The 72,089-nt window shown below is 37.2% G+C and overlaps 3 protein-coding genes and 1 pseudogene across 4 annotated transcripts in view; 3 read left to right on the forward strand and 1 right to left on the reverse strand.

The window, feature by feature from the left end:
* PIK3C2G (phosphatidylinositol-4-phosphate 3-kinase catalytic subunit type 2 gamma) overlaps positions 1-6,031 on the forward strand; it is a 335,075-nt gene extending 329,044 nt beyond the window's left edge. For both annotated transcript variants that reach the window (XM_024733232.1, XM_024733233.1), the window contains one exon: positions 5,715-6,031. In XM_024733232.1, coding sequence (XP_024589000.1) covers positions 5,715-5,867 — 153 coding nt within the window. In that variant the 3' untranslated portion in view covers positions 5,868-6,031. The remainder of the gene's footprint in view (positions 1-5,714) is intronic.
* Positions 6,032-19,074: 13,043 nt separating this feature from the next.
* PLCZ1 (phospholipase C zeta 1) lies at positions 19,075-49,056 on the reverse strand. Its single transcript, XM_024733358.1, has 11 exons — positions 48,872-49,056; positions 46,162-46,306; positions 42,093-42,242; positions 38,744-38,983; positions 37,375-37,522; positions 32,680-32,796; positions 31,409-31,581; positions 28,157-28,289; positions 23,032-23,181; positions 22,228-22,260; positions 19,075-19,109 (listed from the first exon to the last, which is right to left on the reverse strand). The coding sequence occupies exons 1-11, from the start codon at positions 49,054-49,056 to the stop codon at positions 19,075-19,077; spliced, it is 1,509 nt and encodes a 502-aa protein (XP_024589126.1).
* On the forward strand, positions 19,314-20,773 carry LOC112391679 (ADP-sugar pyrophosphatase pseudogene; annotated as a pseudogene).
* Positions 49,057-65,376: 16,320 nt separating the features above from the next.
* Positions 65,377-66,456, forward strand: CAPZA3 (capping actin protein of muscle Z-line subunit alpha 3). The gene has a single exon (XM_024733465.1). It carries the CDS (start codon positions 65,540-65,542, stop codon positions 66,437-66,439), a length of 900 nt encoding a protein of 299 aa, XP_024589233.1. The 5' UTR covers positions 65,377-65,539; the 3' UTR covers positions 66,440-66,456.
* The last annotated feature ends 5,633 nt before the right edge of the window (positions 66,457-72,089 follow it).

Genomic DNA, 72,089 nt, shown 5'->3' on the forward strand with positions numbered 1-72,089 from the left:
ACATCACGGTGATTCCTGGTGCTACCCTATTATAGCCGCAGACACTCTTCTCCCTCTAACGCCCCATCCCCAAACCCTGGCAACTATTAATCTATTCTCTATAACTTTGTCATTTCAAATGTTATGTAAATGGAATCATACAGTTTGTTACATTTTCACTTACCATAGTTCCCTAGAGATCCATCCAGGTAGCTGCATGTATCAATAGTTTGTTCATTTTCACTGCTAAGTAGTAGTCATGGCATGGAGGTATGACAGTTTAACTGTTTACCAATTAAAGGACATCTGGGTTATTTCTGGCTTGGGGCTATTGCACACAAAGCTGGTGTGCGGGCTTCCCTGGTGGCGCAGTGGTTGGGAGTCCGCCTGCCGATGCAGGGGACACGGGTTCGTGCCCCGGTCCGGGAAGATCCCACAGCCGCGGAGCGATCTGGGCCCGTGAGCCAGGGCCGCTGAGCCTGTGCGTCCGGAGCCTGTGCTCTGTGACGGGAGAGGCCACAGCAGTGAGAGGCCCACGTACCGCAAAAAAAAAAAAAAAAAGCTGCTGTGCACATTGATATATAGGTTTTTGTGTAAACATAAGTTGTAATTTCTCTAAGCAAATGCTCAAGATATAATTACTAGGGTATATGGTAATGCTGTACATAGTTTTTCAAGAGACTGTCAAACTGCTTTTCTATACCATTTTACACTCCCACCAGCAATGTTTGTGCCAATTTCTCTACATCTTTGCCAGCATTTAGTGTTATCACTATATTTAATTTTAGTTCTTTTGAAAGGTATAGAGTGATAGCTCATTGTGGTTTTAATTTGCATTTATCTAGTAGCTAATGATGCTGAATTTTTTTCATGTGCTTTTTTACCATCTGCATACCCTCTTTCATGAAATGTCTCTTCATGCCTTTGTTCATTTTCTAATTAGATAGTTTGCATTTTTCTCATTTTTACTGTTGACTTTTGAGATTCTTTATATACAATGGATAATGATCCTCTGTCAGATGTGTGGTTTGCAAATATTTTCTCCCAGTCTGTAGTTTGACTTTTCCTGCTTTTCTCACGGTTTTTCACAGAGTAAAAATTTTCAATTTTGATGAAACCCAGTTTATCAATTTTTTTTTTCTTTTGTAGACTGCATATTTGGTGGCAAGTCTAAGAACTCTTCACCTAGCACTAAGTTCTAAAGATTTTCTCCTATATTTTTTCTAAATGTTTTATAGTTTTACATTTTACATCTAAGTCCATTATTCATTTTTAGTTGATTTTTGAAAAAAGTGTGAGGTTTAGGTTGAGGTTCACTTTTTTTGCCTATGAATGCCAGTTATTTCAGCACCATTTATTGAAAAAGCAATTCTTCCTATGTTAAATGTCTTTTGCACCTTTGACAAAAATAATAAGGAACGTTTGTTTGCTCATGCCCTTCCATTGCCCCATACTTAGTCATATTCTCAAGTCACATCAGACAGCTTGTCATTCCCTGAATAATCCCTATGACCTCTGTGATAGAGCTCATGTAGCTGTTCACTCTCCTGCCCTTCTCTGCCAACTTTGAGGTTTACCTCAAATATGTACTCTGTGAACCAGTCTCTCTTCCCTGTCTCTTAGGCCACATTTACCATCTCTTATTTATTCCTACACAGACTTTTTTCTTCTAGTACATTGAAAACTTCTTGAGGACAAGGAAAATGTCTTAGCTTTCTTAGTATCTTTGAAACTTAGCTACTTCTAAAAAGATCTGTGGAATTAAATATTTGGGATAGTTTTATAAATGACACTTTATGTGTACATGTATAAAATGTATCAAACTAAAAAACTATCAAACATTTATACATATTCAAATAATAGATACTTTAGTAAGGAAATATATTTTGACATTTTATATTTGTCATGATGTCAACAACTAGAGGTATATACCTCCCAACTATATATCCCTAGTTTCCATACGTTCTGGGTATAAGACCCCCCCTACATCAATATAAAGAAACTTCTCAGACTGCATGCTGTACTTCAGCATTTGTATCTAAGGAAACACATAATGATGAAAAGCCACTAACAATCCAGGAGTTTAAATAAATTTGTGTTTTATTTATCTCAAGCTATATGTACTATAAATGCACATGTGTGGAGATTATTTTATGATGCTTGCTGTGTCCATAAATTGTCTCACGGCTTGCAATAATTCTGAGTCCTCACACATTCATGGCCCATTGATTAGAAATCAATGCAATACTTTTCTCCATCAGCACATACTTGTAGCTTGGACACACAGTGCTTATACACTGAACACATTTAAAATTGTTTCAAAAACAATAGTTCAGGGCTTCCCTGGTGGCGCAGTGGTTGAGAGTCCACCTTCCGTTGCAGGGGACACGGGTTCGTGCCCCGGTCCAGGAAGACCCCACATGCCGCACCACCAGGGAAGCCCGAACCATTATTTTTTTAATGATTCATTAGAAATACAGATTCTATTTTAAAACAGAATTATATTGTTATAGTCAATGTATGTTGTACATTGTATTCCTTTCTTTTTTTCTATTGAAGTATAGCCAGTTTACAATGTTCTGCGAATCTCTGCTGTACAGCAAAGTGACTCAGTTATACACATGTAGACATTCTTTTTTTCATATTCTTTTCCATTATGGTTTATCACATGATATTGAATATAGTTCCCTGTACTATACAGTAGGACCTTATTGTTTATCCATTCTATATATAATAGTTTACATTGTATTCCTTTCTTAGATATTATCCTACTTAATTAAATTACCCTAAACAGTGTTTTTCTACTTGATGTGACAGTTTCAGACCTACAAATTCAATGTTTGTCAGAAGGCAATGAAGACTTGACACATGCCTATGGGTAAAAAGTATTATAAAGTGAAATTAAAAGAGCTGTGCATTTTTGGTTCTGTTTATATTAAGGCAGAATACATATTAAATCATTTGGTGAAAAGACTCAAAGAATATAATCATCTGTGTACTTCTCTAGCATTACCCACTAATTATTCATTGCATTGGAAGAAAAAAGCACTTATTTTTTTTAAACATTATGGATGCAGTAAAGCAATTAGAACAGATATATATATACCTTCTATAATGTACAATGATTACATGTTTATAAAACCTCAGTCACTTTCAGGAAAATAGCTTCTGCATAATGAAGCACAGGGAAAAAAATCCATAAAGCAATATAAGCTTAGGAGTTCAAATGTTTGTATTTTAACCAGGAAGGCAATTAATTCCTGTCATTTATTAAAGAATTTCAGCTTGTTAAATACCTGGGAGACTCAATATTGTGTACAACTGTTATCTCCAGTCAGGGAAGGCAAAATACCAAGAAACAGCTGTTCTTTTTTTGTGTATTTGATGGATCTTTTTCAGCTGTAATTCATTAGTGTTTACTATGTATCAGGCTTTGTAATAAGGCTTATATTCATTATCTCATTTATTCCTTCTCACAATGCCAGAAGGTAAATATTATCACCATATTCGAATGAGAAAACACATTCAGATGGCCCCCAACTTAGGAGGGCTCAACCTGAAACTTTTTTTACTTTACGATGGTGCAAAAGAGATATACATTCAGTAGAAACCATACTACAAGTTTTGAATTTTGCTCTTTTCCCAGGTAGGATACTCTTTCTCCTGATGCTGAGCCACAGCTCCCAGTCAGCCACGCAATCACGAGAGTAAACAGCCAATACGCTTACAACCACTTGGTACCCAGACAACCATTCTGTTTTTCACTTTCAGTACAGTATTCAATAAATTACATGAGACATTCTGAGCACGTTTAAGGTAGTTAGGCTAAGCTATGATGTTTGGTGGGTTAGGTATATTAAATGCATTTTTGGCTACAGTATTTTCAATTTACCATAGGTTTATCAGGATGTAACCCCATTGTAAATGGAGGAAGAACTGGAGTTGACAACAGATTTATATAAATATGAATCATTGATACTGATATGTTTCTTAGAAAGTTACATCTTTAGCACTAATTTATATGATTCACAGAGTTCTTAAACCAGACTTTTCCAAAGGCCTAATGCTTAGAATTATTCCATTTTTCTTCACACACACTAACACTTTGAGGGCCCTTTCGTCTACTTTCTCTGTAAAATAGGAGATAAGTTCATCTGCCGAACGTGTTGTGGGGAGGAAAATGGAGGATAATTTAGACAGTTCAAAATTACCACTGTAGAGAAAAGGAAAGGAGCTTACTCTGAAGTCCTGGGAAGATAAGCGTTCAGGAGACAAGAGTGGTTCACGGAGTCCACGTTGAGCATCCCTTTGCGATGAAAGATGAATTACATTGGTAGGCTTTTGAAATTTTTAAGGCAGCCCTTAAAATCCTTTACTATCCAGGGGAACTCAATAAATTAAATGGAATAATTTGAATAAGCTTTCCTAGAAATTTAAAAGGTAATCTCCTGTCTGGAATGGGAGCAGCATTCTGGAAGAGTCGGTAGCCAGGAGATGTCACAGGAAGCAGGGTAGACTGGATTAGCGTATTATATTGTATCTCATTCCCTTGATTGAATTATTATTTACTTTATAAGTAAATCATTGTTCTGAGCAGCTAACAGATTGATATTGCATGGAATTTCACTGATAAATTGATGGGTTCGTAAATGGTAGGCAAATGCAGTACGATGGGCTAGAAATTGCATCCATACACACTGAGCAGGCCTCACAGTGGATTCCAAGGCCTTTCAATTTGTTTCCTCTGATTCTTTTTTGCATATATAGAGAACGCTTCTGTCTATCTTGTAGTTTAGCTGTAAAAAGCAGGCATGTTTGTATCATCATATGAAACTCCTCCAAATGTGTTATAAGGAGTTTCCTTGGCAACCATGTTGGATCTATACACAGCTCTCCCCTCCTTTGATTGATGTATAACTAATTTCTTGATAGTACTACACTTTTAAAGCTTCTTTACCACTGCAGGCACCCAGTGGTAATGCCTGTGACTTATTTCTTGGATATTATAAAACACAGCTGAACACCTCTCTTTTTTAAAAATAGTTACATGACTAGTAAGTGAAAAAGAGAAAAATACAAAACTATACACACAACATAATTACAGCTCAGATTCTTAAAAAGTAATTATATATAGAAAACAAAAAACACATCAAAATGATTATCTCCTAATGGTAGAAATAGAAATTTTTCCTTTCTTTTTTTGTTTCATCCCCATATTTTATTTAATGAGCATATATTTTCATAACTAAAAATTAAACAATTTTAAATAAAGTAACCATAGAGCGACTGCTTCACATGTAGAAGGAAATACTGTACTACATTAAATTAACACACGGACATCATGGAGATTGGTCTGCTTTCCTCATTAGCCTTCAACAAAGACAGACAGTGTTCAAGGTCCCATGTTGCACAATAAATCCAAGGACAGTTGAAAGGTGACAGGTATTTAAATTTATTCCTAGAGAATGATTTACAGTCTTATTAAATTTGGGATAGACAATTTTTAATGGAATCAGAGTAAATTCTAAGCTTCTTAGAGAAATATTCTGTCGTTAAACTCCTTTATGTTAGCAGAACCTTTCGCTCTTCAGAATTGGAGTTAGAAATGAAAGATTCTAACATTAACCTATCCATTCCAAGGTACAAGATATCAGTGTGCAAATATTTTTGTTAAAAGCAGTATTTTTTAAAAGATGCATTTAAGCGTATCTGACTTTTATTCTCTCCCTTTTTAGGTAGTATATGATGAAGTCACAGAGCTCCAAGGACATGTCTTAATGCTTATTGTAAAGAGCAAAACCACCTTTGTAGGAGCAATTAATATCCAACTCTGTAGTGTCCCACTCAAGGAAGAAAAATGGTATCCACTAGGAAACAGTATAATTTAAGCATTGCTATGAACATATGCATTCATTACTCGTATTTCTTTCACTTTGGGGCCTCTCTATCACAAGATCAGGACATTTTTGTTATCAAAGATAGCATGGTGGGGACTTCCCTGGCGGCGCAGTGGTTAAGAATCCACCTGCCAATGCAGGGGACACGGGTTTGATCCGTGGTCCGGGAAGTTCCCACAGGCCGCGGAGCAACTAAACCCACGCGCCACAGTTACTGAAGCCTGCGCGTCTGGAGCCTGTGCTCCGCAAAGAGAAGCCACCGCAATGAGAAACCCACACACCGCGACGAAGAGTAGCCCCCGCTTGCAGCAACTAGAGAAGGCCCTCTCGCAGCAACGAAGACCCAGCGCAGCCAAAAATAAATAAATTAAAAAAAAAAAGAAGTAGCATGATGGTGTACTAAGGACACAAAGAAAATAAATCAGAATCAGTCTTTTATAGTTAGTTATTCTCTACCTGTGTTTCATTGTTTTCTTAGAACCTTTTTTCCAATTGATTGTGTAAAATTCAATGTATAAAATAAAAAAAGGACATTTAATGGGTCTCTCAAATCAAACATGCGTTCACGTTTTATGTGCCTACAGTTAAAAGCAATACTTTAAATGTATTTTCCAAAAAAAGACAAGCGATAAATAAATCTTATCAATTACTTCAAGACCTAAGTATATCTGTTAACAAATTTTTAAAATTTGAATTAAATATACATACCTACATATCCACTTATAATCTTATTTATTAAGGGGATTAGTAAGCTCTAGAAGAATGCTGTATTAATTTCTGTCAGACATACAATTTCAGGCATACAAACATAAATGCCTGAAATTCTTAAATCCAATTTTTGGAAGAAACTTTGTAGTTTTTCACCCTCTTCAGCACCAATCAATTCATCATCACTGGATTTCACCCAAACAGAGGCATTATCACATTTTAAACTTCATTATCGCTAATTCAAAGATCTCAAACTCTGCAACTCTCCCCTCTGATCAAAACCTATTCTCTGCACAACAAAAAGTTTTCTTACTTCTGAACCTACTTTCATATTCATCATGACCAGAGTAAACAATCCTGCAGATTTCCACCTGCAAAGTAGGTATAACTCAAGGCACTATGCCACATTCTTTAAGAGAATCAAATTGTTTTTTAAAAATTTCTTCCAATTAAATTACTAAAACCCTTGCTTTACTCAGTGTTTTCCTGTGTGTCGATAAAAAAGTAATTTAACTCTTTTTATATGGTCATCTGCATAACCATGTAAACATATAAAAGACTGTACACTTACTCATTGAAAATATTTGAGTACCTGGTATGGGTTGATGTAGTCTCGTTTCAAACACATGATCATGTGAGTCAAGTAAGCCATAATGCTCTGGGCAATGGTTCTATGTTTCAGGTCCACTCACTCTCCCTCTTCTAACAGATAGCGATTCCACACCCTTCTTTCTGCTGAAACCTCATCACCCTCTACTGTAATCCTCACTCTCAGCTGATGACTTTGTTTCCTACTTCACTTGGAAATTGGAATCAGTCAAAAGAAAACCTCTACATATTCCACTAGCACATCTACCTGCCCAGCAGATTCTATGTTCCTCCTTCCTGCTTATTATCGTGGAAAAATGACCAAGCTTCTACCCAAAACCAATCTCTCAACTTGTACATTTGATCCCAGCCCCTCTCACCTACTCACAAACATTACTGAAACCCTCCTCTATTCAAAAGCATCATTTCTTTATTCTCTACTGGATAATTCACTTTGGCATACAACCATGATGTTACATGGTTACATGATGGTACAACCATCATAAAAAACTTCTTGGCACCTCCATCTCCCTTCCAAATACTCATCCAATTGGCCTGATCTTCTTTATAGCAAAACTCTTCAAAATTGTTGTCTCTAAAAAAAAAAAAAAAAAAAAAAAAAAAAAATTGTTGTCTCTAATCTCTGCCTCCAGTTTCTCTCCTCTCATTTTCTCTCAGACCATTCCAAGCAGGTGTTTGTCCCAAACACTTCAACAAAACTGCTTTTGTCAAGGTCCCTTCTGACCTCCACATAGCTAAATCCAAAGGTCAATTTCCAGCCCTGATCTGGGCTTACCTATCAGCAGTATTTGACACAATCAATAACTCTCTTTCTCAACACTCTTCATTTGGCTTCCAGAACACAACACCCTTTTGTGCTTTCCTTCTATATAACATCAGTCCCTCCCTCTCAGTCTTCTGTGAAGGAGGATCCCCTTTTCCACAGTCTCCAGTGTTGGAGTATCCAGGACTTACTCCTTGGTCCTCTTCTCCATCAGCTTTCACTCCTTAGTGACCTCATCTATTTTGATGGCTTTAAATATCATCTGTATGCTGAGTATTCCCAGTTTCCCAGTTTTATAACTTCAGCCCAAGGAGTGGCCAAAATAGTGAAGTAGGTAGACTCTGAACTCAACTCCTCTCACAGGCACACCAAAATTATAACCACATACAGAGCAACTATTAATGAGAACAATCTGAAGACTCGCAGAAAATATCTACAACTAGAAATATAAAGAAGGAATCACAATGAGATGAATAGGAGGAATGGACACACAGTATAGTCAACACCCACACCCATGGGTAGGTGACCCACAAGTGGGAGGATAATCACAGTTGTAGACATTCCCTCCAAAGATCAAAGAGTCTGAGCCCCACATCAAGCTCCCCAGACCAGGGGCCCTGCACTGGGAAGATGAGTCCCCCAAAACATCTGACTTTGAAGGCCAGCAGGACTTGTATTCAGGAGAATTGGAGGGCTGTAGGAAACAGACTTTGCTCTTAAAGGGCCCACACAAACTCTCACATGCCCTGAGACCTAGAGCTGAAGCAGTGATTTGAAAGGATCCCAGGTCAGACCTACCAGTTGATCTTGGAGAGCCTCCTGGAAAGGCAAGCTATAACTGGAACTCATCCTGGGGACATAGATGCTGGTGGCAGCCTTTGAGAGTTTGTACTATCACAAGGACACTGGTGCTGGCAAGAGCCATTTTGGAATACTTGCCTCTAGCTTATTAGCACCAGGACCTGGGCCCACCCACCAGCAGCTGGCAGCCACTGCACTAGGCAGAGCTGGCACCAACCAGGCTGGGGGCCAGTCATGCCCACAAAAACTCTCACAGTAGGTGGCCCCACAACAACAGAAGGGCCTTAGCCCTCACAGGGGGCACTCCTAGAGTATATAGCTCTGGTGATAGAGGGGAGTGTGCTTCTGGACCCAATAGGATGTCTCCTACATAAGGCCACTTTTCCAAGACCAGGAAATATATATGACTTACCGAATCTGTAGAAATAAAACAGAGAGTCAGACAAAGTGAGGTGGCAGAGGAATATTTTTGAAATGAGGGAACAAGATAAAACCTTAGAAGAAGAGCCAAGTGAAGTAGAGATAAGCAATCAACCCAATAAAGAGTTCAAGGTAATGATTATAAACAACTCAAGTGAAGAATGGATGAACACAGTAAGAATTTCAACAAAGAGTTAGAAAATGTAAAAAACTAAACAGAACTGAAGAATACAATAATTGAAACAAAAAATACACTAGGAGGAATCAACAGTAGATTACATGATACAGAGGCACGAATCAATGAACTGGAAGACAGAGTAGTGGAACTCAATCAATGTGGTACACCACATTAACAAACTGAGGAATAAAAATATATGATCATCTCAGTAGATGTGGAAAAAGCTTTTGACACAATTCAACATCCATTTATGATAAAAAACGTTCAACAAAGTGGGTATAGAGGAAACATACCTCAACATAATAAAGACCGTATATGACAAGCCCACAGCCAACATTACAGTAAAAGCCGAAAGCATTTTTTCTAAGATCAGGAACAAGACAAGGATGCCCATTCTCACCATTTTATTCAACATAATATTGGAAGTCCTAGCCACAACTAATTAGAAAAGAAAGGAATCCAAATTGGAAAGAAAGAAGTAAAACTGTGACGGTTTGCAGTTAAGATGATACTGTATATTGAAAATCCTAAAGATACCATCAAAAAACTATTAGATGGATTCTCTAAAGTTGCAGGATACAAAATTAACATAGAGATCTGTTGCATTTCTATACACTAACAATGATCTATCAGAAAGAGAAATTAAGAAGACAATCCCATTTACAATTGCATCAAAATAATAAAATACCAAGGAATAAATCTTACCAAGGATGTAAAAGACCTGTACTCAGAAAACAATATGATATTGATGAAAGAAAGTGAAGATGACACAAACAAATGGAAAAATATACTGTGCTCATGGATTGGAAGATTTAATATTGTTAAAATAACCATATTACCCAAAGCAATCTACAGATTCAATGCAATTCCTATCAAAATACCAATGGCATTTTTCACAGAAGTAGAATAAATAATTTGAAAACTTGTTTGGAAACATAAAAGACCTTGAGTAGCCAAAATAATCTTGAGAAAAAAGAACAAAGCTGGAGGTATCGTGCTCTACAAAGCTACAGTAATCAAAATAGTATGGTAGTAGTGACTCAAAAAAACAAACAAAAAAACCCCCCACATCAATCAATGGAACAGAATAGACAGCCCTGAAATGAACCCACACTTATACGGGCAATTAATCTACAATGAAGGAGGCAAGAACATACCATGGGGAAAAGACAGCCTCTTCAATAAGTGGTGTTGGGAAAACTGGATAGCCACATGCAAAAGAATCAAGCTGGACTACTTTCTCATACCATGTACAAGGATAAACTCAAAATTAAAGACTTAGTGTAAGGCCTAAAACCATAAATATCCTAGAAGAAAACATAGGTGGTATGCTCTTTGACATTGGTCTTAGGCTTATTGTTTTGAATCTGTCTCCTGAGGCAAGGGAAACAAAAGCAAAAGTAAACAAATGGGACTACATCAAATTAAAAAGTTTTTCACAGTGAAGGAACTATCAACAGAACAAAAAGGCCACCTACTGAATGGGAGAAGATATTTGCAAATGATATGTCTGATAAGGGGTTAAAATCCAAAATATACAAAGAACACATACAATTCAACATCAAAAAAACAAAAAACCCATTTAAAAAATGGTCAGAAGAACTTTTTTAAAGACGTTTTCCCCAAGAAGACAGATAGGCAAAAGACACATGAAAAGATGCTCAACATCACTAATCATCAGGGAAATTCAAAGTAAAACCACAAAGGGGTATCACCTCACACGTGTCAGAATAGTTACTATCAAAAAGACAACGAATAATAAGTGTGGGCAAGGATGTGGAAAAAGGGAACCTTCGTAGACTGTTGGTGGGAATGTAAATTGGTGCAGTCACTATGGAAAACAGTATGGAGGTTCCTCAAAAAATTAAAAATAGAACTACACAATCCATCGATTCCACTTCTGGGTATTTTCTAGAGAAAACAAAAACACTAATTAGAAAAGATATATGCACCCCATGTTTATTTCAGCATTATTTACAATAATCAAGATACGGAAATAACCTAGGTGCCCACTCAGAGAATGAATAAAGAAGATGTGGTGTATACCTACAACGGAATATGACTCAGTCTAAAAAAATAACGAAATCTTGCCATTTGCAACAACATGGATGGACCTGGAGGGTATTATACTAAGTGAAATAAGTCAGACAGAGAAAGACAAATACCATACCGTGTGATTTTCACTTACATGTGGAATCTAACAAAGAAAATGAACAAACAAACGTAACAAAACAGAACAAACTCATAAAAACAGAGCAAATAGGCAGTTACCAGAGGGGAGGAAGTTGTGAGAAGAATGAGAGAGGTGAGGGAGATTAAAAGGTACAAACTTCCAGTCACAAAACAGATGAGTCACGGGTATGAAATGTACAGCACGAGGAATATAGTCAATTATAATACCTCTGTATAGTGACAGATGATAACTAAACATATCATGGTGATCATTTTGTAATGTACAGAAATATCGATCGAATCACTATGTTGTGCACCTGGAACTAACGTAGAGATCTAGGTCAATTACACCTCAATTTGAAAAAAGTATGTAGACACTAAAAGGAAATACATCAAAATGTTAACAATGGTTATCTCTGTGGGTTGGGGATTACGGGTGATTGTTAATTTTCATACTTCTATGTACTTCTAGTTGTCTACAATGAACATGTTTTGCTTGTAAAATTAGAAAGAAAACAATACCATTAAAATAAATATCATTTAAAAATAATAACTCCAGCCCAGAACCCCTCCCAAATTCTAGAGTTCCATATCCAACTACCTACACAGCATTCCCCTCGAATATCTATTATCTCAAACTCAGCATGTTTAAAACTAGACTCCTGATCAGTTTTAAATAGCAAAAAACTTGAAGTCATTCTTGATACCCACTTCCTTGCTCTTTCTCTGAGTATAATTCAGCCCATAAGAAACTCCTGTAGCTCTGCCTTCAAAACTTTTACCAAATCCAACCACTTACCACTCTCCATCTGCTTCCTCTCTGGTTCAAGGTACTCCTATTAAATTTGTCCCAAATTACTACAATTGCCTTCTCCTTGTTTCTGTTTACCCTGCCCCCCATACTGTCTATTCTCAACACAGAAATTGGAGTGATCTTGTCTCTCTTCTGCTCAAAACGCTGCAGGGGCTTCTACTCTCAAAGTAAAAGTGCAAACCTTTAAAATAACCTAAAAAGCCCGATATGATCTGGCCTCCCATCAGCCATCTCTCTGATTTTAACTCCCATTATATCCTCCTATACTCAAAACACTCAAGAAACAGTGGTCTCCTTTCCATTCCATGAACATTCATTCCAGGCATGCTTCTTCCCTGAAATATTTATCAGACAGCTCCTTCTTTCCAAAATGTGCTTTTGTCCCATACATCCACTTGCCTATTCTCTCACCTCTTTCACGTCTTGGTCAAATGTTTCCATCTCTGACAGGCCTGCCTGGACCACTCTGTGTCATATTGTAGACTGCCCTGTCCCCAGACACATGCCAGATCCTTCCCACTCTGCTCTACTTTTTTTTCTTATATACTTATCACCTTTGAACATTCTATATGGTTTACTGATTTCTTTTGCTTATTATTTATGTTTAGTATTCTTTCACTAAAACACAAGGCTCTAAAGAAGTTTTGTTCACTGACAGTACAGCATTGGATCCAGGCAAGAGGAGTCCTTGCCCCGGTGCCCTCTCCTTGGAGAATCCTACTTCCTCCAGCTGTGACTCAGCCACACCCAAAAGCCTCATTCTAGACCACATTCTAGGTACACATGACCCCTGAATTCCCTGCCTGAACAGCGTTTGCAGGCCTTCTAAGGGTTCGCTGACCTGAAGTCAGACACCACCACCGGGAAGAACAATGCCTAGGCTCCAGTGGTGGCCGAGGGCAGGCTGCTTGCAGTGTATATGCATGCAGCTCAAATGTGTCAGCTGGCATGTCCACAAGCGTGCAGGAGGCCACTGACAGTGCAGGAAGGGGCCAGGGGTGGGAAGAAAAAGCAGGGCATATAGAGCGCTCCAGGAGAGGAGACAGCCCTCTTTAGGTCACCATAATCCAACGTGGATCTCCAAGACATCCAAGAATTCTCAATTAAAAGCTGTCCTTCGAGGTGTTTATGAAGGAGAACAAATCATATTGTATTTAATGGCTTCTTAGCTTTATTTATAGCTTTTAAATTTAGGCAGATGGTATGTAGGTGTTATGGACTGAACTGTGTCCTCCAAATTTATAAGTCCTAACCACCTGTAACCTCAAAATGTGACTTTATTTGGAAATAGGGTCACTGTAGATGTAGTTAGTTAAGATGAGGTCATACTAGAGTGGGCTCCTAATCCAATATGACTGGTGTCCTTATGAAAGGAGGAAATTTGGACACAGACCCGAACCTAGAGGGAACACCATATGAAAACATGACATAGAGATTGAAGTGATACATCTATAAGCCAAGGAACACCAGCAAACTACCCAAAGCTAGGAGAGATGAATGGAACAGATTGTCAGAAGGAACTAACCCCTTAATTTCAGACTTTTAGCCTCCAGAACTGTGAGACAAAAAAATTTCTGTTGTTTAAGTCACCCAGTTTGTGGTACTTTGTTTCGGTAGCCCTACCAAACTAATTTAACACTGAATCTTCATTTGTTTTGTTGTTCCAGCCCTGACAAATATCTGGTATGTAGTAGATGCTCAATAAGCCTTTATAAATTAATACCTGAACAAATGATTGAATGACACACCGGTGAACAAGAAAAACAAGGCTCCTAGTCTTAACTCTCGTTCATATCATGTTTTACAGCTCTTTTAGCCTTTTTATATCTATACTTTAGTTGCTTTTTATAAGAAGTCTAATAAGATGGGGAAAGGGGAGATTATTACAGTTTTACAGAGTAGTAACATTCAAATGTCTCCTAGCAGCATAAACTTTCCACTCAGATGAGTTCTTGAATGGAATGTATACACACACATCCGGGGAGGGGGGGAGATTTTTAAGTTAAGCAGATGTGAGAGACTGGAAGCATTGGACAGTTGGTCACCCCGTCAATCCCCGCCCCTCCATTCTCATCTTCAAAATCCCTGAGAAACTTCCACAGAAAATTAAGACATCTCAAAAAGCACAGGCTAAAAGAAACTGAGGATCACAGATATGATGTGGCTACTGCTATCAAACAAGGGGCTGTGGTGACAGACTCATTTCTAGCAAATACGGTTGAAGGTCAGGACTTGATTCCCAGAGGAAATGGATTATTGAAGAGCTACCACTATTGACACATTATCAAGGCCCAAAGTGAAGATTAATAGCACATGGGAGAAATTCTAGTGATTAAAGCAATTGCCCAGCCACTTTAACTCTCATATTGTAAAACGTGTCACAAAAAAGATATATTTTATTTCTTAGCATAGGATCCTGTATGCTGTCAATATATTTTAGATAAACCAATTAAACCTAACTAATGCTTCTTCTTCTAAAAAAATGTTGGGGCAAGCACAGCATTAACACAGAAGTTTCAGCAGACCAAGAGACACTGCTTAGACCTTAGGCTTTGGTAAGAACGGGCCAGGTGGATTTAACCCTGGTTATAATGACTTAGATTGCACCAACTGACTGTTTTTTATCACTTAAAGGGATGTAACATTAAACCTTAGGCATTAATGAGTACAGACCTCGTAAGGTTTCGTCCTTAGAACAAATTAGACTATAAGAAAAAGATAACCCTTTTAAAATTTTCTTAAATAAGCTTTTTAAGCATTAGGTGATAAAAAAAAATCGGCTGCTTTTTTTAATGGATTTCTCAGCTACATCTCAAAACAACTAGGCCAGAAATCTGGAACAGTGGCTGAATTCAAAGTGTGCTACAAGCTGTAGTAAAGTTAAAGCTTAAACTTCTTAACTCCAGAGACACGTATGCTTGCCTGCTATCAACTTTCTCAAACTGTGTGCATGTGTGTGCGTGTGTGTGTGTGTGTGTGTGTTATTTTGAAGTGACCTTAGGGTTAACAGCAGTGGAGGAAACCAGACCAAACTTGAATTCGTGTGTCATGTCCACAGCCTTCAGTTACAGAAACAACACAGTCTCAAGGAGGCTCTGCATTTGAAAATTAAAGAAACTAATTATTAGGGTTTGGAGGTTTGAACCATACCCTCACTCATAGAAGGGATGTGGATTTTATTAATATTTAAATCAAAAAGAATGGGGATTCTTTTTATAAAGAGAATATGCCCTCTTCCTAGGCTGAGGTCAAAATATAACTGACTGAGATTATTAAATGCCCCAAAACTGGGAAAGTAATTTAAAGGTCTGTGCCCATCAGCCTCTGGCTCTGAAATTCTGATTTACCCCAGGAATCAAGAAGGAACTGGAATTTCTTACCATCAGAACAAAAGTAGTAGAAGAAGGAAAATAAAATTAAAGACGTCAAACAGAGTAGTAATGAGAATGATATTTCCTTGAAAGAAATGTTGGGATCTTACAACATAAGCAGGGCAGATATGAAGGGGAAATGAGATGTTAAGAGCCAGGAGAAAGAACTACAAAGTTAAAAAGGTGATGGACTTAAATCCAGTTTCTCTTGAAAAAGGTAACAGAAAAGGGCAATACATTTCAGTTGTTACTAGTTCAGAAGGGAGGACGGGTACCTAAAAAAATCAATCAGATAAAAAGAGTAAAGGCCTTGGAGAGCAGATATAATGACATCCTGGAGAGAACTAAAATTAGAAAAAATTTAAAAGATCCCTCATAAAGCAGCAGCATTTTGTAAGAACAACTGGGAAACCATCCCTTAAAAACTGAGACAGAGTGATTAAGAAAATCTGGTCATATTTGAGAGGGAAACCCAGGAAAACAGGTGAAAAAGACTCCAAAAATTATTATGTAACTTTCAAAGGAACAGAAGTATGGCCAAGGGGGTCCAGGGAAACATATTTCGAAAATCTCTGGAACTGGTACTCTAAGGGAAAATGAAACAAAGAGAGGACTTACTAAAGGGAAATCAGACAGGATGGTTACAGGTCAAGACTTGGTATGGAGCAAACGGTGGTCTGAAAGGAATATTATCTTTGAGGTGGGACTAACCTACTCGAGAGGATCAAGATGGTCAAGGCTTGTTTGAACAAGGGATGTGGAACAAACATAGAATTCACTGACTTCATCTTTCTCAAGACAAAACTTTGAGAGCAGAAAGAAAAACAAATGCCTGGGCCAGAGATCAAAGGGAAAGGAAAAGTAAAAAAGGCACTCAGGTCCAGGAAACAATGTTATCCTCTGTGAGCTATGGAAGTAAAGAGACCAAAAGATGAAGCTGAATAAAAAGTCAGAAACACAGCTCAAACGACCTGAAAAGAATATGGAAACAATGAGAGGGAAAAAAACACCAAAGCCTAACTCCATGTCATCAGAAAAAAAGACTTTAACTGAAGAAAATACTATTCAAGACTTGGGAAGTTTTAAAAGTGAGATATGAAAGTGTTTTGAAGATCAGATGGCAAAAATATTAATTATCGCTAGACTCTAACTGTTCACATATGTCAACTGCAACTTCAGGTAAGGAATATGCTGCCAGTGATCCTTCAAGTAAAACAAATGAAGGGATGGGGGCGAAAAATATTCCCTAGGACACAGGTGACAACTGGAAGAGCTCTCACTGATCAAGGCTGGACCAAGTTGGGAAAGGAGCATTAGATTATAATTCAAAGTATAAAATAGTTATCCATAAACCCATACTGATATAAATGACTGATTAAATAAATAAATGGGGGGGCTGAGGTTTGAATCTACCATGTAGAAGAATTCCACACAATTTATATAGACACTCTGCCTTCTAGAAGGTAAAACGTAACAATCAACTCTTTAAGTGTGGGCTGCACACAGTGACTCTTCCTCCCAAAGAATATGGCATGAAAAGCAGGGAAAACAGAACTTTACAGAGGAGAAACTTGATAAACTCTACTTCAATCAGGTAATAAACGTCCATAGCAACAGTGAAAAGTCATGTTGATAGAATGCACCTTTGATAAGACTTATGAACGTGGCACTTCACCTCTGAGGTCTTCCTTCCAAAAACTTGTAGCCTCGGTCTAATCATGAGAAAAGCATTATTCAAACCCAACTGACAGACATTCTACCAAATACATGACTAGTAGTTCTCAAAACCATCAAGTTCATCACAAACAAAGAATGTGTGAGAAACTGTCACAACCTAGAGCAGCCTCGGGAAATATGACTAGTAAGTGTAACGTGAATCGTAGATGGGACCCAGGAACAGAAAAGTGACATTAGGTAAAAGGTAAGGAAATGTGAATAAAGTATGGACTTCAGTTAATAATAATGGAGCAATATTGGTTCATTCATTGTAATAAAAGTATTATACTAATTGAATATGTTAATAATATTGGTGGAAAATGACATCAGCAAAAATGATGGAGTAGGAAACTCCAAAGGTCGATCCCTACACAATAAACAGCAAATAAACTGGTAAACACTATCATTCAACATTTAAGTCTAATATCCATTTGAGCTAATTTCTGTATATTGTGTAACTTAATCAACTTTTTTTTTTCCTGATTGCCTTGGGTCAATAACTGTTTTTCTGTCATTTACTATAGACCTTAGGCAACACAATGTTTCTGAGCCTGTTACATTCACAATAAAATGTAAGATTGCTGCAAGGATTTAGGTTATTTTCTATTTGTTTATTTATTTGTTTATTTATTTAGGCTCTGCCGTGCAGCTTGCTGGATCTTAGCGCCTCGACCCGGTCGGGCCCTCAGCAGTGAAAGTGGGGAGTCCTAACCACTGGACTTCCAGGGAATTCCCTAATTTCTGTTTAATATCAGGCACATGTTAGGCACTGCTAATATTGCAGAGATGGAACTCTCATGTTAGAAAAGGGACTGTTCTGGGAGAAGAATAGGAATAGTGACTGAAAGTGTGAAAGTTAAATTGTATACAGATGGGAAGCAGAACGAGGGCACTAGTCCCTGAAACTGTGTAGATTTTTAAGGAATTTAACACCGACTCCCACCACTACCACCATCACCACCACGTGCCCAGCTGGTGTGTAAGAATGCAAGACATGGAGAAGACCAATCTCATAAGCTCAAATTCCACTTTAATCTACCCCTTGGGTGTTTTAAATGAAAATTTCTAGTGGCTGGTAAAAAAAGCTTAACTCTGAATACTACAGAGGGCTCAAACTTCATGGCCTAAGAATCCAGAATGCATCATAAGAATGTTTTCTTTGCTGGTACAAATATTTCCAGAGGGTTATTACTTTGAAAGAAATGTAATTCAACAAAGGCTTATGCACTATCCAAAGATATGGACTTTTAATAACTCCTGAAAAACGGAATCCAGGTCATATATTCTCCCAATAAAATGTTCATTGTTCAAGCCCATAAGGGCTTCACTAAATGTAAGCGATTCCATTTTCTGGATCCTAATCCACAACATGAGCTTTTTGCCATTGTGGCTCCCAAATAACCCCTGAAATTTGCATAAAGGTTTTGAGTGGAACCCCTCGAGGCACTATCTAGGGTGCATGTGTCTGCATCCCTCAGAAACACCATACACGCTCCCCTACCCAAAATTAAAACAAATACCTCCTTTATACAGCTACAGGGAGTTTCTCCACTCTTCTTTCCAAAAATAGGGCAACTTTATGTCTCAGCAATCAGCATCAGTGGCCTCCCGTGGTCACCATCCCCCAAACAAAAGTCAGGGTAAGTCTAGATTGTACTCTGCATGTTTTCTATTTGAGGCTCTAAACAACCAGAAGCAGAAAAAAAGTAAAGGTCAAAATTAACAACATAACAAAACTTTCCTGTCACTAATCACTACAAGGTAATGAGAGTAACAAAAGGAAGAGTCCAGGTTTATGTTAATGCCTTCCAGCCAAAGACCACCAGAAACACACACAGGAGGTCGATTCTTCATTGCAATGAGGGAGACACACAAATGAAGAACCATGGGGTGTCTCAGTGAAGGGGTGTTGGAAAGGACTTACTGTTGGATTCAGGCTTGTGTCAGATGATTTGGGAGAGGGTTCAAGGTACTAAGTAGGTGAAGAATCCGACAGTCATTCATGTTTCCTGGGGACTGTCTGGCACTTTTGTGTTTGGACAATATTCGTGCTTTTGTCAGATGCTCTGTCATGATTACAGACTGGTTCTGTTTTTCTCCTTATCCATTGTGGTCACAGAGTGGCCTTGTCGGGTGCTGATGTGAAACTGTTCAGGTTTGGCAGGCGAACACCACGGCCTGACTGTGAGTGTCAGGCCAGCTCTTAGCAACACCGAGGCCTCCCTGAGAGCACAAAGTCACCTCCTAGCTGTCACTTTAATCAGTTGTATGGAAACATAAACCAAGGAATGTAACCTAATCTAGGAGATCATGGATGGCTTCCCTGAGGCACTGACGTTGTTGAAAGATCTTCTGTTACCACAGCCCAGGGTTCACTGTAGCTGTCTCTCATGTTTTCTTCTGCTCCTCAACACTATTATTTTTCTACAAGTGAATTAGGAATATTTAAAAAAAAGATAGATTTTGTCTTCACAGTTAGCTGAGTTTGAGTGGTACCTGAAGAAAAATGAGAAAAGGAAATACAACCTTTTTCCTTCCTTATTTCAAATCTTATTAGTATAAATGAGAAATAAGTTTTTCCTGCTGTAAGAATTAATGAACTCTTTTGCAAAATTCATGTGATCAAAGTCTTTAAACCTCATGAAATTCCAGATCTTCAAAAGGCTTTAGGGGTTTAGAGAAGGTTAAATCCTTGGGTTAATGGGTTGAACATCCCACCTGCTATTAGGTTGAACATAGATATTATAAATAAAATCCTTCTGAAATGGGTCACACTTAAAAAAAAAGCTTATAGGGATCCTACTGATCTAACAAGAACTTGGGCAACTGGTAAGCATACGACCATGTAAGGACAGTCGGCTGATGGGGTGGTGGTTGCTTCAGTGCTGCAAACAACCCTTCGTTTACCAGTGCATCGTTCTGGTGAAGCAGTTCCAACCACCAAGGGCAGGCTGCTGCCTTGAATTCCCCAGGGGTCTCATCGATGACAACAAAAGCCCAGAAGCAGCTGCTCTTTGGGAGCTTGAGGAAGAAACTGGCTATAAGGGTGATGCTGCTGAATGTTCTCCACCTGTACGTATGGATCCAGGTTTGTCAAATTGTACCACACACATCGTGACAGTAACTATCAATGGAGATGATTCTGAACACGTAAGGCCTAAGCCAAAGCCAGGAGATGGGGATTTTGCAGAAGTAATTTCCTTACCAAAGAATGACCTGCTGAAGAGACGTGATGCTCTGGTAGCTGGTGAACATCTGACAGTGGACACCAGAGTCTATTCCTACCTTCTGGTACTGAAACATGCAAACATGAAGCCGTCTGAAGGGCCCTTCCTGAAGTTTTAAGGGCAAAGGACAGTGGCCACGTTTTTGTAAACAGAACCACCAGGCCTCCTTCACTAAGAGTTTGTATTCAGCTTAGTTTTAATGTAGATTTGAAATTAGCTTTTTCATAAAATAAAAGCAATATAAGTAAATTAATAAGTAAAGATCCTCCTGTAATCTGGCAAAATAGAAGCAGGCCTCTGAGAACTGGCTGTGTGTCCCTCCCGGGGAGACCGTGCCCTAATCTTAAATCCAGAGAGCCCGTGAGTGAGGATCTGAATGACTATGCACTGAGTAATCTGGGACATCTGACTCTTTATGGGTTGGATATTTGAATTCCCAGTGGCATTTTTATTTTAAATATTTAGTTCTGAGGCTAAACCATGATAATAGTAAAACATAGTAGATGTGATTTTTTTGTATATTTTTTCGGCCATCAACTGGTAATGCATTAGTAAACATCTCAAACAAAGAATCATTTTTGTTATTTTAGTTATAAATTCAGATTTAATTTCAACAAATACCTATGAGGCCCCCCTAATTTGTCAAAAATTGTACTGGTGATTTCATCTCACTACCATGCAACAATGTGGTAGAACAAGTATTAGTATGCCTGGATTTTTGAAAAACAGTTAATAATGAACCATATTCTTCTACATATGACATTTAGTAAAGCAAAGTCCTGCTGATGGTGAGAAGCCCAGCATATGAAACAGCACAGGAATCTCATCTCTGACCAAGAGGCAACCTTCAATGTGCATTTGGTGCAGATTCAGAAACACGGAAAATTCATTCAGAGATCCAAGCATGTAAGTCCCCATAGTAGATCTTTTTTATAGATACGGAGTCTGGAGGCAGTTTGAATGCAAATCAAAATCGTATGCACTCATAAGAATGTCTGTATAATTACAGGGTACCCAATCCAGTGCACAGCATCTGAGAACTAGTCTGAGAATGCAGGGGCTAATTGCTCTCCAGGATTCAAAAGGGCACCAAGCGCCTGGGAATCTAATTCCTTCCTACTACAGTATGCAGTAGTGGGTGTCTAGAAATTAAAACACTCCTAGATTTCATATTTCTTTTATACTGCCAAATACTTGCCAACCTATCTTATACAATCAGACATATTTTAGCATCTTGTAAATTCTACTAATTAAACATGATACAAGCAAGTTGAAAGAGCAGCCTCAGCAACAGAGGGGCAGGAGAACTTGGCTGACGAGAATGCCATACTGTCGGGACCCACTGAAGTTTCTGTTTTGTTTCCACTGTTCTATTTTGCATATTTAAAAGTGCACTGGCTCAACATCTCAAAATAATTAATTTGCTTTATGTTAGAAAAAAAAGGGGAAAGATATGGACACCCATTCTGGCTGTTTTATTGCGATGTACAGCTAACACCGTGTCCGGCACCATTAGTTGCTACCTGACATACCAAACATAGATAAACAGGGAAGCAGGCTCAAGACTCTCACCCGTTTTGGAAAACAGAGGAACACGACGGTAACCTGCAAAAAGAATCACATTTGATGAGAACGATAAAAATAAATTCATCGACAGTGGCCCCAGTAGTGCTCCTGAGAAATAATACAGTAAGCACGTATAAAAGCTAGGACTACGTAGTTATATTCCATCCCATATATTAATTTTCCCCCAAAGTAAAATATCTGACGTTTCTATCCCGACTTCCTACTAAACACCACACAGCTCACACTTCTCCTCCCTCAAAGTGCAGCGTCTCCAAAATTAGCCACCACCCTTCTGCTTCAGAAAGACTGTTTCCTAGGTATATCTCAGATGGTGGTAGAAAAGTAAAAATAAGGATAGAATTGGGAGCACAGTGTAAGTCACCCCTGAAAGGTAACTGCAAGGCAGCCCTGGAAAGACTCAAGAAAAGAGAGCCTTGGGCTCCCAGTACCTCCTCAGGTGGGAAGAAGGACTCACTGCTTCTCCCTTCTGTGCAGTTCCCATCCTTCATTCCTTCACGGTAGTCATGCCTACTCTTAACTGAAACAAGAGAGCTATGTCCATGTAGAGAAATTCTCATACAAGCCAAGTTTGTCTAATTAGTCTTCCTAGAAATCCCACTCCCCAACCCCACCTTCTGTATCAGAACACATTTCTGTAATTCCACTGGGAGAAAATATGTGTCAATACATAAATTTTCCTTTACATCTGACTGTCATGGAGAGAGCTATTTGGTATATAAAAGCGTGTCTTTGGTAAACTCCAATTATATATAAACATTAGCACAATCATCTTACTTTTAGGAATATTACCTTTGTTCATGCATAGAACTGGTAGAGTATATTGCCCAAGAAATTCATTTCCAGCTATTAAACCTTGATTTTCAACAACAAAACGTATCAATGCCAATTCTGGCACCTGAATAATAAATGTGAATGTTTCATTCCATCTTGGACTAAAAGCTGAAATATAAAGAAAGAGATACAACCAAAAACAATCAAACACCATCCCTAGAGAAAAATGCATAATATCTGTTCTCTAAAATTCTTATTTTCAACACTTTTAATAGTAATAATAAAAGCTTGGGGTGTAAAGCACTCAGATTTTTAATGCACCCAATGACAGAGGAATAATAATGACAATAATAACACTTACTAGGTGTCTACAATTTCTGGCCAATATTCTAAAAACTCTAAGCAGATAATCTCACTTAATCCTCACAAAAACCCTATCAGGGTTATTTCTATGCACATTTACAGATGAGAAAACTGAGCCACAAAGATGTTACATACGCTCTGAAGGGTTTCACATAAATAGCCATTAAGTGCTCGGGCAGGGAGTCAAACAAATGCAGTCTGGTTTCAGAATGGAAACGTTTCACTATTATACAATATGACTGTTGTGTTCCAGCATTTTATTAACAAAGAAACTGAGACATGAGGAAGTTAAATAACATCATTTTTCTATATCAGGTCCTATTATGAGAAGAGCTCTATAGACAGTTGTTGGAATGAGAGCTCACTAATGTTTGCTCTCAAGTCAGCTCCTGATCCTTCTTTTGACTAACTGCTCATTTTAAAATCCAAAGTCAAGGAGGAGCTTCAAGATGGCAGAAGAGTAAGACTAGAGATCCCCTTCCTCCCCACAAATATATCAGAAATACATCTACATGTGGAAACAACCCATACAGAACACCTACTGAACGCTGGCAGAAGAACTCAGACCTCCCAAAAGGGAACAGACACCCTCAGGCAACCTACATGTAAAGGCAGGGCCAAATCCAAAGCTGAACCCCAGGAGCTGTGAGAACAAAGAAGAGAAAGGGAAATCTCTCCCAGCAGCCTCAGGAGCAGCGGATTAAAGCTCCACAATCAATTTGATCTGTGGAATACATGAACAGACAACAAATCATCCCAAATTGAGGAGGTGGACTTTGGGAGCAATGACACATTTTTTTTTTTCTTTTTCTCTGTTTGTGAGTGCGTATGTGTGTGCGTCTGTGTGTGACTTTGTCTGTATAGCTTTGCTTTTACCATTTGTCCTAGGGTTCTGTCTGTCCTTTTTCTTTTTTTCTTTTTTTTTTTAGTATAGTTTTTAGCACTTGTTATCACTGGGGGATTTGTTTTTTGTTTGGTGGCTCTCTTTTTTCTTTCTTTTTTTTATTTACTTTTTAAATTTTTTTAATAATTATTTTTTATTGTAATAACCTTATTTTATTTTATTTTTCTTTCTTTCTTTCTTTCTTTTTCCCTTTTATTCTGAGCCGTGTGGTGGACAGGTTGGTGCTCTGGCAGGGTGTCAGGCCTGTGCCTCTGAGGTGTGAGAGCCAGGGTCAGGACACTGTCCACCAGAGACCTCCCAGCTCCACATTAATATTAAGCGGCAAAATCTCCCAGGGATCTCCATCTCAACGTCAAGACTCAGCTGAATGTGGATTTCTAACCTCTAGAACTGTGAGAAAATAAATTCCTATGTTTTAAGCCAACCAGTCTGTTTTTGTTGCTGCTGAAGCAGCCTGAACTAAGACACTGAGTAAGCATGAGTTAGAACTAAATTTGTATTATCTTTGTATGGGTTGTTTGATCTAACCCAACCTGTCTGATATAATCTCCCCATAAACATGAACTACTTCTATTTAATTTCAACTCATTGAGCTTCATCAAAACAAGATGATGAGGACACGGGGAGGGTGAAGGGTAAGCTGGGACGAAGTGAGAGAGAGGCATGGACATATATACACTACCAAATGTAAAGTAGATAGCTAGTGGGAAGGCACATAGCACAGGGAGATCAGCTCGGTGCTTTATGACCACCTAGAGGGGCAGGATAGGGAGGGTGTGAGGGAGGGAGACCCAAGAGCAAAGAGATATGGGGATATATGTATACATACAGCTGATTCACTTTGTTATAAAGCAGAAACTAACACACCATTGTAAAGCAATTATACTCCAATAAAGATGTTAAAAAAAATACAAAGTCGATGAGTAATTTATGTCCTTAGCAAAACAGATTATCCCAAACACTCTCTTGCCAAACAAGAAATCCAAATTGTATCACAATGTGACCCAAATCAGATAAAAATTAAGCATAATTGAATGGAATCAAGAAATTCACATCCAGATCAAATATACACTCTTATTTAATAAAAACTCAAAAGTTCAGAGAAAAATAATGTATTATTTTTCATTGTACAAAGGCAATGCTACACCTACTACTTCAATAGATCTGTCCTTTGAGTTACATTTCAAGAAGTATTGAAGTATTTATGACTAATTGTACCATACCTATGTTTTCTATGGTGCATCTGTAGTCACAAGTGCACATTTACTAGGAAGCAATCCAGAATGCAGTCTATGCCCGTAAAAATATTAAACAAACTGACTCACACTGAAATAATAACCATCCTACCTTGCCCTAAGAAAAGAAATAATTCAACAGAGTGTAGGGGCAGGTTTAAGAGTCAGTTCTTTACAGACACTGAAAAATGTCTGCACGAAATTCTTATACTAATTTATTCTTCCTCCTCCAACCCTCCTTCACCATACTCTCTTTCACTCTTTCATACACACACACACACACACACACACACAATCATATATAGACATATATGAAAGTCCTTTTAGTGTCAAAATAAAATAAATAAATAAAAAATAAACCAGAATACCAAATTTGCTTAGTTACAAATAGAGTTAAAAATCACTTCCTTACCCAAATGCGATCGTTTTCCTCCCAGACTCTCATGTCTTTCATTACCCTACGATTACCCTAGTAGCTAAGTGATCTCAGAATCCCTCCTGTCCAGTTATCTACACCCTTAGTCTTGTTAGTCTTCCTCACATGCATCCTCCATTCCTTTTCTGATGCCACAGCCCTTGTTTAGGACCTGACTTCTACATGCTCTAACCGTGAGATCACATCTAACTCTATTCTGTATTTCTCATCTCTCTCTCATACACTTCGTCCTCTCTACTCTGCAGAAATGATCTCTGGAACGCTCAACTCTCTTAGTGTTTTGTATCCTTGTTTAAAAGTTTTAATTTTATTCATTTTATACAGAAAATAAAGTTTCTACTACCTTATCATGGCTTTCACTATTTTCCATGACCATACCCAAGGTAAATTTCTCATTTTATCTCACACTAATCTTTCTTAAGTACATTGCATTTGAACTTCTTTACTCTTCCCTAACATGTTTGAATTTTGTTTTCTCCATGTTTTAGCACTCAAATTACTACTTTTGCCTTAAATTTCCTTATCCTTGGGAATTCCCTGGCAGCCCAGTGGTTAGGATTTGGCTCTTTCACTGCCATGGCCCAGGTTCAATCCCTGATCAGGGAACTAAGGTCATGCAAGCCTCTCAGCATGGCCAAAAAAAAAAAAAAGAAAAGAAAGAAAGAAAAGAAAAGAAAAAGAAAAAAAGTTCCCTTATCCTCAATCTCTATAAAAATTCTACTCATTTGCCAGAACCATCTCGAAATTTGTCCCTTCCATACAATTCTCTGTACTTTCTTTAAAGCACTAATGACTTTTTCATAACAGTTTTACTTATATTTCATATTCCACACTGAACTGTAAACTATCTACAACAGAATTAGTTGGGACATACATAAGAATGCAGTTAATAAACAGAGATTTGAAGTTTTTTTGATACTTAGAACCAGGCTTTTAATATAATGGGCCCAGTAATGTCTGATGAACCAAACTGAATTTCTGTAGGGATATTCTCATAAAACCCAGGGATGCAATCAAATTTCTAACGAGAGCTAGAATCATAGTTTTATATAAGGGGTGCATTGAATAAATAAATGTTCTGTGCATTTTGTCATGAAGATTCAAGTAAGGGGATGGAGAAAACAAGGGATAGGTTACTAGAAGCTTCCTGATAGCAGTTACCATTTCTTGACACTGCCATTTCAACTCTAAGGGGTACCAAATAAGGCAGGAAGTCATCACTAATATCCCTTCCCACTGATAACATAGGATGAGGTAGCAAAACTTCCCAAACCTTTTTTCATGCCTTTTGCACTAGGGGCCATGCTGGAGGAATATTCTGGATTTGGGAGGAGTTGAACATTGGACATTTGTCGGGGGGGGGTGGGTATTATCACCAAAGAAGAAGAAGTCTATTAAGACTGCACCTGCTTCTCTGTCTGTGCCATTTAGCCTGGAGCATATTTCCAGACTCTGAAATGAAGTCCACTATATTTTGGGAATATCCACTCATAGAAGATTCTAGACTCAAAGGATCAGTTGCAAGCTCTCTTCCCAGGTGATTCTAAGAGTCAACCCCAAGAATCTATACTTTTCTAATTTCCTTCATGATTTCAACTTCAGAGAAGAAATAACAATGTCAGTACTGTATTACCTAAACTATCATGGGATGCTGGAACACTGAAAATCTTACCAAAGTCATTTCTTCCATTCCTACATTTCCCTTCTGGCAAAAATTACTGAATTTTTTATCCAAATACTGTACGAGTAAGTTTCTATGGCATCCTTAGCCTGAGTCAGAAGCCACAGACCTCTGATCTAAAATAATTCAAGTAGTGAAGTAAAACTATGTAACATGCGGTATCAGAGAAATCATAAGTTCTTTATTTTACACAGAGGCTAGAAGCTAAGTAGATTTGCAGCTATCAAAATGTCACTCTTAATTCAGTCATACAAGGAAACATAAAAAGGAAGTAAAAATGGAAAAGCCACTAATTTTTCAGGTCAGATACATTTTTGTATCTGTAATCTGAAAATACATCTAGCCAACATTAAGTCATTGTCAAATTGTTTTTGCTGCATATAACACTTTGGTCATCTTGAACATAATGTAAAACCTTTTCCTTATGAATAATAAATATGTATCAAAACTCTATCAATATATAATTTTTAAGCTTTTCAACAAGAAGTCTAATAAATGTTCGATAAAATATATTAGGAGCTCACCATTTTTTTTAATTACACGACTCTGCTGTTTCATTTGATCATTTGGAACTCCCAAAATTTCTATAATCACTAATGTGTCAGCTTTGTTAGATGATGAATGATAACTGGGAGGCAACTGGATCCCACTGATGAGCTGCACAAAAATAAGGGAATTCAAGAATTTAGCAGAATGTCAAACTGCACCACTGCTTAATTTCAAAATAAAATAGGTTTTCCAAAAATCATGATTGACTAAGTCATTTCCCACCAAAAAAACAAACAAACAAAGTAGAAAATAGTGCCAATTATTAATTTTAACTCTTTTATCCTCAAATATCAATAGATGAACACCAGGAACATGTCTAAATTATTCCAGTTTACCAATATGTGATTATAATAGAATCCACATTCTCCAAGATTGATGGTCCAACAAATATTTTTATTTTAAAAGCATTGTTATGATTCCCTTCTACTGTAATTCAGGCTGAGCCGCTTCAAAAACATGAACTCTTTTCAAATTCATATTGTATGTATACAACAAAAAAATTGTAAACTATAAATACAACTTCTGAAATATAAGAAAAAACACCACATAATTTCCTATGATAGCGTTCTCTGACAGTATAATTTATATGTTTGGATAATTTATCATGAAATTTTACCTTACCCATTGCTTTCCATATTATCATAAGTAACCTGAGTTTGACAAAATCAATTATTTCATATATATATTAGGGACTGGATAGCAGAAAATGCTTAACAAAGTAACTAATAATAGTTTTATTTAGTCTTCTATTAGTCAAGTTAATTGTTGAAGCACAGATTTGTTTTACTTTAAGGAACAAAGTCAGAATTAAAAAAAAAAACAGTATTTGAAGTGTACTAGTTTATAGAGTGTACTAATGTAAAAAATTGAGACATGATTTCAATTTCTGAAGATTATAATAAAGAGGAACAAATAAATAATTGTTGTGAAAAAAGAAAGAAGGAAAAGAAAAGAAAAAAGTGCCAGTGTGTAATTTTTTCCTTCCTACATCCACAAATTATGGCATCAGCTAGAAACCAGAGTAACTGTGCAAATATTTAACAACCAGAATGGAACAGGCATTCATCAATAAGCATAATTAGATATCAAGGTAACTTGAAAGAACATTGACTGTGAAAAACTAGTACACTGATAGCAGAGCCTATCAGCTGAATATAGGCCCTCCAGGTAACAAACCCATATCAGTATGGAGAAGGTGCATACTGAAATAGAATTTAGAGATTTATTGTTCAAATAATTTTACCCTCTGATTCACAAAGCCCTTCCAGGGGCCGCTGCAGAGGATGGAGGTCAAACAGAAAACCCTTAGTGGTCAACCAGATAGTTCTGCTTTCATCTATTGGTCTTATACATGAGATTTTAAACTTAGAAAATGATACCTTAGTTTTTATAAGCTTGAAAATAACTGATTTAATCCAAAGTTCTCCGTTTATAGTTGACAAAGAGTAAACCAGAAATGTTACATGGCTTCATCAAGGACATAAGAAAGCTAATGGTAAAACTAGGCCTTTTTATTCCCAAATCATGCTCTCCACAATTTGTGCAAGTCATAATGTAATCACAAAGCTCCCTAGAACAATCAGAACAAGAGGGGAAGACACACATGGCTATGGCAGCAGCTTCCTAGGAAAATCATCAACCCTGCCTCTTTCACACCATGTCACTTACACCCCTACATGAGACCTCTCAGAATACAAACATGGCATTTGTAAACACCTATGCATACCAGCTATCCTCCTTCTTCACTTTCTCAATAAAAGAGCACATATATTCTCTTTAGTATTCTCAACTTGAAAAAGAAATCATTCATTCAATTAACCTACATGTACTGAACATATACTTTGTGTCAGTTACTGTGGATAAGGGTTGAACAAAACACAGTCCTTATCCTTAAAGGACCCTCAGACAAGTATAACAAGTAGATAATTATAATTTACAGTGTGGTAAGTGCCATAATGTATGCATGTATAGGGTGTTATGGAAAAACAGAAGAAAACTTCAAAAGAAGCACAGGAAAAAGCTTTCGAAAAGAAGTGACACTTAAAGTATTGAAAAATCAGTCAGAATGCAATAGGCAGATGAAGGATGGAAGAGTAGTCCAATCAAAGGAAATAGCATATGCAATACATAGAAGAGTCATTATGGACAAAAAAGAAGGCTTCCATACAGTTTCGGAATGGGTTGAAAGGCTGGAAGAAGTGAGAGATGAGGATAGAGGAGTAGGACAAAGCCAGACTAAGAAAACGATCAGGAGACACAAATAAATATTAAGTAGGCATGGTAAGATTAGCACTGCAGCAAAATCTCTCTGGTTGACTTGTGGAAGATGGACCAGGACAACTGAGACAAGGCTCCCTGAAAACCCCTTAGGAAGCCAAAGGAATGGAGGTGATGACAGATTCCTAAAAAGAAGACAGTAACAAATGACATCAGATCAAGGGGATGGATAAGGAAGACATTTAAAGTGAGATCTACAGAACTTAGAAATGGATTGGACATGGGAGGCGAAGGAGATGTGGAAGACAAGAATAGCTCCACTTTTCTTGCCTGAATTAATTGAGTCAAGGAATTTGACTCAGTTCACTGAGATTTAAATAAACTAGAAGTAGATTTGACGAGGAAGGGATGTTCAGGCTTTAATATTTTAAGTTTGACAGAATATTGGTAAGGAGGCTAAGTAGGCTATTCAAAACAAGCCTTTATAGTCCAAAAATGAGGTCAGATTTGAGCATTGTTTGGGGTTGAAACAGTGAATGTGTATAATGTGAATGTGTATAAAAGAATACAAGGAGGATGTTTAGTTTGAGATGAGGATTAAGAAATTCTTTCTCACCCACAAATGAAAGTGAGAAGGAATCGCCTGCATATAGATTAAAAAGGAAAGAAGAAATCCACAGAAGCACATCAATGAGATTTGTGTGGATCAGGAAGGGATCTGAAAAAGTGGCTGAAACACCCCATCTTCTCACTAGAACAACAACTAGAACAACTAGACTAGTTCCTCTAAATTAGAACTATGCAATTTTTTTCATTCATGCAAAAAGGCAACAGAAAGACATTTTTCAGATATGGAAGGATGCTGAAATACCACCCACCTACATTACCTGAAAAGATTAACAGAAATTTAAAAGGCATTAAAGAAAATCAATAGAACTAAAAATATTAATGCATACTATCTAGCTTATATCATAACCAATAAAGGTAAAAGAAAAAGTAATGAATCTTACCCTTATCATAAGTATGACTGGATTACTGTCCATTAGTGCTTTATTTGGATTAAACTTTGTTTTACTATCTCTTAGGAAGTGTGGTTTCAAAATATATCCAGAACCACCATTATCCAAAAATTTCCCATTTTGAAGATCCATAGGCAGACCAGGGGTCTGGAAATTTAAGGCCACTGTGAGGGAAAAAGAGTATTTTGACATTGTCAGGAAATAGAGGGTATATCTAAAGAAACACAATTAAACAGTTTACTGAAACCTAATCATGGATTATATATCTTCGAACATTGTAAGAGCAAGCATTAGCCAAATAAGTCATGATTTTTAAACCTTTCTTTTTGCCATGTCTTTGTTAACATATGATGGTGAGTTTCAAAATTTAATCTGCAAATTATTTTACAGCTTTGAGTTAAAAAATCAAAATGGCTTACAGCATAGATTATAGAAGAGCAATGTACATGTCAGAAAACATTCAGGAAATATGAGAGTAAAGAAAATCAGTCATTAAATGCTGGAAGGGAAGACACCAACCGTATCATAAACTTTCAGGTCTAAAGAGGTACTGTAATCACTTGAGGAGAAAGCGAGGAACAGGCAGAGCAATAATTGTTGTTAAAATAATAGAAACAACTCCGTATAGGCTGGTAAACAGCCACTATATGCAGTACCACCATCTACCCCCCCCCGCCCCCCCCCCCAACCCACCCCGCTTCCTGATCCCACCCCCTCCCTCTCTGAAAACCTATGGGCCTTGTCACAATCCAGCAGCAGAAGGGTTAACACCTGGCACTTTCTGACTGGTTAGTCCCACTGGTACACCAATTGATCAGTCTGGAATAAGGAGAGTCAGTCAAGGACAAATAAAGCTATGCAGTCTTACTTTTCAATACTATGAATGCAGAAGTGATTAAAGTACAAAAAGCAGAGGCCACTCGATTTGAAGAGGCCCTTAGCAAATCTTTCAAGCAAAGGACTCTATCTTCACTGTTCTCTTACATCTCTTTTTGGTTTCTTTTTCCTATTCCTACAATTCCCATGCAAACTCCTCACGAATTTAACCTCCATGCTTCTACCCTCACCTATATTTACCCTTTTCAACCTATTTAGGAATAACTTCAACTCTTGAAGCCAATGATTCATCATTGCTTGACTCCAAAACACCCAGGCTCGAAAATTCTTCAAAGGAAGCTCTTTTCATGAATCTTTTATTAATTCACAAAATGAATTTATTTTATTTTATTTTTGCAAAAAACTCAATATCCTATGTAACATACCCATTTGACAACCTACATTCCAAAATTCTTGAGGATTAAAATTAGAAGAGTCTGCTCTTGTTGCTTTGGGATATATTCTGGTAATGAACTTTGTAGTGTGAAGAATAAATTCATTGGCTAAAAAAAAGAAATTTATTAAAACATTGCAAAGATTTCAAATAAACTACTATGTCTATATATTTATTTAATTCTACAACAGTTTCAATAATGTTGATGTCTATTGTCCTGGCAGAAATATTTGCAATTCATGTAAATCAAAATAAATTCATGCCTTTGTTTGGCAGTGTAATTCACTGTTATCGAAAAGTTAATAATAATTTTTATTAAACAATTTTATGTAATTATTCACTCGAAGAAAGAAACAATTGGATAATATATTTCTTTTTGTTCACATCCAAATTAATTTCACTTTGACATAGAGTATATAAAATTCCAAAATAAAATGCATCCATTTTTGAAAACAAAAGTATCTTAACCCATTTTGGTTTTTTTCACTTTGGTTTTCATATTAGGAAAGAATTGCACAGAAGTCATATAAAACTATGTGATGTCATCCAAGTTAATCAAGTTGAATATTTAACAGATCCTCAGGGCTGAAAGGGACCTTAAAGTTACTCAACTCAGCTTCCAGCTGACCTTCTAACCACCATAGTACCTTTCCCCAAAATTCATTCAATTTGTTTGCATCCCTCCATTGAAAGAGAACTTGAAGGACTTCCCTGGTGGCACAGTGGTTAAGAACCCACCTGCCAATGCAGGGGACACTGGTTCGAGACCTGGTCCAGGAAGATCACACATGCCGTGGAGCAACTCAGCCCATGCACCACAACTACTGAGCCTGCATGCCACAACTACTGAAGCCCGCACTCCTAGAGCCCATGCTCCTCAGCAAGAGAAGCCACCGCAATGAGAAGCCCGCACACTGCAAAGAAAAGTAGCCCATGCTCACTGCAACTAGAGAAAGCCAGCGTGCAGCAACAAAGTCCCAACGCAGCCAAAAATAAATAAAGTTATTAAAAAATAAAATAAAAGGTATTTGTTCTTCAAAAAAAAAAAAGAGAACTTGCTACCTCCCAATACTTCTGATTATTTCAAATGTCTTCCTTACAAGGAAAGGAAGACAATGTCTATACTTGAAGCACACACACACACACACACACACACACACACCACACACACACACAGAGTCTGTTTCAGTTGCTATACATATTCTTTATGTTTCTACTTGTATTTTTTTACACATTTCTAGTAATTCTATTTAAATCACTTAAGATTCAAAACTAATTTACACCATTTACCACTGGACACCCCTCAAATTTTTGAACATAGATTTTATGTTTCTCCAAGGTTTTTATTCTTTCACTAAGCAGATCCTTTTCCCACTACTATTTCTGCTAATATGGTGACCAGTCATGGAAGAAATGGTTATTGCCTATGTCCACTCTATTTGCTCTTCAGGCTAGAACAGAATCATTGCCACTCTCATCCTAAAAACTGTTCTTTAGGAAGCATTGTCAGGTAAAAACTTACAGTTATTGAAGTTAATAATTACAGTTAATTTAATTAACTCTCAATTTTAGAAGTTATCCTCTCCTTGAGGAAAAGTTCACTTTGAAGCTACCCATGTACAAATGCACTTTGTGTGCCCAAGTGTCATGGTCCCTTATCCAGTCCTAAACTAGATGTCTATCTGTTGATAAAATACGTACTCTTCTGGGTCTTAATTTTTTTCATCTACAAAGTGCTAAACATGAATGATCACTATGGACCCTTAACATGATTTTGTTACTTCTGAGATTTAGAAATTAAACATGCTATTTTTTCACATAGCATGAGAAATGTGAAAAATAAGAAAACATAAGAAAACAACATATAATCTCACCACTCAATTAACAGCCCTGATAACCTCTTGGTATATATATATTTCCATTCTTTTGTCATATGTATGTACATATTTTTAATTGAATCTTATTGTTTATTCCCTTTTATAAACTTCCATTTTTTAACTTACTAACACGAAAATCATTCCATTTCAGTAATATTCACCTACGACATTATTTTTAAATGACTGAAAAGCAGTCACACATGAAAATTTCTGTTTCTGATTTTTCCCTATTATAAACTTAATGATGTTTATTGTTTTTAATGATAGACATCCTTGCAGAACATCTTTGCCCAATCATTAGTTATTTACTATTAACTTTTGGCACAAGAAAAATATTCTATACTCTTTCCAAAGAAATGCTGATGCTATATTTTATGACTCTGCTCTGAACTACCCAGTCCGTTTTCAGATTTTGAGCAAGTGTTTAATATGATGAGAGTGAGAGAATTATAACGACTTTTGCTGTGCCCAGACGTCCTGTCCCCATGAACAACAACAAAAACCATCCGATAGTTTGAAACAATGGAGGCTAGTAAAGTAGGTCATTCATATTCAAACTCTGTTGACAAAAGTTCACAGTAAAAATCACAACCCAACACCACACACACACACACAAAATTGTTTCACAAAACAATACTTACTCTTCCTGCCTACAATACATCTTATCCATCCTATTATTTTGTTCTATTCCATTCCATTTTGTTCTATTCCATTCCATTCTACTCTATTCTATTCTTTTAACTGTCATTTAGATCTACTGAATTGACTTTCGGTCACAAGCCTCAATTTAAAAAAAAAAAAAAAGCCCTATAATATAGGATCTTTCTAATAGGCAGTTTGAGGAGATAAGCTAAAGCATGCCTCAAAACCCTAGGGTTGGGCTTCCCTAGTGGCGCAGTGGTTGAGAGTCCATCCGCCTTCTGATGCAGGGGACGCAGGTTCGTGCCCCGGTCCGGGAGGATCCCACATGCCGCAGAGCGGCTGGGCCCGTGAACCATGGCCGCTGGGCCTGCGCATCCCGAGCCTATGCTCTGCAACGGGAGAGGCCACAACAGTGAGAGGCCAAAAAAAAAAAACCCTAGGGTACCAATGGCCAGCCAAATTAGGTTAACCAACAAATATACCAGAATCTGCATTTCCTAATAGCCAACAGCTTTTCTCAAGTCAGTCGCAGGTGCTGATTTCTCTGCCATAGCGCTTCTACATAAGACGGTAGATTGCAATTTTAAAAAGGATATGGAGAGTCACCTGATTTGGATTATTAAGTTAATTGACTGTTGAGGCACAGGGTAGGCTGCCCCTAAAATGTGCTTCAGTGGCATATTGATTATTTTGAATTAAAGTGACTTAAGAAATGGCCAATGCAAGAGGGACGCTCTATCACTCCTTTCTGTCTCCTTCAAAGCAGGAAATAAATGTCTCATGTGAAAGACGCACTCCCTGCGTCTGAACGTAGGACACCCTTCCCACCAAAGACAGGGAATTCAGGGCTGAGAAGACTGTGAAAACAAACTTTGTGACTTCTTTAATTTACTACCCCAAGCCCAAACGCTGTTTGAATTCTTCACTAATTGGTCACCCAAAACCTAAGTTTCTTTGTCCTGTCAATTCCTCACAAATTTATTATTTCTTTGTCTAAAAAGTATAAAACCTGCTGACATTGGTCACTTCTTAGTTCCCATTTATATGAATTAAATTTTGTTTCTTTTTCTCCTGTCAATATGACTTGCGTCAGTTTTATTAGTAGTCCAGCCACAAGAACTCAAGAAGAATAGACGGAAAAAATTTCCCCTCCCGACAGACCATCCCTTTTTAAGTTGATGATATTCCCTGCCATATAAGTCTGAGAAGAAGGTAGCGTCTTCTTCCCATTCTCTTTCCCTGTTGTGTCTCGGGCTCTACCAAGCAGAATAAACCCACCTCAGATGTAGAGTCAGGAGACAGTGAAAAGAAGATGCAGAGACACATGGTCCCTCTGCAGGCACACAGCCATCTGGCAGTCTGGCCTGGGTACCATTTTTTTTTTTTTTTTTTTTGCAGTATGCGGGCCTCTCACTGTTGTGGCCTCTCCCGTTGTGGAGCACAGGCTCCGGACGCGCAGGCTCAGTGGCCATGGCTCATGGGCCCAGCCGCTCCGCGGCATGTGGGATCCTCCCAGACCGGGGCACGAACCCGTGTCCCCTGCATCGGCGGGCGGACTCTCAACCACCGCGCCACCAGGGAAGCCCCTGGGTACCATTTTTTCCCTCTTCTTCACCTTAGAGATACAGCCTCCCAGTCTATTTAACTCTACCGCTTAGTGCCCACCGAGTCCACAAAGTTCACCCTGGCTCCAGTCTCCCTGCCATAAGCCTTTATCATCTCCTCCCTGCAGACGGTGTCACCCTTATGCACTAACAGAAGCATCTTTCAGAAACACACAGGGGATCGTGTGACTCCTGAGATTTCAATCTTTTCCTACTCACTTTGGATTGTAGGACAAAGTCCAAGTTCCTTGTAATTTGGCTTTGCCTACCTCTGTAGCCTTGTCACTCACTGCTCTCCCATGTAAACTGCTCACCACAGCCCCTCCCAACAAAGTGTCCATACTGGACATTCTCAATCAAAATTTCATGACTTAAAATAATGGTTGAGTTCTGTGAAATAAAACTTAATGCGACCTGAGGCATATAACCCTTTTTAAAATATGTTAAATATGTTGAAATTGTACTAGAATATAGTTTTTGTAAACATCATTGATCAAGTTTGACACCTTAAAAGTGAATATAACTTGTTTAAACACTTCATCTATGTGAATCGTAAGAACTTACCTCTCAACTTTGAAAGTTTTCGAGCTTGTGACTCCCCAATAGAGTTACTTTCATTAAATTGTTGATACAGTCTTGAATGGTGAAAACTTCTGAACTTCTCAATTTTAGTATAAATAACAAGATCAGATAGGGCCGTAGCTATTTTTAACTTTGCGGTGAAAAAAAAAGGCAATAATTTCATATTTGCACTCATCATTTGAAAAATTATTTTTTCCATAAAGAAAATACGCTTTCAAATCAATGATTTTAGTCTTTTCATAAGATTATATCCTCAAAAACTATTTGGATTGGGTCAATGTGAATATGTTCTATTATGACAACATTTAATGTCAATTATGAGACAACCTAAACCTAAAATCCCAATTAATGTAATAAGTATTGAGGATGGCAATTATTTCTATTTCCTTTATCCCAAAGGTCTTAGTTTAGTATCATGAATTCTACAAATTCAAGAATTTTAGTCATGAGTAAATATATTTCCAATGTGATCTAACATTTTGGAATAACTTCTGTTGTATAGTACTCTATTGCTCTTCTCTAGCCCAGTATCTATACCCTTTGCACTTCTGTTAGCCCCTTCCAAAGTGTTCTTCTTTTTTTTTTTTGGAAAACACTTCTTGCGCATGCTCAATCCATGTGCGTAAGTGTCGGTAACATGGACTGGGCCTGGCTAACCAGAGCTCTGCATTCCCCACAGTAAGTGGCTCAAGGATGCGTACAGCTTGGATCACAGCCAATGTGCAAAAAGAATCTGCTTGGTCAGCTGAGAGATAGATAGGCCTTCCATTGGATTTGAATCTGAAAGCATGTAAAACTGAAGCTTGGCAAAGGCTTGCACCAATATAGGAAAAGTAGGGCCAAAGTTGGAGAAAGAAATTTCTGTGGACTTTGTTTGATACACTTCAACCAAGTCATTCCTGAAATTAGAATCCCCTTCCCTAAACTTTTCATTGCTGTGGACCAACTGAATTAATTCACATTTTACTTAAACCAGCTGAATTAGTTTTGTATCCCTTGCAACCGTGTATACCTTCCTTTGTCATGCTAACTTGTATACTTAAAATACTATATAGTATAAATAGTGCTTTTCTTGTCTCTGACAGTACGATCGCCTTCATGTAACACATAAGAAGGCATAATATTTGTTAGCTGTAGAGAAAAAAATAATCACAAACAGCTAATACAGGAAGAGATGACTTCTAAAACTTCTTGTCCACTGCTAGTTTTTTCCAAACAAATTTAAAATAACAGACTGAAGTTATTATAAGTAGGAAAAAGATGTTTCCTCCAAAATGTTTTAAAACTACTCAACAAAACAATAAGACAACTTTTCAATCACTTGTAAGGCTTTCGCAAAGCCTCATCTCACCTTTTTCTTGAAGAGTGGAATTCCGACTGCCCCTTTTGACTCTGCCTCCTTTTCCAAATCATCTTGAAAAGCATCTGATGGTTCTGGTCCTTTGGCCTCATTTTCCTCCTCCTCTTGCTCTGCCTCCTCTTCTTCTTCACATTCCTCTACCTGACCATGCTTATCAGAACCTCTCCTTTCACGGGTTTCCCTTAAAGTTCCTATTTTCTTGTTTCTAACTAATATTTTGAATTTTAATGCCTACAGAAACAATTTGAAAGAAAGATACAATTACACATGCACAGGTAAATTTGCACTTGTCATTGTCATCGAAAAGTCTTTCATCATATTTTCAATTTGCCCACAGTAGTAAGATATGTAAAAGCTCCATCTTTTTTCCATATTCCTAAAAACCTAATAGAAACGAGTGATATTATTGTATTGACCAAAATTCACCAAAAAATACACCTGTAATGATTGGGGCTTTCTTTTCTTTTCTAGTTCTTCTACATTCCATAAATTATTACTATGCGCAAATTTGAAATACATGAAAATTATATATATATAATTTTCTATAGATTATTATTAAAATTATATAATTTTATATAAATTATTATTTATATAATTATATATATACATATTTTCAATGTTACAGAAGTTAGAATGTTATAACTTCTGGTAGTGAATGCTTCAGGTCATCACTCTCTTATCCAACATTAAAAGTATTATATGAGATCAGGTATATAAAAATGCCTATTATAATATTTGACATCTAGTAAAGACTAAATTTAAGCTAAAGATTTATAAATCTTCACATTTCAACTGTATTGCATACGAGCATCGTCAACTTAATATTTCCTGCCCATCAAAACTAGGAGCATGGCAAAATTCACCATCTGGGTCACTCATTCTAAATCCAAAGCCTTCTGGTTCCTTTCTTTCACTTACTTATTTCTGCCCTTTTCAAATATTCATTAATTTAACAAACATACTTAGTAAGTGCCTGGTACTTTGTATATAATGTTACTGGGATCTACCCTATGAAGAAAAATTCTTTTCTTTTTTTATTATAATGTTTTTATGTATGTATTTATTTATTTATTTTTGGCTGTGTTGGGTCTTAGTTGTGACACGCGGGATCATTGTTGCAGCATGCGGGACCTATGGTTGCGGCAGACGGGCTTCTCTCTAGCTGTGGGCTCTGCAGTTGTGGTGCATGGGCTCCAGAGCACGTGGGCTCTGTAGTTTGTGGCACGCAGGCTCTCTAGTTGAGGCGCACAGGCTCAGTAGTTGTAGCACATGGGCTTAGCTGTCCCGTGGCATGTGGGATCTTACCACTGGACCACCAGGGAAGTCCCTAAAGTTCTTTTCTTTGAGGAGCTCTGATTGCCCTTCTCTTTGTCATCCTCAGGTACCCACTCAAATTATTCCATCATCTTGGGTCTCCTCTCTTTTACCATGACCCTCGTGTTACTAATACAGAGTTTACCAAAGTGCACTCTGCAACCACAAGTGTCAAAAGCATCACCTGGGGTGCTTGTTAAAGGAAAAGGTTTCTGCATCTACTTCAAAATTAGAGAACCAGAATCTTGAATTGTGGGACAGAATTATGTCTCTTTAACAAGACTCCAGGCAATTCTTTTGTATACTGAGGGCTAAGCACAGTATGAGAAAATGACTTTATCTCTAATTTCTCATTTACTCATTGGAAAGCATCTCCTTACTTTAGTGTGGAAGCAAAAGCTTTAATGGAAATTATATATCTGAGTACTAAAAAACAGACTTATAAATAATAAGGAGGAATTCTATTCCTAGAAAACTGAAATTATTATTATAATTTCCTGAATTAGACCATGACTCTCAGATTTAATCTCTGATGATGTGTTTACAGCACTCTGCACAAGTTGTTTAATATTTCTTTTCTGTCATAATTGAACACATTTAGCCTGTGAGCATTCTCATCAGGTGAAAGAGTCACAGTTTGTCCATTTGTTCAGTTTATTTTTCTCTGTCTTAATTCTATCGTGAGTCCTATACCTCTTGTCCTTAGTGTCGTAACACTTTCATCTTTAAATTTTCTACTCATCTAAATAAAATAAAGAAAAATATAAAGGCGGATATTCAAATATTACAAATATATACTATATCTACCAAAATGATGACATGTCAAAATTAAACTATTGGTTAGGGGTGTCAAAAAAGAAAAAAGTTCATTTATCACCTGATAAAATTTGGGTTGAGGAGAATGGACCAGCAGAGGAAACTGAAGAGTGGCCAGAGAGGAATGAGGAAAGCCTGAAGAATGTGGTGTTACAGAAGGAAGTGTTTCACGGAAAGGAAGGAGGCATCCATAGTGTTGAATGTTGTCAAGGCAACAAGTCAGAGGAAGGCTGAAATAGGTCCGTTAGAATTTACTGGTAGTGGGTACTTCTATGGTGGTCCAGTGGTAAAGAATCCGCCTTTCAATGCAGGGGACATAGGTTCAATCCCTGGTTGGGAAACTGAGATCCCACATGACGCGGGGCAACTAAGTGCCACAGCTACAGAGCCCATGTGACCTGGAGCCTGCACTCCACAACTACAGAAGCCCATGCGCGCCAGTGAAAGACCCCACAAGCCTCAACAAAGATCCCACATGCTGCAATTAAGACCCAATGCAGCCAAAAAAAAAAAAAAAAAAGATAAAGAAAATAAATATTAAAAAAAAAGAATTTACTGGTAGGAAAGTGATGAGCACACTGAAATACTTACTTGGTGCACATGGAAGAGAAAGCCTGATTAGGTAGGTTGTGAGGAGACAAGGAAATGAAAATTTGGGTTCAGAAAGGAAATAATAAAATAAAAAGATAGCTGGAGTAGAAACTGCAATCCTGAGGGTAGGGTGTGGGTGCTTTTTTTAAACCAAATACTTGAGTATGCTCAACTGAAGATGGTAAGACATCTGTAGAGACAGGGACATTGAAAAGAGCAGATAAAAAAAGGGGGAACCTGCCACCCAGATGCTGAGGTATTGGGCATGAATTCTATTTACAGCCTAGATCTTTGCCTCTTTCTTAGCCTTTGGCCTGTAAAACATACCAAATTCCTGTGGTCTAATATTAACTGACTTGAAATTTTGGACACATGGGATATAACGCACAATTAAAATGTGAATTTTTAGGTGTATCTCTATATATTCTCTTTATCAAAATGTACTCACCTACATGCTCACGGGACTATTTCCTCGGAAACACATTGCAAAGATACACCTCTATAAATAATCAAAACTAAGCATTTGTCATTGATCTCTAGCCCAGTTTCATGGGCCAATACAATAGTAGCATGTTTTTTTCTCTTTTTCTTAACCTGAGCTTCTCAGACAAAGTGTTACCTCTGGTGAAGGTAATTTGTCTGGAAAATCATCAAGAGTATCAGAAAGCAAGGCGTCGCCAAAAGTAGACTGCAAATTGTCTGCCATCACTTCTTGTTGGGAAGGGGAGCAGTGATTTTCTAAAGAGAGCACCACTGGGTAGTCAGATGTCTAAAAAATTAACCATTACTACAGTTATTAATCAAAACTCCTCAATAACTTTAATGCAATTTATAGAAGCACTTAATTTTAAAACATTTCTAATGTTCAGTACCTTCGCAAAATTATTACGTTTTCTTTAAACTGAAAATAGTTTTGAGTCTGACAAAACAGGGAACATTAAATCTGTATAAAAAGGAAAATTATTACTATTTGCATTAGAAGTATAGGAAAAAAAACTGAAGCACCCAACAGTTGGTACTTGTTTAAATAAATTATGGCATATCCTTTTAAAGGAATGATATAACTCTGTCACAAAAGAGGTAGAGCTATATATACTCTACAGAAAGTTATCTATGATCTAGTCTTATGAAGAAAAACAAGTTGCCAAAGAGTGAGATTCTACATTTTTTTTAAAACTACATATATATGTTTAGATATTTTTAGGAAAAACTTTAACCCTGGTAAGTTAAAAAAAGGTTAATTTTCTACTTTTTCAATTTTAAATTCTATAATCAAAACTCATTGCTTTATAATTAAAAACAAAGATAAAGGTATTTCCAATCTTTAATAATAAAGAGTATCTAGTAAGTAAAAGTGACTCTACAAAGATATTTACTGCCCTTAGTCACCATTGTAACTTTTAAATTTGTCACAAAATAGTGAACAGCACTCCTTTTGGGATCTTATTCAAAATTATTTTCTTTATTTTGTTTCCACATATAATTATCAGGACACAAATTTACCAATTTAGAATAATAAGAAAAGGAATTGCAAGGTCTGCTGCATTATTACAGACCTTTGATATATATGTCATATGTTACATATATCACATATAATACTATGCCTTATTAATGTATGAGTATATTAATTTCTTATGGCTGTTGTAACAAATTGTCATAAACTTGGTCACATGAAACAACAGATATTCATCTTTTAATAATTCTGGAGGCCAAGATTTTGAAATCAGTTTCACTGGTTAAAATGAAATCAGTTTCACTGGCTAAAATTTCAGCAGCTCTAAGGGAAATCTGTTCTTTGCCTTTTCCAGCTGCTGGTGGTTGCCAGCGTTCCTTGGCTTGTGGCCACATCACTCCAATCTCTGCCCCTCATCTTCACATTGCCTCCTCTTCTGTGTGTATTAAATCTCCCTCTACCTCCCACTAATAAGGATACATATGATGGCATTTAGGGCCCACCCAGATAATTCAGGATAATCTCTCATCTCAAGATTCTTAACTTCATCACACCTGCAAAGACCCTTTTTCCAAATAAAGTAACATTTATAATTTCCAGGAATTAGAACCTAATATTTTTGGGGTTCAGCCTAAAAAATGACCTCGTAAATACCCATGTACGTATATATTGACTCAGTCTAATATTAAGAGAATAGTGTAAAATTCTTTTCCCAAATATAATAAGTGATTTTGAGACTAGGCAAAGTGAAGGCCTAGCAAATGGATTTCTTGATTAGGCCCTGACTTCACTCACTGGGAAGAACTCATTTTTTTTTTTTTGTCTTCTGTGGTCTTTGGCTCCACCCTCTGGGAAGATCCTCTGGCGTTATCCTCCTTGTTCATATCTAAAGCATGTGCTGAGGAGTTGGCTTTCCTTAAAGCCAAGCCACTTTGCAGCTCACTTCCTGACCAAGCGTTGTTTTAAGGTTCACCTAACAAGTCAGAGTTATGTTTGGTTTAGTTTTTAGCAATACAACTTCCTCAAAAACTTCAGTTTCATATGTTTGTTTCTAGTAAGTCACATGTGTCAGTAACTATATCCAAAGTTCTTTCCAAGCCACAGTTATCAAGTCTATTTTATTTCATTGTTCTCTCTTCCCCAAATTAATGGTGACTATATTGAGCAAAAAGTCAACCTTTGATCTAATCTTTCCTGCAAAACTGTGTCACGTTATCCAACTGAGAAGTCTCATTGAGTCTGTTGCTCAAGGCCTTTTTTTTCCATCGCTTACTCTTTGGAGTCTTAGAAGCTGTAGGGGTTTGTCCATCCTTGCAAGTCATTTTAAGATTGTCTCTATTTCCTTTTATTCCCTCAGTTACCCACCCTGAATGAAGTGAGAGAGTTTGCTACTCAAATATTTGGGAAGAGTATTTCAGACGAAGGGAATAGCAAGTGCAAACGCTTTGAGATATGTCTGAAAAAGGGTAAGGAGGCCAGAATGGTCACAAGAACAAGGGAGAGGTCAGAGAGGTAATGGAAAACAGGATATGTAGGGCCTTGGGAGTCAAGGTATGGACCTTAGCTTCTATTTTGAGTGGGATTGAAGGGTTTGAAAAGTGGAATGACATGACTTGACTTACCAAAAAGTCACTCTGGCTGATATATTGAGATGAAACCACAGGGGAGGAGGGAGAGAAGCAGGAACCCTGGATAAGAAGCCATTGTAATCATCCAAGTGAGAGGTGATGGTAGTTGACCAGTACAGTGACAGTGAGAATGGGGAAATTCAGTGTATATTTTGAAAGTAGAGTCAAGAGGATTTGCTGAAGGACTTATTGAGGGGTTAGAGAGAAAAGAAGGGACTGTTAACGTTGACAATGATTTAGGCCGAACACATAAAAGTTAACATTAACTGAGATGGGAAGGACCACGGGAAAAGTGGGACTAGGAAAAAGAGGAATATTATCTGGAGCTCAAGTCTAAACATGTTAATTATACCTATTAAATATGCAAGTGGAAATGTCAAATCGGAAGTTGTCTATATTGGTGTAAAATTCAAGGGAGAAGTTTGGATAGAGATATAAATTTAGAAATCATCAGAAATTAGTTGTTTAAGAGAATTAATGCCATATATCAAGGTTTTATACTAAGATAAATTTTTAAATATTTTATATTTATTTTGTGAATATTTAGTATTTTATACTCTATTTCTAATAAATAATGGAGCAATTGATTTAACTGTGTGATTTTAAGTTATGCTTATGTTTACAGATAATACATTGACTTATTTAGGAGTACTTTAGGTTTTTCAAATTTGTAAGTTTAATTTATTAGATATACATTAAGTACTCAGTAAAATTTTGTTAATTAAATCTCTTCAATTGCACTATGGTTGAAGTACTTAAGAAAGAAATCACATATACTAAGTTTAAAAAAACAATTTAAAATGTCGGAAGGTACTGAATTAGCCAAACTTGTCAATGGAATTAAGTATTATTCAGAATTCAATGACTGTTAAAACCGGCTCAATTTATAGAGGAGGATTTTTAAGCTGAATTAAGAAGCTCTAGAAAGAATTAAATCTTTGAATCTGTAACAATTCATTTAACAATAATTTTGAAATCCAAAGTAAACTTCTAAACATTCTTTTCTGTATAAGTAGCTGACATCATAGTAGAAAAAATGCCAAAAGTTGAGATAATACATTTTTGACATTTGTGTCTTGAAAGTAAAATATTCAAATTTTGGTAAAATATTTACTATTACATAGGCCAGTGTTTCTCAAACCGTTCTGGCCATTAACTCATGGTAAGAAATATAATTTATATTATGACACAATACACATGTGTACACACATAAATAAACACACACAATATATATTATATAATTAAACAAAAAGTTCCATGAAACTCAAGGGGGAAAAGCATGGGGGGGGGTGGGATGAACTGGGAGATCGGGATTGACATATATACACTAATGTGCATAAAATAGATAATAAGAATCTGCTGTATACAAAATTTTTTTAATTTTTTTAAAAAGTTCCATGAAACCACATGTACCTTACTACTTGAGATTAACTTTGATAAATCTACCTTTAATGATATACTACATGGATTTCACTGCCAACTAATGGATCATAACCCACAATTGGAAATACTGCTGATCTAAACTAAGGTCAAGCATTATAGGATTTTGAAACAAGTAAATTATCTTATGTTTACATAACTGTAATTTAACAAAGATATGCACGTACTGTGAATGCGTATTTGTGTATCGCTCGGATAACAGTTTTAAACAGAAGCTTGCTGGTGAATGTATAACCATGGTATACAACAGGTTCATTTTGTGATCCATCCCAGCAGTCAATTTCCAGACAACGGCATCCTTTCACAAGGGCACTAGTAAAATTTAAACAAAATAAATGGTCATTCCTAGATCATGGTTTATACCTTTAACAAAATACTACATGAATTTCATTCCCTACTAATAGATCAAAACCCTCTATAGTTTTGTGGGAAAAAAATTTTTCATGGAGGACAACCTAAATAATACTGATTCTTGCTACATCTCTAGATAGGTTTAATTACATCCTTAGATCAAGCCAACCTTTACCAAGCTGCTTATTTTAACTACACGGTTTGGTCCCCGGCAAAAATGTTTTGAGTGGATTGCACTGTGTCATGCCAACCCTTTTACTCAGAAGCATGTAAAAGAAAGTTGTCTCTCCCCCAGCGGTGGTGTGGAGGGCACTTTTCACTGTCTCACACGGAGTGAAATGAATGAATAATGACATGGGAACGAATAATGAAAATTTGTCTCTCACTCAGGAAAGAAATTCTCCACTTAAATAAGTTTAAGGGGCTTTTTGTGGATTAAAATATTTAATGCAGTTAATATTAGTTTTCCTCTTTTAAAGAGGAAGAAACTGAGACACAAAAATGTTATATCTATCATATAATTAACAAACGAGAGAAAGGGAGGAAAGATTAGCACCAGCAACTTAAATATTAATAGGTAAACATTGCATTACATCACCTCTCATAAGCAGAGAAATTTTGAAAGACTTGCATTTTGAGTGTATCTTCCACAGGTGTGTAAGGAAATAGAGGAAGAAATACAATTAAACTTAACTTTAAATTTTCACATGGGTGGAACACTTTCTTGGAATTCAAAAGTAATTTTCTGTATTTCTAAGTCAACCTGTTTAAAATGTGTAGTTTCTCTCTTTAAAAAATTAATATAATGAGGTATGAATAGAAATTTCTGTAATAAAAGTAGAGCTATGAATGGGGCAATCTTTACAGGATTCTAAACAGATATATTTCTGAGTTTGTGGATTTATGTATTTACTTAGATTTTAAACTGGAGAAGCAATATTAATTTCTAAGTTTGATGTTATCATGGGACTATAAGATATCTTTTCTATGATTTTTCCTAACTAATATCACCCAATCACATAGCTTTGAATATCACCTATATACCAATGGCTTCCAATCCTATTTTCCAGTCTGGATACTTCTTCTAAATCCCAGACACATACACTCAACTGACTATCTGACCTAGCCCGTTGATAACTAATTGATATCTCAAACTGAACATGGCCATCACAGAACTTTTGCTTTTGCCTCACAACCTACAATGGCCTCCTCTCTCAGGCTTTACCACCTCTGTCCATAATGTCATCATATCCTAGGTTATCAGGTCCAAAATCCTGATACTCTCTTTCCCTCATACCTCTCTTCAAATCACCGGGTGAATCACCTTGTTGGCTCTGCCTCCCTAAAATATTTCAAATTCAGCCCTCTATCTCAGCTGCTACCTCATGAATTCACCACCTAAATGACCGTCGTCACCTGGACTGCTACAATGTCTTCCCAAAGCATCTTCTACCTCCACTCTTGCACCGTCAGTCTTTCCTCCACAGTAAAAAGTAAATCAAATTATGATATTATCCCAAGGAAATTCCCTCCAATGGCTTCCCAATGCAACTAGAATAAATCCATTCTCCTTTCCATGGTCTCTAAGACCCTCCTGTCTACCTCCTCAAGCTCACCTCCCTTCATTCTCCATTTATTTGTTTCCACCCACACTTGCTGTCTTTCTCTCATGTGAACATGCCAAGCACTGATTATTTCTTCTACTTAGCATGCCCTTCCACTAGACCTGAAACTTCCTCTTTATCGTCACTCAGACCACAACTATATCCTCTTGAGAAGCCTTTCCTGACCCTTCAATTAAAGTAACACCCTTCACCCCACAATTACCTTAGTTCATCTTCTCCATATGAACCAGTCCCTGGAAATATCGATTTGTTTGTCTGCTTATTAGCTGCCTGTGCTCATGAACAAATGAGTGTAGCAACTTTGAAAATCTTGCTCACCACTGTATCTTCAGCTGACTGACTAAACTGAAGCTGAAACTAAACTGGTATTAACAGTATGACACATTGTAGAACGCAAAATTAATGGTGCAGCGTAGACTGCCTTTAATCTATGTAAACCGTCTGACATATAAGTATATATATTATCTATAAATGCCACATTATATAATGTATGTGTTGGTTTTCCTTATAGCACTGAGATGTCTGAGAATTAATTTTAACCATATTATTTTAGAAACCCCAGATGTTCTGATTAGCTAAATAAGATTTTTAAAGTCTTCTTCACATATTTTCCTATACGAAGTATCCAAATTGCTCAGGAAACTTCCAAGGGCCAATAACCGGGGAGAGGAGGTTGGCAGACAGGATTAGAAGTGAAGTATATGATAATAATATATTTAATAAATTATACAACCACCCAAAGATTGGATATCCAAGATATGCACGAATCAAAATTCCTCTTCCCTATGTTTTTTATAACATGCATAGCCTTCTTTTACTGTGAATTATTACCTACTGAGGTAGACACCACCAGGAACTTTCAAACATCTTTAAAATATAATGGATTTAAAAATCGAAATACCTTACATATCCCCAAAGGTCACTTGGTCCCACTAATTGGTCAGATATCAAGTACGTATTATGTGAACTTGAAATAAAATAATCACTCAGTGGATGAGTCATATCTTGATAAACACTTTCATACTTATTATTAAATAGTAGACATTCAGACGAATCCATGTATCTTGTAAAACCTTCAAATGACATCTGGTGTGCTTGTTTAACTATGAAAATAAATAAAAAGAATGCAGAAATATCATTAGTAGTATATAAATTACATCTCACTTTAAAACTTAGTAGCAGAGTTTGTTTCTAGAATATTCATTTAGAATTAATATTAATACTATTTTTAATGTTTCTTTGGAAGCAAATTTTTCTAAGGTTCTTATATTTAGTTCTTTTATATCAACATTCAAGTAGATTATGTATTATTTAATCTCTGATTTTTAATATTTTAAAAATACATACAAGAAAAGTACATATGTCATAGATCCATTCATTTCCACAAGCTGAACATCTACGTAACCAGCACCAAGGTGAAAGAACAGAGCAGCACCCCAGAAGACCGCCTCCTGCTAACTTTCTAGTCTTCCTCCACCCACACCCCACCCCCAAGTGTATTCAACGGTCTGGCTTCTAGCAGCATAGATTCCATTTTCCCTGGTTTTTGTGTTTTATATAAATGGACTCACACAATATGTATTTTTTTGTGACCGGTTTATTTTGCTTGACATTGTTTATAAGATTTATTCTTGTAGATGCACACAGTTAGACATTTTTTATTCCCATTTGTATATAGCTTTCTATTGTGTGAGTACACCACAATTTGTTTATCAATTCTATTCTTGCATGTTTCTGTTGGGTGCATGCCTATAAATGCAACTGTTGAGTCATTTGCATATTACCATCTTTAGCAAATGATCTCTGAACTTTTATACTCAGTATCATATAAATCAAAATTATCTATTTAAGCAAAACACTGACTCTGGAATGAGACAGCTTGGGTTAAATCCATTTATTTGTTATATGAGGAGCCTGTTAATTAACTTCTCCCTATCTTTGGAATGGTGGTACAGTAAGTCCCCTACATACAAATCTTCAAGTTGCGACTTTCAAAGATGCAAACTTGCATTTGCATGTCCAATCACATAAGTTAGTTCATGTGTCTGGCGTACACTGTCACGTGCATGCATCCTCTACAAGTGGTTGTGCTTCTGTATACTTTACTGTACATTACTGTATAAAGTAGTACAGTATCTTTACTTCAAGCCCAGGATGTCCAGAAGCAAGCGTAAAAGCAGCAGTGATGTAGCTGGTACTACTGTACTTTTCAAGGTAATGTGCTGTAAGATTAAAAACGTTCTCTTTATTTTTTGTGTTTGTTTGTTTTTTATGTATTATTTGTGTGAAAAGTATTATGAACCTATTACAGTACAGTACTATATAGCCGATTGTGTTAGTGGGGTACCTAGGCTAACTTTGTTGGACTTACGAACAAATTCGCTCTCAGAACAGAACTCGTTCGTATGGAGGGGACTTACTGTAATCATAACACCCATCCCTGCATACTAACTTTATATATTAGCTCTATAAAGGTTAGTTACTGTTGCTTTTGTTGCTGATTACTCAGTTTGCCTCAAATTAAAAGTTGGTGTGAGTATTCACTTTAGAATAGAGAGTGTTGATCCTTGGCAAAGAATTTTATTTCTGGGAATTTATACTACAGAAGTAGAGCCTCAGACAAAGATGGATGTGCAAGAATGCTCTCACTAGCATTATTTATAAAAGCAAAATAAATGAGGGGAGGAAACAAATTAAATCTCAAGCTATGATACAATACTAAGCAGCCGTTACAAATAATGTATCAGAAAAAAAATATACCGTGACATAAGTAAATGTTTATGACACCATAAAAATGAAAAAGCCAGCATTCAAAATGCTCTTACAATTTTGGTTTAAAAAAATGAAAGCTAGAAGAAAATACATAAGATGTTTACAGTCATGCAAACTATTTCAGAGTTATGCAAATTTAGAAACATGTGAGTGTATGGGGCAAAGGCATCATATATTTTAATAGTAATGATTTGCATGAATTTATTCTTCTTCCCAGTGCAATTAGCAGTGATTGGCCTATAGCCCTTTTGAACTATTAACTAATTTAAGTAACTATCTTTGGTACTGGAATAGAAAACAAACTCCTCTTATGCCTTTAAAAACAACCAGACTGAGAATTAATCTCATGGATTTTTATTTTTAAAATAAAATGAGGTTTTCCTTATTTGGTATTGACATATGTCAAGTATCAATGTGGGATGAGACTGAGAAACTTGGCAGCATTTGGGACTGTAAGATCATAATTCAAATTGACCTTAATAAGTCTCTAAAGTGATCAATAGCTATGTAAATGAAATGCAAGGTCTTGGCTGTGTGAAACTATCTGAATGGAAGCAGCGTAAGGCCCAAAAGATGAAATAGATGAACTGTAATATTACGGTTAAAATACAAACACAATTCCAAGATGTCACTGGCACCATCCCATTATCCCTTTGTATCTTTTAATTTACCACCTGCAGGTAACAGTGGCAATTTTTTTTTTTGAATATTGACTGGAATAATGCTACTAAAAGTGCTTGTCTGTGAACTGGTTGTTTCCAGGTGGCAATGACATAAAGGGCTTGAACCAGAGCCTAAATCAATTCACTACTTTCTTAGAGAAAGTCTTTGCTATTGAAAGGAAAGAAGTCAGCTGGACTCATCAGATGTGCTTAGAGATGTACTTTTTTTACGTTCTGATGCAAGCTCTTTATCTTGTTGCAAACCTGCAAAGTTTTAATCGTGATCAGACCAAACTCTTACTAGCACTATCTTCAGTCTTACCACCATGGTACTTAAAAGCCTCCAAGGTCTTTACGTGGCACTGAATCATGAGCCAAAATCTTAATTGTGGCCAACAAGACCAACATGACTTAATCCCTGTCCAAACGCCGTTAGCCCTCATTCTCCAGGTTCCAACCACACTGTGCTCCTCTTGTTCCTCGATTCTCCAACTCAGGGCCAACACTTCTCTTGTCACATGTCTAGTTCTTTCTCACCACTTACGTCTCAGCTCAAATATCGCATCCCCATCGAGGATTCTCCTAAACCACCAAGCTATGGGGACATATGTATAACTGATTCACTTTGTTATAAAGCAGAAACTGACACACCATTGTAAAGCAATTATGCTCTAATAAAGATGTTTAAAAAATAACCAACTTGAGCTAGACCTCATGCTTGTCTACTCTCTATTTTATTTTTTTCACAGTACGTAGCACTCCCTGAAATTATCCATTTGTAAGTTTAGTTATTTATTGTCAATCTCCCTCCAACCCCTATCAGGAATATGAAACCTAGTTTGCCTTGTTCTCCACTGTATCCCCAGCTCCTAGAACCATACTCGGTGGCCACAGATAAACATTTGAATAGAGTATGAATGTATGAGCCCATGAAGGAATAAGTCTTGTTTTGTTAGGACCCATATTATCATATGTTAAGCATTGATGGCCATAAACCAGTTTTCAAAGGCAAAACTTGGGCTTTCATATATCCCATGTTAATAAATATTTTGAGCTATTCTATTAATTTCTGTAGGGTTAAACAGCATGCTTTAATAGTGTTTTTTGTGCATATTTTATTACATTATTATTTTATTTAAAAATAAACATAAATGGAAAAAGTTGAAATATTTTAGCCTATGAAAGATGAGACAGAGATCAAAAACTATATGACAAAAAAAAAAAAAAAAAACTATACAATAGCTCACTAGCCAAAATGGTCATTGAACTTAAACCAGATGACTGCATTCAAAAAATAAAAGAAAAAATGTTTTAATGTTTATGAAATGTTGTAGACAATTATGTGTATAAACAACAGGGAAATTAGTGATTTTATAATGTTTTATTCTTTCCTAGAATTGTTTTCATTTAGCTAATTTAATATTCATATATTTTTCAATAAGATAGTGTATAAAAATGGAAAAGTGCCTATACCTGGGTTTTTATCTTATTAATGAATATCAAGACCCTTTCTTCCATTACAGTACTTGTAATAGAATCCTCATTTTGCTTTTCCTGAGTAAGCTAATCTCTGAACACTTGAGAGATATACAGAAGCAGCTAAAAGAAAGGAACAGGACAATGAAAGAATGCCGCTGTTACACAACAAAGCTTTCTAAAAGATACGTCTGCTGTCTGTAAAATATGAAATTAAATCAGCCAACATATAATATTACCCATAAGAAATCTGACCTAATCAAAAATTTGAATTTAATAAGTACAAATCTTAAAAAATATTTTGCATATAAATATTTGATAAAACTTTGAAATACAAGCATACCTTCTTCAATAGGCTCATATTTTTGAATGATCTCAGAAGCAATACTTTTATTAATGTCAAGTGTATACTGCTCTTGTGTCAAAAACTGGGCCAGATTCTTTTCAAAAAGAAATTTCCGGTTTTCAGAATACGTGTTGAAAATCTCAATAATTTCTTCTCTGTGTGCAATAATTCGATAAATTGTTCTAAATTCTTCTATGGTGATTCTTCCTTGCTTCAGCCTGTCATTATCCTACTAAAAAAAAATGACTGGTGGGCTCACATTGTGAACAGAAAAAATACACAAAATGAAGACGTTAGAGTATTTGTGTAACATATATACCAACTTATACTGGAAAGAAGTTACACTGGATTCTTATTTCAGATAAAATACATAAAACTGCATGAAATGGTGCCAAAGTTGGGGAAAGGTTAATGGATCATCACCACTTAAAACCCAGTGGCCAGAGCTGCCCAGTTTAAGTGAAGAAGTGTATCCTGCCCCTGGGGAGAGTTAGAACCCTTACGCAGTTCTTTACCCGGAAAGACTTGCCCGAATTCAGGCGAAGCTGCTAGAGATTCTTCCAGACTTAGGACATCCCAGAACCATTTGGATTTACCTCAGACCTCCTCCTCACTGTGGTGATAACATATGCCATCCCATAGAGCTCACTATAGTCTGTTGTTTTGTCCCTGCCTAGTTGGTTTCCTCAATGAAAAGCTTTGTTTTGGGCACTTGGAAACTGAAATCTAGGACATGGGTCCATCATGAAGGGAAAACAGACCTGTGGTTTCAGATCTGCTTGGTCTGAATGGGAAAGGAAAGGTGATCCAGCAGGGGTGCAGGACTGCAGAGGGAAATGTTGACTCTGAGAGGTCATGGAACTTTCAGGGACATGTGTCCTACAGAGTCAGAAATATGAATCTAAATATCTGGAGGGGGATACAGGCTTGAGATGAACATGCTGGAGTTATTCCTGGGTGGATGTTTGTAAATAAATGGTCAGAAATAAGAAGACCCTCTCTGTAAAAAACAAAACAAAAACAACCCAATAGCCATAGTTGGAATGGAAAGAAGTATGGGAGAAGATGAGGATTCTAGGTTATCTTTCAATTACACATTTCATTTTTCTATTCTACTCTATTTGAGTAGCTTCTTGAAACCATCCAAACAGTATGTAACCCCATGTCATCAATAGGCATCCTGCACCATCAATGTCAGAATAAATCAGTCATTCAAGATCACTGTAAATACAGAAGCTGCAATAGGTGGTAATAATTTGAGGAAGCGGAATCTGCATATCACTGAAGGAACTGGGAGAGGGACAAACAAGGTCAGTTTCGATGAGAAAGAGTAGCTTCACCTGGTTGTTCTGGAAAATTCACATTTGAACTTTATGAGATAAGAGACAGGAAAGTGGGCTGGGTCCAGTTATTTAAAGTAACAGAATCACTGTGAGGTTCTGAGTAGGAAAATGACTAGCATAGGAGAGGTTTAGTTGTGATTAGTTGTGCATTACTGATGGGAAGAGAAGGAGAACTGCAGGTAAGGGAAGAGAGAAGATGCCATCCAGGTGGGAGGTGGTGAGTAGAAACTAAAGAACAGGTGTCAGTAAAATCATGAAGAGAGAAGTCAGAAGGATTCAACACATTAACATTTTAGATGCATGAGGGAGAGAAGTCAAGAAAGTCTGGAGTTGGGGAGAGTTAGAATAACTAGTAGAATTAGAGTATCACTTACAAATAAAAAACTGAGGTATAGGAAGTGCACCTTAGAAGGACATTTAATTTCCAAAGAGACCATTTATATTTTAATTTTCTCAATACATTGCAAAGTACTTAAGCTTAAGTACAAAAAGTTCCTGTTAAAGGGCCACTGTATTGTGGTGAAAAGCTGACAATCTGTAGACAGTCTGAGCTGACATTATATTTCTAGCTCCAAAGTATGTGGGATTTTGAACTTCTAAATTAAACTATGAGCTTCATACTCTTCATCTGCAAAATGGGGATAGATAGCACTACTTATGTCACAGGTTGCTATGAGGATGGAGATATCAGTGTATTGTTAGGTCTCATCTATGTCTGTTTCCCTCACACCCTCCAGCCTAGTGTCTCATCTTTTGACAAATTTAACTATAAAACAACCCTAAGGTACAACAGAGGATAAACATGCTGGAAATGATCTCTTCACTTTTTTAGGAAAAGTTCACTGGTGGCTACCGGAGAGTTTGATCTGAGGAATCCAAGAAACAGTGTGAGCTGGGAATCAAGTAGGAAGAGCACCAGCTTAGTTCAAGGAGGAGCATTAATTTACACGTACAGAGCAGCTTGAAGAAGCAGGGGCTGGAATGGAGCCCCATTGGGAATGAGACGGTGATAAGCTTGGGAAGAACGTTGGAATCGGTGGTCGTCAAATAAGAAGTTGGGTCTCCAGAGCTCATTAAACAATAATAGCACCCTAAAATTACAAAATCTTAAAAATAATTCATATTATCAATAATCTCAGTAGACTATGAAGTTCAACTTACTGTTTTGAAATTCTGGATTTTGAGGTCCACATAAGTCAATGTTACAGAATTAATTTTGTTTTTAATTTAGCTCCATTTTGCTCATAATTTGTCATAAGATCTTAAGCAAGTCAATAAAAATCAAAGTGTGCCTGTAATTCCCAAAACATTTTGTCATGTAAAATTGTATGAATTAAAAACTTTTGTCTTACTGAATAGCAGCATACAATAAGATACTTTATCCACTAAGCAATGAAAATTCTGCTTCTTTCAAGCAGGATATAAACCTGACCATCTGAAATGTCCTCTGGTAACTCGTTCTGTTTTGTTTTTCCCTAGAGATTGAAGTTGTTATCTGATACTAGAAAGAATTAGAGATATAAAGTTGAAACAAAATTCCACAAATACAAATAATTGCTACAACTGATCAAACCCAAAGGAAATGAGGGGTCAAAAATTAATCAAATTGCCAAAAAAGAAAAACGACACACAAGAGGTGAGAATCGTATCGCTGAAAATGGGAAGTTCTAATTTTGATAGAAAGAGAAAAGGAAAAGGAAAGCAACGAAGGGTAAGTAGTAAGGAGAAGAAAGATGACAGAGCGTCAGCAGAAGGGAAGAAAGAAGAAGAAAAGTGATAAGCAAGGAAGGTTCAAATCTGAGCACTGAGGCACGTAACAGCAGCCACAACTTGTAGGGTACCAATGTATTAATATCTCCCCTGTAGGAGGGAACTGAAGGTCAAAAATCTTATGTAAATTGTCCCCAGTCTCACAGGCATGGTAGACCAGGACCTGAACTAACTCCAAAACAATAAGGACAAGCAATGGGAGGAAAGAGAAAACAATACACCATTGCATGTATTGAGAATATGTGCAGAAATAAACTGTGTCAAATACAAGTCTGATCTCTTTAACTCTCTTAAATTTCTCAGTGTTCCTCCTTTGTCTTCAGGACAAAATCCAAACTATTGTGTGGAATCCAAGACCCTTGAAGACATCACTGATGGTTCCTTCCCTCACCTTCTCCCTTGCACTTCACACTGCCTGTGCTCTGAATTAGTTGCAGTATAAACATCAGGCTGTCTCTTGCTATTATAAAGGCTGTTTCTTCTGTCTGGAATGCCCTTCTTTTATTGTACTTCTTAACTTACGAATTTCTACTAATCCTTGAAAAAGTGTCCTTCTCTAGAAGTCAACCCTTATGTCCCTCTGTGTCTCTTCCTCAGCCCATGTTAGAGAGTCCTACTCAGGATTCTTATACGATTCTGTACCTTCTTCTCTCCTAGGGTTTATTACACTGGAATTAAAGCCTTTTTTTCTACTTCTCTTCTAGAATTGCCAAATTGTCTCAGGCAGGAAGTCTGTCATCTGTTTCTTGTATCCTAAGTACTTATAAGAGTGTCTGACTGAGGTCTTCAGAACTTGGTCCAGCACCTAAACAATTTTATGATCCTGGTGAAATATGTTCATTTAATTGGATAAAGGAGCTAAAAATCTCCCTAAAGCTAGGGAGTGTAGGAAAACTATTTTTAAAAACATATTACAGAAAATATGCAAAATCTCAGGTCCCACTGCAGGAAATACTATAGCTTTTAAAAATGTTACATATCAATCATTTACAGTTTACAACATAAAATAAGGGTAATGAAGCCATCTTTCTCCTGTTTACAAAAAAGAAAAACCACGAAGCTCATTAAGTGGTTATTCTTTGCAAGCATTACAAAAAGAACTTTCCCAAACAACTCTTTCATTATTTATGTATAATTTTAAAATGTATCTTTTACCTTAAGACTATGAATCCCATGAAGGTAGATATTTTATACTTATTTTTATTCCCAGTACCTGGTACTGGACCTACCCTAAAGTAGGAGGCTAGTGATTACATGTTTAAATGAATGACTGAATACAGGAGGATAAAAGAACATATTAAAATAACTCTATTGTTAGTCATTCTGATAGTACACTTTAGAAAACAGAATTAAGCCTTTTCATTTTGTCACCATTCTCCATTGCTCAGTTTGTTAGTAAAAAGATGAAATGTTGCTTTAAAAATGACATGAGAAAGCTGATCTATCAAAACAAGAAATTTTAAAATAAAATTTAACATTTAAAATTATCTCTGAAATTACACTAAAAACAAAGTATTCAGAATATATTCTAGGAAATCATATGACTTGCAACTTTCTTCCCAAACTCTGACATACTTGTTTAAACTACCTGGCAAACTTGGTTTTTTCTCTTTTTTCTGTTTCCTTCTGCTTCTATTGCACAGATACAGCAGCCAGAGGCACCCAAGTCCCAGTCTTTCCTGAAGAAGGCCTATTTCCATACCTTGGAGACTGTCGCCAAGGCCAGGAGCTTGTGCACACAAGCTGTTTCCCAGAGGACACACCCCTTGATAGCCTGGCTCTGGCCGCCAGTGGGGCTTGTGTTCACGGGTTCAGCAGAACCCTGCCAAACAAAGAGAAAGTCCTTGGCTGGCAGTCCCTCTGGGGCTCCGGTCAGAGGGGATGGACTGATGCCCCCATCTTCCAGTCTTTTCCTGAAAGATGTCTATTTGCACACCTTACAAGCTGCTGCCTGAGGGTCCAGCTTTCAATCAGCCTGCATCTAGATGCTGCCTGATCCTCTGTTATGAGACACTGCCAGGTCCTGGTACACCCTCAATGACTGGGAGCCATTAAGAATGAAGTAGGCTGCTTGCACTATCACAGAGGTTGAGAGACAAACCAGAACGAAGGCACAGAAACCGACAGAGAGTAAAGAAAATGAAGAAACAGAGGAATACGTTCCAAACAAAAGAACAAGATAAAACCCCAGAAACAGACCTTATTAAAACAAATAAGTGAATTACTTGATAAAGAGTTGAAATAATGGTCATAAACAATATGGAAGTTCCTCAAAAAACTAAAAATAGAACTACCATATCATTCAACAAGTTCACTTCTTGGCACTCATTCAAAGGAAACGAAATCACTATCTTGAAAAGCTATCTGCACCGCCCCGTGTTCATTGCAGCATTATTTACAATAGTCAAGGCATGGAAACAACCTACAAGGATAAAGAGAATATGAGATATATATGTGTGTGTGTGTATACATCATATAAATATATATAATATTTTTCTTCCATAAAAAAGGAGGGCTCCCCTGGTGGCGCAGTGGTTGACAGTCCGCCTGCCGATGCAGGGGATACGGGTTCGTGCCCCGGTCCGGGAAGATCCCACATACCGCGGAGCGGCTGGTCCCGTGAGCCATGGCCGCTGAGCCTGCGCGTCCGGAGCCTGTACTCCGCAACGGGAGAGGCCACAACAGTGAGAGGCCCGCGTACCACAAAAAAAAAAAAAAAGGAAATTCTGTAATTTGTGATGTCATGCATGGACCTTGAGGGCATTAGGCTAAGTGAAATAAGCCAGACGGGCAAAGACAAATACTGTATGATCTTATGTACATATGGAATCAAAAAAAAAATGAACTCATAGCTAGAGAACAGATTAGTGGTTCTCTAGCTATGGTGAAGTGGATGAGAACAGCTAGGGCGTAGAAGAGGGGCAGGATGGATGAAGGTGGTCAAAAAGTACAAACTTCCAGGCATAAGATAAATCATTCTGGGATGTACTGTACAGTGTAGTAACTATAGATAATACTGCTATATCATATATTTGAAAGTTGCTAAGAAAGTACTCTTAAAGGCTCTCATCACAAGAAAAAAATTTTGTACCTATGTGAAGAGATAAATGTCTACTAAACTCATCATGGTAATCACTTCATAATATATACATATATCAAATCATCGTGCTGTTACACCTAAAGCTAATACAATACTATATGTCAATTATGTCTCAATAAAATTGGCGGTGGGGGCAGAGAAAGACTCATTAAGATTGCTCAGGAAGAGTTTGTTAAGTAAAAAGAAAGAAAATTAAGAACTCAACTTTAAGAGGAGAACAGAAGAGGAATGCTAGCAGGACAGATGGAGGAACGATACGAAATTTTAAAGAAAAACTTGGAGAGAGTTATGTCTTAGGAGTTAGAATAGAGAGAAGTTTAAGAAAAGAGCGATAACTAAAATGCATGGAGAAGCTAACCACTGAATTTAGCATTTTTGAAATAAAGAGGTTTTCAAAATAGGTGTGAAGGCACAATTTATTGCAATGGAACACTGAAGAAGTTGCAGGAAGAAATGTAAAGGATTCTTTCAGTTTATCTGCTAAAAGAGAGACTGTAACATTTAGAAGAGGATATGGTGCAATTTATTTTTCAGATAAGATTAAAAATAAACTTAGACTCTGGAGAACCAACTAAGGTAGGAAATCATAAACTCGAGGTGGAACAAAACACAAATGTAAGTGCCTCAATTGACCCAAGTTGCAGATTTGTAGGGCAGAGGCAGCAGAGAAATATCCTAACTCATCTCTCTGCCTTCTAACTCCCGATCCATTCTATACTGCTGCCAGATTTATCCTAAAATATGCAGTATTTCCCTGCTCAAAAAATGTCAATGGCTACCCATTGCCTACAAAAGCAAGTCCAAATTCCACGGCCTACCAGTCAGGATTTTTATCATCTGGCCATAACTTGCGTTTGCAGCTATTTCTCACCACTCTCATTGGAGCATCCTACACTCAAGACATGGCTGCTTACCTTTGATTCTTCAACCATTTCTAGCAATGTGATCTACACATATTGCTTTTCACTCCTCAAGGTCCAGCAAGAATGCCACCCCCACCATGGAATCTTTTATAAAAGCCCCAGTTAGAGTCTGTGTCTTCTCAGATTCCCTGATAGCACTAGGAAATTTATTATAATCTACTTCTGAAACAATAATTTCTGTATTTCTTTTCTCCTTAAAAGAGACATACAGTTTATTTTTTACAATCCGCTGTTTCTAACAGAGTGCCATGCACATAGTGTAGATTTAATAATGGTTGCTAACTGCTTAGAGAATTTGAAAACTTAAGGTTAGTCCTATAATAATAAAAATTCTTGAAATTGAAGACAATACTATTTCATACTCAGCAAAAATCAAGAGTGTAATCTAAGACTAGCTATATGTATTGAAATGGCACATAATATTTCCTAAAAATAGCTGACATGCTATAAAGATAATAATAAAGCAATCAAAAAAAATTTTAGTAAAGGGATAAAAAAGAAACTTAGAGAACTGCTGCTCAAGCCATGACTCAATAATTAATTCTGTAAAAAGAAGTTTACAATATTTTGACAGGGTCATAAATTTACATGTTCTTTATTCAAATTTTATAATAAAATTTCACCTTAGAAAATAAATTCATGTCAGAATTTATGTCAGCTTCTTAGGAAATCAATGAATGTATTGTAATTTTCTATATTTTTTTGAATGATCATCAAGTAGCTTCAACTAATATTTATCTAGTGCCTACTTTATGCCTAGCTTGGTACTAGGTACATTCACAAATGGTATCTTATTTAATATTCAGAACCATCCTGCAAAATAACTAGATTAGTATCCCCATTCTGCAGGTTAAGACATTTGCTCAGAAATTTCTGGCTTGCCAAGTACTATACAACTAGAATTGTGTACAAATGTATACAGCTATACAACTAATAGACTGAACAATCTCCACATCCATTGAGCTTGCTAATGACAACAGCTGAGCATTTTGTGTGTGTGTGTGGCCACCAAAAACAAAGATTCATTATGATTCATTTTATTTGCTCTGGCTAAAATGTGTACTCTGAAGTGTGGAAAGATTAGCAACAAAAGTTAAAGCAAAAGAGTCAGATGTTTAAACTTGGTCTTCACCTTTCCAGAAAATTCAGTTAGCCAATACATTTTCCCTGAGCATATTACTTAATCAACATTTTAATGCATACACAGCAACTTAGCCTAAGGCAAAGGAGTATATTCTATTAGAGGGCCTAGGGGAATTATTTTAATAGAAGAGAATGGTTTATCATAATCATCAGCCTTGTTTATATGTAATTTATGCTTCTAAAGTATTTGAGTTCATTTTAAAGGGTTTTTTTGAAGTATTCTAAGCAAACTCTGCCCCTCTAATTTCTATAATTAACATTGTTTTCATAGCTACTTTAAAAAGGTTTTGCTAAACAAAATAGACCTTCAATCCTGCTATGTCCAAATAATCATAAATTTCAGTTAATGAGCTACTTATTTACTTGTTATAACTGTTTAGCATTCTACATGACACTTTTCAATATGGCATGCATTTTACTCAAGTGGATTTCAAACAGCTATCTCTATCTTGCAGATAATTCAAAGCAACTTGATAATCACTAAATAAGATTTTCAATATTTCACATTTGATACAGATTTAGCATATTACTACCTCTATATTGTGTTGAATGTGAATTTCATTAAACCAGAAAGCAGATAGCTCTTTCTCCCTTTGGGCAATACCACCGAGGGAAAATTCTATGTGTAAACGTCTTTCACAGAAACTTGTGTTCTTCACTTGTGGTATTAGACATGAATTGATTAAAATTCTGATAGCTTACTGCAGCACAAGCTACTTGGATTCATAGAAACAGCTCTGAATTCTTTGTCTTTTACTGCAGTCTCCTGAGAAGTACAGCTTTTCTTTTTCGAACCTCCTCTTTATGGTTCGTAAACATGAGGGCTAAATCTTATTGAGAAAAATGCTTGTAGGGTCTGCTGTGTGTTTCTGCTTATTGTCTAAGCAGAGGCACCAACCACCTTTCTTCAGGACTAGCTCTTCAAGGATGTTTTACGTAATGAAGAGATAGTATCTCCCTCCAGAGGAAAACTGCAGGTTTGTTTACTGTCCAGGATAATAATGATCATGACAGCCTCCAGGGCAAAGATCAGACAGGCCTACAGCCCATAATAAAAGCTCTGGCTTTCTAAACTTGAGGTCCCTCTCAGGTAATGCCACCCACCGCGCGCGCACATGTCACCTGACCCTCCTCACATCACACTTTGGGAACGGGGCTAGGAGACATGGCACCAAAATGTTGATATGCTGGCAGGTGCTATTTTTGTGAGTGCCAAGCTGTCTTTTTTCTCTGAACTGGAAACCTGCGTCTGCCAACATCCCTAAAACTATATCAGGCTAACTGAGTAGCTCGCAGGTAAGGTAACACAAGCTTCCCGGTTTGTGTTAGTTGGTAACAATTTCAACCAGATTGTGTTATCTGGCTACTCACTTTCAAGAAACCAAATCATATTCAGGATGCCTATCTTCCTAACTATCTGAGCTGGCCAGTCTAGGGTTCTTGCCTGACTCGCCAAGAAATCTGCCATCTTCCTAGTGCAAAACTCAGCTATCACTTGGTTTTTTCTTTTTTTTTCATGATCTTTCCCTTTGTCCTCTAGGGACAGACTTGATCCAGGTTCCCTTCCTACTAATTCTTCTTTAAACAAAGAGAATTTACGGCTTGTCTGCTTTGAGGTGAGAAAAATGCAATTTTTCTGAAGATTGTCCATGCCTTCTATAAATCACTAACATCCAATCCACTTACCATTTCATCATTTATATGATTTGATCTAATCAGATGACCAGTCCTAATCTGATGTGAACATTCCCACGTTCTCAGCAGACTGTTCTAAACTAATAACCTGGCATGATTTCAAATTTTATCATCAACTCATTTTACTTCTTACCTAAACTCTTTGTCTTGATTATAAATATATTTAGCATAATTAATTGCTTTAATTCTTAAGAGACTAATCTTTCATATGTATTTTCTTCAGAAAGCATCCAAGTAGTTATCGACATTTTCCAATATTGGATTAAGTCCTTCCTAGGGTGGGGTGTTCAGAGGGCGGATATTATCTCACCTTAAAAATATACTTCACGTGAATAGTATTGCACCGAATATCTAATTTTTCAAGTAATTTCAGAGTTTTTTCTAGGGTAATTTTTCCATATTTAAAGTCATCCCGAACCATGGACAAAAACCATGTACGAAGGACACCAAAAAAGGAAGTTAAGGAAATTCTCACAGAAAGTCATTAAGTACTTAAAAATGACTAAAGAATATTTTACCTCTCTTCAGATCAATGTTTTTATTTTCAGAGGAGAGTCTATCTCAGGCTTAAATGAGAAAACAATTTTATGATAAATAATATTTTTAAAAAACTAAGTAGGCACTACTCTGTGGTAAAGGTATGAAAGGGTATAACACAATAAAAATTACAGGAAAACAATAAAAATTAACATTTGAGAAATCAAGCTATTACTTGGGAAATACAGTCTATCTTCTGAAGACGTGAACTTGGGAGACAGCTGAATGTCAACACTTGATCTCTCTCGGCATTAGTTTCCTCATCTGAAAAGTGGTCAAATTAATACTTCCAGAAGATGGGGGCATTAAATGAGTTCAAACCATTTATGATTTATGATGTGATTATTACCACTACATTAGCCAAATGTCAGGCTACACGCATGCCCCAGAAAAGCAACATTTTAAGGACCATAAAAAAGAGTAAAAAAAAAATGTCATGGTGTCTATTTAGTATGAAAGAGAAGACAAAAATAATCAAGCTTGCTTATTATCTACAGAGAAACTACAAAAATTAGGACACTTCAAATTGAAAAACTAAGGTTAAGAAGAATTAACACGACTATCTATAAAATCGTGAAAGGTATTGGTAAAAATTGTTCAACAACACACTCAATTTCAGATTGTTAGAACTAACTGGAAACCCTTCAAACTAATGGCAATGACTTAATACGGCAAAGCTCATGTTATTATAAGAAAAAGATACAGGAAGCTAGGGAAACTCAGAAAAGCTCAGGGCAGAAAGGGAAGGAAGCAGTTTTTGCTTAAATGAGAGAAACTTAAGTTCAGGACTCTTCAAAAAGAATGAGAAAAGAATCAAGGAAAGGGGATAAATCAAAAGAGGAAAGAGGAACAGAAAGCACTCTGAGTGGATATTTGTTCTCCATATTTTCATGACCTGTAGTTCCGTTTCTCCTCGCTTAGAAGTTTCTCCCCATTATGAGTTGCCACAAGTTCCAAATATAATTAACTCTGCCCCTTTGCAGGAGAGGGATTTCTTGAAACTCATCCACTGATGCCACTGCCCCTTTTCTAGAAAGAAAGCAGAAAACACAGTGGTTTGTTGCCTTTGTTCTTTGGAGTTAGCTCAACACTTAAATCCCACAGAAACCATACGTAACATGTGGTCTCTTCACTTCACTGCCCTTAAAACTTTCTGGTTTCTTGCTTATGTTATGACCATTTCCAAACCCACAATGTTTATAAATGAGGCATCATCTCTTGCTGTCTGGCATTTTCCCATGAACTGCCATCGTACCTCATTTTATTTTTACTGTTTTGTTTAAACCCCTCAAACCTTTCAGCATAGCATGCTTCCATTGGGTTGGGGACAGTTATTCTGAGGGCCTGATTATACATCAATGCCATTGTGGTCCCCAAAAGGTGCAAAGGGTTGCCAGACACTCTAGAAACTCTGGGCTGCTTCTCTAGATCCCTGACAACATACAATGCACACAGAGACACACCACTTTTGAAGAAGGCTGTTCTGGAGGCTAAGTTCTTAAAATCTTCAAAATTCTTATAGCTGGTTGGCTACGCACCATGCTGTCAGGTGACTATCATGTTTTTCTTCTGGTGTGAACACCTAATGTGATATCACTGAAAGTTCCATACCTCATAGAGAAAGCTTCTTTATGACTTCATCAGGAGACTCAGAGCTTGCCAGACAACCTGTTTTTTCATGGTCAGACATGGTAATCTTAAGCTGAATGTGTAACACCTTGATGGGAAGGTTGTCCCATGGAATGTTTTCTCATCTTTGAACACTGTTTATTTCAGAAGCTCTGCTTCTGCTACAACCAAACATGTCACTTAGCAATCTGAGTAAGAAAGAGAAAGAAAAAGTAATTCTCAGACTGTTAATGCAGGCTCCTCCAGGGGAATTTGTAAATGTCTTTGATGATCTCTGTCTGCTTATCCATGATGAAAAACTCATGCACCATCTAGGTGAGTGTGCAGGCCACCAACACTGCCAAAAATATTATGTCCCACTCTCCATCGATGGGAATGCGGTCCTCCTGTCTCACCACAACGTAGTGGGTAACTACCGATTTTTTGACTACCAGAGCAAACTTTCTTTCAAATTCGACCTGCTTCAAAACCAGTTAAAAGACATCCAAAGTCACGGCATCATTCTGAATGAGACGGAGCACCTGAGGACTGTTGTTCTGTGTGCCTTAAAGCTGTATGTGAATGACCACTATCCAAAGGGAAACTGCAATGTGCTGAGAAAAACGGTGAAAAATAAAGAGTTCTTGATCGCTTGCATTGAAGATCACAGCTACGAAACAGGAGGTTACTGGAATGGCCTTTGGAAATCGAAATGGATTTTCCAAGTCAATCCATTTCTAACCCAGGTAACAGGGAGAATTTTTGTGCAAGCTCACTTCTTCAGATGTGTCAACCTTCATGTCGAAATCTCCAAGGACCTGAAAGAAAGCTTGGAAGTAGTTAACCAAGCTCAACTGGCTCTAAATTTCACGAGGCTTGTGGAAGAGCAAGAGAATAAATTTCAAGCTGCAGTCTTAGAAGAATTACAGGAGTTATCAAACGAAGCCCTAAGAAGAATTCTACGAAGAGATCTTCCAGCGACCCGCACTCATATGGACTGGCAGAGGATACTCTCTGACTTGAATCTGGTGATGTATCCTAAGTTAGGATACATCATTTATTCAAGAAGTGTGTTAGGCAACTGGATTACATAAAGGATTTTTGCTCATGGTAACTGTCTTGACCTGATTACTTTGTTTCGGGGGGGCAGGGAGGGTGGCAGAGGTTATTTGCCTAAAGTTGAGAAGCCACTAGACATGCCTGTCACTTTGCAGATGCAAGTTTTGGGGGGGGGGGTTTGTTTGTTTTTTGAGGGGGGGGGGATGGTTGGTCACATCACACAGCTTGCGGGAACTTGGTTCACCGACCAGGGATTGAACCTGAGCCTTCGGCAGTGAAAGCGCAGAGTCCTAACCACTGGACCTCCAGGGAATTCCAGATGCAGGTTTAAATTAGGGACAAGTCTACCAAATCATTTTATTCAAGGAATATTTACCAGTAAGTCAAGAAAATGATGATGGAAATGTATTTCATGGTAAGGACCATCATAAAGCCAGAAACACTTTTAGAACCTAAAATGGTTTTATAGAATGCGGCACCCCAGAAGTATTAATAGAGGTGGCCAGGGTTAAGGCTGTGTATGTGTGTGTGCTTGTGTGTGTGTGCAGGAATGACTTTTGACTTTCTTTGTAACTGGAGAAGGTACGCAAATGAAAGTCATTCTGCGAATGATACTTCACCTAACTCAGTTCAGTCCTACACCAACCCTGAGCGGGTAGATTTCAATAAGTAACATTAAGGTTGGATGTTCCATGAAACCAACAGATATCAAAAATCTAGCTCATATGAAGGACTATTGGATCCATAGCCATCCCCCCCAAACACACAATAATCTAGAATTACTCCAGTCCCCAGGCTTTTCTGATACCTAACACGGTCTTCGAAGAATCAACTGGAAAAGCTTGACTCCCAAGCTTATATAGTCCAGCTCTTGTGAAGTCATCACTACAAGCATATATAAGTGCTTATTTCATGCTGGACCTTGTGCTAGATGATTTACACACAACTTCTCATCATTAGGCTGCTACTAGTAGTAACCCCATTTTACATGAGAAGAATCTAAGACCTGAGTTGGTTAATTCACACAGGCACATAGTAGGTGGTTGAGTGTGACTACCTCCTAACACTCTTAACCTCTAGGGTATTGCAGCTCTCTGTGGAGGCCTGTTTCCTTGAGACTTGTGAACTCTACCCTGCAATGACTTAAATGCCCTAGGCAAGCATTTCACCCAAAGGATACCCCCAAAGGAACTGGAACAGGTAGGCTGCTGTTTTCTAGCCAAGCTGTCCCCTATCACTAGTCCCAGCAATGTTACTGACCACTTGTGTCTGCTCTCAAAGAAATCCAAATCTAAACCTCTCTAGTAAGACTGCAGTCGAGCAGTAGATGGGCCCCAGCCCCCAAGTCCCACTTATCAGGGAAGCAAAGTGCCTTATAGTTTGGATCCATGCAATTGAAAAAAGGTCTAATTTTACTTAATAAACATTGGAGCAAGTGTTTATTAAGGATCCTAGGCAAAAATGTCTAAATCTCAAACTTTTCCTCAACTTGTAGATCTTAGAGAATCTCAGGAGGATTACCTAGGGTGTATCATTAAAACTATAACTTTCCAGTACCCATCCTCAGATTCTGATTTAATAGGTCAGAAAAATCTACATTTTAAACAATTATTGGTGATGATTCCAATGAAAGGGACTCTAGGACCACATGTTAAGATATATTGTTCTAATCTTAAACTAACACACCTTTACTTCTATTAATTGAAATCATTTCCTATTGTCCATTAAAGGCCATTTCTACTACTTCACTGGGTTCACCATGCACAGACCAAGGACAGGCCTTCATCTGTCATGTTAAAAAATTAAGCAAAATCTTTCTAAAGAAAAACAGCAAGGGAAGTTGCTCTCATTGCCCTAAAATATACCCATCTGACAAATTATTTTGCAAAAATTTGTATTCATATTATGGTTATATATGTGTTGATTTTCCAGATCATTCCAGAGTAAGGCTTAATGTTTTATGGAACAATCACAGAAGCATTTAACACCCACTTTAACACAGGGTTTTAAAAATAATATTTATTGGTATTTCTGGATATAAAAGTCACATGTGCAAATCATAGAAAATGCTTAAAGTATAAAGCATGTTGGCCAATTTCCTTCCATCCAATTTTATGGAATTGTTTTAAATACTAAGGATATCCAGTATATAAAAATTTGTATCCTGTTCTTTTTATATAACCTCCTGTATCATAAATATTGTCCCATGTCATTAAAACCCCTTGAGCACATAATTTTAATTATTTACATGATATTCATGTATAATAACAAGACAACCATTTCTCTATTCATGCATAATTTAAAATTTTAGCATTTTATTTTTGTTATTAATTAGGCTATAGTATCTCTGTGCATAAAGCTTTGCCCACATTATACATTATTTCCCTTAAGATAAACTCCCTATAATCACATGTTGAAAACAGATGAACATATTGCCAAATTGCTTTCCAGAAAGATTTAACAATTTATAATCCAGTTGGTAGCATAAAAGTATTTAGCTCGCCACAGTAACCTTGACAATATTGAATATCAAATTTTTTCTTTGATAGGCAACAAACCTTAAAACAAAACAAGTAAAAGAGGTATTTCACTAACTTATGCTACCCTATACCTAAAAGCATTCCCACAATATTATTTGGTAGTTACTTTCTTTATATGGAGGCTGGCATAGCCAGGAAAATCTACAGTTACTACCTTTTCTCGGAACCTTTATCTCACACACACACACACACACACACACACACTCTTACATTTAAACCTGCACTATGTGCCCAGGCATATACACACATACACACACAAAATCCTTCAGATTCTGAAGACTCAGTGTGATATTTTTTTAATATTCCAGTATTCTCTCCCCCAATCCTATTTCCAGCTGGAATGTTAGCTCCATCAGAATCCGGACCTCGTCTATCCCAAGTATCTAGTCCATTATTGTCTGTCATATGGTAGGTACTCAGTGAATTAATGAGCAAATGAACAAGTAAATCATGATAATAGGTGCATAAAGCATGGTAGGCTTAACTAGCCTTAAGACTTTGTAAACCATAACTACTTGCTGCCTCTTTAGGAACGATGTATTCCTCTGCCGATTCCCAAGGCTGAGGTTGGGACTCTTCATTATAAGGCAGTTGATTGCATTCTGAAGCTGCTATTGGCTGCCTCCTGCTCTGATGAAAACCTTTGCTCTTTTCCCACTCCAAATGGAGAGAGATGTTTCCTCCAACAAGTTGAAGAAAATCAAGTTCTCCAAAAGCCACGTACAGTATTTTTGGTCAATTTTACATGATCCTCTGTCAAAGATTTTTTGCCCTTCCCTTTGGGGTGCTAGTCCAGAGCGTTAGTCAAATGACCATCTCATGTTCTGCTCAGAGATCCGTGGAGGGGTGTACACCCTGCAACTTCCCCCTACGTCAGGGTGAGTCCCAGCTGTTCTGGGATGTGCCTTAGCCTCAGGCGTGCCTTGAAGCTAAAACAGGCTTCAATCTTCCTTCTTTGTTGGGACCTTCACCACAGTGTACAAGACCCAACTACACCCTTTGTTATCTGAAAACTGGGTTAGCCTCTTGGTGGGTATCAAGCCAATAGACACAACCAAGCCAAAAATCTGGATAAGGAAGGATTTATTATTACTTTCAGCAATTAAGGAGAACACCAGGGATCCTTCCCAAAGCAGTGTCTCCCTGGACAGCAAAATTGGGAAGTTTTAAGCTAATGGTACATGCATATTCATGAAGGGGCTTGAGCAGAGGAGAATTCAGCATAGAATTAGGGCAGAGGTCCACTGAGTCCAAGTTTTAGTTGACTGAAGTAATGCCAGGAGGATCAGAAAAGGTCAACCTCATCATCCCTTAGATTCCAGTTGATCTGATGGTTGAGGGGGGATTTAAATTCTGCAAACAGCTCAAGACTGTGCTTTAGGCTAGTCTTTACCATTGAAAGAGAACTGGGTGCCTAATAAGTTATCTTTGCGATTGTTACTTCTCTTGTCTGATAACAGTCGCTTGTTTCTGCATTCTTTTGTTCCCTTAAGATCATGAATTGCTGAGACAAGGGCAAGCATGTGGCCAGGCTTAGGTCATGAAATGCCTTAGGCAAAATATGACTTCTCTTATGTCAAGAAAGCTACACCTGGTTTTCTTTCCCCGGGGACCCCCTACCCTGTCTGCTTACAAAACCTATCTATCTCAACTCCACATCAGTCACTGATCTCTCATTCCTGATGAGCAATCAATTTATTCTTTTCTATTGACTCCCGTGGCCTTCTTCATGATATGCTTTCAAAGTTTTCTGCTCTACTCAAGCTCTACTTCATCATTCTTTCACTTAGTAAACGACTTTGTTCTTTACTAAGAAGACACATGCTTTCAAAAAGAGCTCCTACAGCTTCTTTTCTCTGCACTTAAAAACATATTTATTGTCTTCTCCCTCCAAATAGTCACCAAAGCAGTGTATGTTCCCTTCTGAGACTAATTCTTCTTCCTGTGCACCTGATCCTAAATCCCTGATCTTCTGTCATCCAGGTTCTTGATTCATCAGCTATTTTTTATGCTTGACCCCTCACTTTCGTTATCCCCTCTTGGTTCCTCTCCTCTATAAGCAAACATACTCAGTTCCAATTATCCTAAAAAAATCTTCCCTACGAATCTCTCAGGTCCTTTCACCATGAAACTTTTCAAAAGATTATCCTATTCTTAATTTTTTTCTGCTTCCTTACCACTTAATATTTTCTCAAAGGAATGGATATAATTAAGAGTCTTCTATGTTCTAGGCATTCTACCAAGCAATTTCACCTGCCTCACTGAATCCTTATAAGAATCATACAGGGGCTTCCCTGGTGGCGCAGTGGTTGGGAGTCCGCCTGCCGACGCAGGGGACGTGGGTTCGTGCCCCGGTGCGGGAAGATCCCACGTGCCGCGGAGCGGCTGGGCCCGTGAGCCATGGCCGCTGAGCCTGTGCTCCGCAACGGGAGAGGCCCGCGTACCGCAAAAAAAAAAAAAAAAAAGAATCATACAACTGGGAATTATTTTTTACAGCTTAGGAAACTAAGAGTATTCCTAAGTAATTTTGCCAAATTGATACAGCTAGCAAGTGACAGAACTAGGATTCCAGTTCAGGTCTGTCACACTTCAGAACTCCTGCCCTTTACACCACACCATGCTGCCTTTACTCTGCACCTTCTGCCTTCCAGTCCAACAGTATATCGAAAATCCATTCTCGAAAGTTTTCAATATCATCATTGTTCATTTCAATGACCTTCCGTCAGTTAGCATCATGAGAACTTGACTATTTCTTTATCCTGAAAAACTTTTCTTTCCTCAGTTGTAACTGCATCTTAGTATCCTCCTTCTCTGATTCTTTTCATTTTTCCTCCTCCACTGTACCCCACGCTCAAACATAGGCATCCTCCAAACCTAAGTTCTCTGTCCTCTTCTTTTTACATGATCACCCTCATTCACCAAGGTTTTCAGCAACCACCCTATTCTTCACAATATTCATCACAATATTCTGGTACAACAGTACTGGATACTCACTAGCCATACTTATGACTAAGTAGCTCTTCAAAGCAGTATTTTTTTTATAGCATGTGCATCTTTTTCTCTTCCCTCTTAGCTACCAAACTTGCTAATTATTTTTCTATTTTTATGTTATTACCTAACTTGTCACTAAGCACTATATTCTAAG

Source organism: Neophocaena asiaeorientalis, unplaced genomic scaffold (genome assembly GCF_003031525.2).
Source record: "Neophocaena asiaeorientalis asiaeorientalis breed wild unplaced genomic scaffold, Neophocaena_asiaeorientalis_V1.1 scaffold150, whole genome shotgun sequence".
Taxonomy (NCBI): Eukaryota; Metazoa; Chordata; class Mammalia; order Artiodactyla; family Phocoenidae; genus Neophocaena; species Neophocaena asiaeorientalis.

Bases quoted from the DNA above. Each gene is read 5' to 3' on its own strand.
- PLCZ1 (XM_024733358.1), bottom strand. From the start codon at position 49,056: ATGTCATTTGAAGGTTTTACAAGATACATGGATTCGTCTGAATGTCTA. The intron at 37,523-38,743 runs GTGAGATGAGGC...TTCACCGCAAAG, and splicing joins TTCCACTCTTCAAGAAAAAG to TTAAAAATAGCTACGGCCCT. The intron at 32,797-37,374 runs GTAAGTTCTTAC...TCTTTTTTTTAG, and splicing joins AAAACTTTCAAAGTTGAGAG to CCAATGAATTTATTCTTCAC.
- CAPZA3 (XM_024733465.1), top strand. From the start codon at position 65,540: ATGTCACTTAGCAATCTGAGTAAGAAAGAGAAAGAAAAAGTAATTCTC.